We start from the raw sequence: 72,089 nt of genomic DNA on the forward strand, positions 1-72,089 counted from the left end.
ATCAAGAATATATATTCTTGATAGTTCTATTCTCAGTGTTTCAGGTAATTTGACAAAACAAATCGTGCTACTATCTTTCCTTTCTACCTTGTATATTATGATAATTTGAAACTCTATATCTACAAATTCTGGACCATTATTCGCTTGACTTGAAGTCGGGAAGAGAAAACAAAAGCATAGAGCTTTGAAATATAAGGGAGAATAAAAAGCCCGATAACAACACATAAATTACAAACCGTGTATATCAATGTTTATCGCAACATAAAGACACGGGAGAATTAAAAACATTATAATCCCGAGGGCGAAGTAGAAGAAAGCAGATTCCTCTGGTGGAAGTTGGAAAATGAGAATGATTGTTGCGATAATAAGGATGAGGACAAGGATCAGAACTGGATTAAGCGTTCTCAGAATCCTTTGAATACATGAAACAAGAAGGAAAGTATAGGAATGGTGAGAATAATGGAACGGAAGAGTTTAATTTATAATGGAAATATCAGACAGAGTAATCGAAGCAGATCACCGCATTTAATTCGAGAGATCTTAATTTCCTTATTCGCCGAAGAATCAGATCTTAAAGATCTTCAAGATTTTCTCTAAATCCCTTGAATTTCGGAATTCAACCAAGACGACATCAACAGCTAAGACGCACCTTATTTTTCTAAATTCAACCCTATCTGCGTCAAAAGATATGACGAATCTATACCTACTCATTTCACCCTTTGGTAATAGCTTCATTCGTACACGCCACATAATCGAATCGTTTAATCTATGTTAATCAATAATGATAAAATTCTATTTATCAACTCATATTCGTCATGAAAACATTTTTATTGTTACCCATGACAACCACACTCAAATTTCGGGACGAAATTTCTTTAACGGGTAGGTACTGTGACGACCCGGGAAATTCCAACCTAATTTAAATTTAATCTTTATAAATTTTCGACACGATAAACAAAGTCTGTAATGATGAGTCTTAAAATCTCTGAACTGTTTATATATAACCTTTGATTAATTCCGAGGATTCACGAACAACTATTTGTAAATAAATAGGTAAATACATATGTAGATATAACAACAAATATAAATATATATATAATATTTTGAATTAATAAAGTAGACTATAATTTATTTAAACTTAAAAAGTAAAAATAATAATTAGATCAATTAGGTTACTGATAAAATACATACATACATATATATATATATATATATATATATATATATATATATATATATATATATATATATATATATATATATATATATATATATATATATATATATATATATATATTTATATATATTTATATATATATATATATATATATAAATGTATTATGAAAATATATTATATGTATGTATATAATATATAAATAACAAATGTTTGGTACAAAACATAATATGATATAAGACTATTAAATGTTATATAAATAATAAGATATAATGTTAACACATTAAACTTCTTGTAAATTAAAATATAATTACTATATCAAGTACCTAAATACTAATAATAATATTAGTATTAATAATATTAGTATATATAACATATAAATATGAAGTTTGTTAGGAAGAGTTGTTATAATATCATCATTATCAATTTTATTAATAACATTAATATTGTTATAATTAGTATTAGTAGTATCATAAAAATTATAATATGAAATTTACTATATGAAATTGTTTATATTATTATTGATATTATTATTATCATTAATATAACTACTAGTATTATTATTAGTGTTATTAATATTAATAATATTACTAAAAATAAACAATTGTATTATCAATATCCTTATTATTAGTTGTATTATTTTAGTGATATTATTATTATTAATTATTATTAATGGTTTTATTATAAACATTATTATTAGTAATTTTATTATTAATTATCAGTATTTTATTTTCAATTCAGTTATATTCACACCTCTGTAACACTAATCAGATAGAAACAAGTTTTTCAGATTCCAACTCGTACGAAATCAGGAAAATATTGACATCAAATTGTTATTTTATTTTAATTATCGTCCTTTTTTGTCTATCAATTTGGAACTCTCGAATTGATTCATCAATACAAACAAAATGGAATCCACTAATAGTCCACTCCAATCCCATTATAATAGAGGGGCAGCAAATCACAGGAAAAAGGAAATTTATTTATTTATTTTATTTTTTTTTAAAACCGATAACTCTGTTCTTGGTAAATTCTTTCATAATTCAAATTCAATTACCATTTCAAAATCTAAAAGTGCAGAGGTGTTTTAAATCATGTCATGAACGTTTCCTCAAAGTTTCAGATTCCAATTCATCAAATTGAGGGAGAATTTGAGAGTCAAATATTTAAAACTAAAAAGTCAACATTTGTTCTTGGATCAAATTTGAGTTCGTGGTTATGTTTCAAAATCAATTAAGGTTTGAGGTAGTTTTTAGGAATGAAATAGAATCTTTTTCATGTTATAATCCACATCTAAAACTTTCTAATTTTCTTAATCATTTTTTTTTTGTTTTAACACAGCGACGAGCTGTAGTTCTTTTTTTTATTTATTTTATTTTTTTTTATTTTTTTTTAAAAAACAAAGAATCCATTACAGGTAATTTATAGTTTAGTTTCAAGGTTTAACTCAAATCTTATTTCATTTTTACGATTTGAATTCTTTGGTCGATGGATTAATAAAAGAAGGAGATGAAGAAGAACATTTAACAGTTTCGGTATATAATTAAATTAGGATAGCTTACTCTCAGAAAAACAGACATGGAGACATGATTAAGGGATAGTGCTGGGTTTCAGGAGGTCTCGGGTTCGATACTTGCGGGTGGCAATTTTTTTTTAAAATGCTCTTTGGAGGTAGTCTCCAAAACTAAAAATCTTTATTATTATTATTATTATTGTTATTTTTACTTGTAAATAAATTTTATTCATTCATATTATCATGATATTAAGTATTATTATTATTAGTAATATTATTGTTACTAATATTGAATTTATGATTAATATTATCATTTTTATTATTATTATTATTATTATTATTATTATTATTATTATTATTATTATTATTATTATTATGATAATGACTATGACTGTTATTATATTAATGTCATGAAAATAATGCAAGTTATTATTATTTTCATAAATATTATTATTAGTATCATTAAAAAATTTCATTTTTCATTTTTGCTACTAGTATTATTATTATTAGTAAAGTATTATTATTAGTAGTAGTAAATCATTATTATTATAATTACAACACATAAATCTTTGTACACTATATATATATATATATATATATATATATATATATATATATATATATATATATATATATTTATAACATATACTTAAATTTTATTAATAATTCACATAACAAACTAATGATATTTCATAAATACAATACTAATAACATATATAAATACTTAGATATATTAATATCACTAGTTATATTAATATTGATCGTTCTAATTATATATACACAAAATCGATATATATATATATATATATATATATATATATATATATATATATATATATATATATATATATATATATAATATAATTTAAGATATAATATAAGTATAAGTTTTAAAATGTAATTTAGAATAAATTCTACAAAATTATAAATATACAAATAATACATGTTAATAAATGAAACTTTGTGATTTACATTATACGTATTAATGAATACACAATTGTTATAGGTTCGTGAATCCGAGGCAAACCCTGCATTGTTCAATATAGTCATATGTATTTTTACTACAAAATACATTAGGTGAGTTTCATTAAACCCTTTTTAAATGCTTTTGCAGTATATATTTTTGGGACTGAGAATACATGCGCTGTTTTTATAACTGTTTTACGAAATAGACACAAGTAATTGAACTACATTCTATGGTTGAATTATCGAAGTCGAATATGCCCCTTTTTAGTAAGTCTGGTAATCTAAGAATTAGGGAACAGACACCCTAATTGACGCGAATTCTAAAGATAGATCTATCGGGCCCAACAAGCCCCATCCAAAGTACCGGATGCTTCAGTACTTCGAAATTTATATCATGTCCGAAGGAGGATCCCGGAATGATGGGGATATTCTTATATGCATATTGTGAATGTCGGTTACCAGGTGTTCAATCCATATGAATGATATTTTTGTCTCTATGTATGGGACGTATATTTATGAGAACTAAAAATCTTGTGGTCTTTTAATTGATGGAAATGATAAGTGATGTTAAACTAATGAACTCACCAACCTTTTGGTTGACACTTTAAAGCATGTTTATTCTCAGGTGTTAAAGAAATCTTCCACTGTGCATTTGCTCATCTTAAAGATATTACTTGAAGTCATTCAGGACATATTTTAAAAGACGTTGCATTCGAGTCGTTGCGTTCATCAAGTTTATTATTAAGTCAATTATAGTTAGATATATTATGAAATGATATGCCTGCCGTCAACTTTCGATGTAATGAAAGATTGTCTTTTCAAAAACGAATGCAATGTTTATAGAATGTATTATATAGAGGTCAAGTACCTCACAATGTAATCAACTGTTGTGAATCATTTATAATCGATATGGACGTTGTCCGGATGGATTAGGATGGGTCATTTCAGTTGGTATCAGAGCGGTGGTCTTAGCATATTGTTGGTAATGCTGCTGCTGGTGCTGGTAGTGGTTTGATGTAAGTATAGATGATGATAATTTGTTTTGTTTTGTATTGTGAAAGAAGATGTTTAAAGTTTCTTGAATAAAAAGAGAGGTCAAGAGCTTTATAAAGGGAATGAAATGATGTAGGATGCACTTGCTAATGAAGTTTTGCTTTTCATGACAGTAAATTTTTTTTTTACTAAATAATTCACCATGCAAGATACGGAGTAAAGGTCGGATAGCCTCAATAATATTAGTAATATTATACTCATTGCGGCATATCCTGGAAAGGAGAGAGAAAATGGTGTTACGAACGGGTTCACCGGTAAGTGCCTCATGTTCTTCACCAAGAGGGCAATGTGGTGGATGGAAAGGATCATCTTCTTCTTGTCTCCAATGATTAAGTAGACTACGAACTCATTACCAATTCATCCAAAATAGATGATGGCTAATTGGTTGATCCATTCCGGTCACACTGCTTTCGGAGCTCGAGTGAAATTCCATATCGGAATTCGAGGGACTTGAACTAGTGGAGAGTTCCATTTCGTACAATTGAATAAAGGATTTTTCGATATGAAATGATTTCCGGCTATCGGATGGTATTCTAATTACATAGAATATCCATATATATAGAGCAAAATATTTCATAGATTACGGAGGAATTTACGGAATATGTTAGGCAAAGTTTACAGTAACAGGTACGCTAAGATATGAATTAGCATATACGCTAAAATATGAACTTTGTCTATACACTATTTATGCAATCAATGCAGTAAGATGTGTCTATACTAAGAATGATAAGCATGAAATTTTTTAAGGGTGATAAGCAGATGATTTCCGACTAGAAATGATAAGCAAAACTTTTGACATGCAGTTAAGGTCGAAGTCCAGACTCACTAATGCATATTAATAACTATCCATTAGACACACTAATGCAAGACATGGTTCGCTAAGACCACCGCTCTGATACCAACTGAAATGACCCGTCCATATTACTATAAACGCAGTACGTTCTCATTGGTCCCATAGCGAGGTATTTGACCTCTATATGATACATTTTAGAAAATATTGCATTCGTTTCATAAAAAGTACATCATTATTATACATAATGCATGTTTTAAACAAGTGGGCGATTATTTAAGAAATAATCCCCAAAATACATCGGTTTCCGAATACTACACACGTGACGTAACAGTCGAATATAATACATGATAAAGGTTTTATTGAATGCAACACTTTATTTAAATAAAAGTATGAGACTCCATGCACAGCTTGCTCAGATAATGCAACAGCGGAAGACTTTCTTAAGGACCTGAGAATAAACATGCATAAATAGTCAACACAAAGGTTGGTGAGATATATAGGTTTATCATCGATATAAATATATACCACAAGATTTCATAGTTATAAATATATGTACACTCGCAAGTGTATAAAAGTATTCTATAAGTTGTTGAGCGCTTCGGTAACCATACTTAACCATTAATATGGCATATTCCCTTTATTATGAAATCTCCCTACACTGTACCAAGTGTAGTAAAAACGAAGTACTATGCAACCGTTTACGATACTAGAGTGACTAGCCCGGTTGGGGTTGTCAAGCCCGATAGATCTATCAATAGGATTCGCGCTTACATGTTCTTACAACATGTAAATATTAGTTACCAAGCTATTAGGAAAAAATATGCAAAGTGGTACAACTCAACGTAGAACATGTTTTTAGTACTTGTGTCCATTTCGTAAAACAGTTATAAAACATCGCATGTATTCTCAGCCCAAAAATATTTGTAGAGTTTCAAAATGGGACTATATTCTCGCAGTAGTAAAAGTATATTAATAATAAGTTTTCAACTTATTAAAAATATGACCGTCGTCCTTGGATTTACGAACCTATAACAATAATAACGATTCAGATAATAATACGACATATGAATAAAATAAAGCAAGTTCATAGAATACTTATATAATAATTTTTAACATTTTATGTTAGTAGTCCATTGTTAGTAGTCCTTTGTTAGTAGTCCAAAATAGTCCAAAAAGTCCAACAGTCCAATAATCGGTATATATATATATATATATATATATATATATATATATATATATATATATATATATATATAATCTTAGAATTACCCCACGACGTATTGCATACATATTGTCTTTGCATCAACCCATAGATGTATTTTATACGTATTGTCTTAAAATTAACTAAGACGTATTGTGTACGTATTATCTTAGGATTTATCAAAACGTATTATATAGTTATTGTGTTAGGACGTACCAAGAATATTATTATACATATATACAATCACAAAATTAACCAAGATTATAATATTTTGTTATACTACTGATAACATGTCCAAATATATATAGGATATAGTAAAATTTAACAAGGATATGGTCAATACAGTTTTTATAATATAAATTTCGTCCATACAACGTTAATTTTAGCAGATTTTGTTTTGCTCACCAAATATTCATTACAACTCCGTTTATAGTGAATCAAATTGCTATGGATTCATTAAGAAGTAAATTTTACAAAACCAATTCGAAAAGTTCATCCCAAGTAGTAATTTTTAGAGCTTTACCCTCTTTTTGTGTCGGTGGACAGATTTGGAAAAATCCCGGCATCCACCCAATATATGATTTTTGATAAAATACTTCCACTCTGTCTAAAATCATGAAAAAAATAGTGAAAGTCTTATTTACATATATTAACATATTTCCAATGTCTTAGCCTCGAACTCAAAGTCTAAGATAGGTTTTTAATTCCCAACCCAAAACAGCCCGCTTTTTACCGAATGGAGATTAAAGGATATATGTTAAGTTTCAAGGTGTTCTTCATATGTACAAGTTATAAGTTCTTATATTAACTTAATATAATTTCATAATACATATAAATAAGTGTTATTAGATTTAAGTTAGAAAGATTAGATTAGTTTTTCAAACAAGCTTGGTGTTCACCAAAACAAGTTCTAGTTTTTACAAGTTTTATAAGTATAATAAGATAGCAACTATACAAGGAATTGAACAAGGATTTTGAGAAGTATTTTACCTTGATTATGAAGAGGAAAGTTGCTGAGATTAAAGTATGATATGAGAGCATTCAAGTGTGTGTTTTTAGTTTAAGAAAATGTGGAGTAAAAATAAGTTAAAATGGTCCTTATTTATAAGCTTATAATTTTGGCTTTTAGTGAAAATATCTAAGATAAGTTAAATTGTATTAAGTCATGCATGACATATTAAATTGATTAGGTCATGGATGACATATTACACAAATAATTGCATATTTCTATTGGTATATATCAATAGTAAATACTTCTAGAAGCTGTGTATAATACGGGTAAAAATACCGTATGAATGCGAGTAGAATTCTTTGAGAAAATTGAACGAAAATACGAGTATAACTATCCTTTATATGTATTGGTATATTATAAAGTGCATTCAATACTTGTAAGGATGTATTTACACTCGTAATACATTATATGTAAATGCATTTTAACATAAGTTAATTACGTCGTTTAAATAGTAATATATATATTGTTTGAAAACTCTTTAAATTAGTAGTATAAATATATATATATATATATATATATATATATATATATATATATATATATATATATATATATATATATATATATATATATATATATATATATATATATAATACTTTGTTAATATACTTAATGAGATATTTAATTATCATATTTTCAAGTTAAATATATATAAATCCATATATATACATACAATAATTAAACAATTAAATAATTAAATCAAGTTATGACGTTCGTGAATCGTCGGAATAAAAGGGTGACCAAAAGCTTGTGTAAAACTCTTTTCGGAGGTTCAAGATTTATTAAAATTCGTTGCTTATCAAGTCGGAATTATATAAAGATTAAGTTTAAATTTGGTCGGAAATTTCCGGGTCGTCACACTATTGTTATGCTAGCTTGTGTTGTCAGAGGTTAGTTGCGTTATACTTGAGATTCGTATGCTAATTATATAGCTAGCATGCATGTGTTAAATGTGTAAGTGATTGCAAGTAAGTAGATTATATATGTATATGTATAATTATTGCATTCACTAAGCGTTAGCTTACCCCTCTCGTTGTTTACTTTTTAGATGCAGGTGCGGAGAAGGGGAAAGGGGTTGTTGGGCACTAGATTTCCCTTGTTGGATGCTTGTTGAAGCTTTTGGAAGTCGACCTAGTGTTTTGGGTAGTTTAGCCCCAAACCATGCTCGGGTGTTATTTGGTTTAAAACTATCATGTTAATGGGTCGAACTTGTATTACTTTTGATTAAGGGCTTTTGTGCCCTCTTTGTAAACTTTAAACTCGTCGTATGTTTAAACGGGTTGTAATGTAACGATTTACATTATGTAACCATTTAATTGGGCGTTAATGGTTTATTAATTTCTAAAAAAAAAATTGTCGGGTTGCATACGGGTTGGGTTGTTTCAGAATCAGAGCCCAATTGGGTTATCAAATACCTCTGTTCTTGTTCACCAATCGAAACAGAAACTCAAACCCTTGAAGAATCTTGAAACTGAGAAGGAATCTTGAAACTGGGAATGAAATTAAGATTCGGGAAGAGAAGACTGATGAAGAGATCGAAAGTGAGAAGGAAATTAGTAGATTGTATGCGAAATTGGAATCAATTCGATCGAAGAAAGCGGCAAAACGGAAAGAAAATAAGATTCTTGAAAAACAGCGGAAGAAAGTGGCTGCTAAGTTTCTTGAGCCTGTTAAAGATTCAGGTTTCAAGAAGATGGAAGAATCTGTCTAAACCGAAGATTCAAAGAAGAGGTTTTAGTTTGGGATCAAATGAGATCATGGATGCATCGAATTCAAAAGCGAAACAATTAGGTACCACTCCTGTTCAATCCACAAAGAGAAGAAAATCTTGTTTCTGGAAATTAGATGATACGGAGCATTGAAGACGAAAACTATGGGTTTTGATGCTTAATTTACAGTTATAAGGAACTTCTGCCACCAACCACCGTAGCTCAGCCGCCACTCTGCCGGAATCCACAAAAATCATTAGTAACACACTTTATCAAATTAACAAGTTGGTTTACATTAACATATTTGAAAGTACATAGTCCACAGTAGTATTTTTATGGGTATATAACATACATTGGGAATATATATATATATATATATATATATATATATATATATATATATATATATATATATAGCTATTTGGTATCCTTAACTCTTTTATTAAATAAGAGTTAAGATTTTTTTTAATAAAAACGTTAGAACTTTCGAAAGCTGTTCATCAAACGTACTCGAAGAAGTTATATATACTTAACAAAGTTTCCCTTTCTATATTTGTAGCATATGTATTTTAAAATTGATAATTCTATTCTATTCTATTCTATAAACAATGTGATATTTTAATGGGCTAGGGGGTCCTTCACCTTGAAGTTTGAATGAGAAATTGAATTTTGTAGCCATAGCACTCCGAGTTACGAATATTTAGACTTATGAATTGATCAAATTGAAGTTTGTATAAAAAGACATAGCTAGTATGGTTAAGGCTCGCTTAATTTGCATTATCAATAATTTAATTAAGAAGTGTTGTTAAGAAGTGTCAGAAACTGTCATAAAAAATAATCCAGTTAGATTGTAAACATCTAAAATAATCCAGTTAGATTGTAAACATCTAAATAAAAAAACTCGTCTTACTCAAATAGCTCCAACGAAAAAAAAAAAACTTTATTTATTTACTCGTTTACACTTACACTAGGACAATTTTTGGCCCCTAAAAATTCCGTTCAAAGATCCCCATCACTGAATACTACAAACTGAATTTCAAACAAATCTAGAGGAAAGCAAAGGACAAACACACAAGTTCCATAGTACTCACATTTTAGTATTTTACACTTTGGTACTTTGTATAATTAAGGTACAGTAAACAATACTCGTAACAACGATTTACAAACTCAAGAACTTGTCAACTCTGATATTAGTCGATCTCGAAAGAAACTTCATGCAAATCGGAGGATTAACACCAGCCAAAGCAAGAATCGAACTCGGTAAAGTCCAAATTCCATCTCCACAAATCAACCCTGAAGCAACTGCAGGTCCAAACGCAGCCGCTTTCGCTCTGTTAATCCTCGACCAAATGAACAAGATCAAACTTCCAACACACATGTCAATCGCGAAATACCCTCCTATGTAAAAAGGAATCGCCATTGCCATAGGAATCGGAATAAAACTCGCTCGTTTTTTACCCACTGCATCCCTAATCCCATTCACAAAAATAGCAAACCCGAAAAATATGTAACAAAGCGTAAGGCATTTATCGGGTAACGCTGAAAAGCCTTCAACTCCTAAAATGGCAATGTTTCGGTAAATGAGAGCGTTTGGTGCAGGGTAATCGGAACCCGAGATTCCGAGATTGTCAAACGCTTTGTAAAAAAGCCAGAAAACGCAGGGTGATATGATGCAGCCCATTGCGGTCCCAATCACTTGGCTAACAAACATGGACCGAGGTGAAGATAAGGTCATGTAACCGGTTTTGAAGTCTTGCATTAAGTCAGAAGCCGTCGAGACTATGTTCATCATGACCCCACAAGCGGCTAGTCCGGCTAGGACACCCCCGTTTGAGCTACCGGCCCATGCTCCGATAATAAAGATTGCTAGCTTACCATATGTTGATGCTAAGGACCAGTCGGTGAGCCCAGCCCCGTATGCGTTACAGAAGGCTAACGCAGGGGCAAAAATGTAAATAGTAGCAATGTAGTACCATTTGAGTTGATGGAAGATGTGAGGAAGAGTAGCAGCAGATATAATAGCGATAGTTAGGTAACCAACGATTGCGATCCACGTTGGAATTTCATCCTTGAGAAACAATCGAACGCGTTTTTGTTCATCGTAAGATATAGAAGGTAGATCGGGTGATGAATTACCGGTAACGGGAATATCGCTTTGGATTTTTTGCTGATTAAACTGGTGGTATAAGCCGAATAAGGTGCGACCAAGGACTTTTATGAAGTTGTAGAGCCCATCACCTAAGATCATTGCAATGGCGATGAACACCTGCAATTACGATACGTTATATATTTAAAAACCAAGGCAGAAAAATTAAGAGGAAAATGGCCCAAAAAGGTAATGTAAGTTACCTAAATTAACAATAAAAGTAATATGACTTTTTCAGATGCCCCAAAAAGGTAATGTGTTTTTTTTAGTTTTTGCTCAAAAAGGATTACAAGTTCAAGATATGTGAAATTAAGGTAATATTGTCTAGCTAGAAGTCACGTCATCGAAATGTAGATGCCACGTTGACACCATGCCATCATCCTTTATTGGTAATCTAGGTAAATTATGTTACTCATTTTTTCGGGTCATTTGCCCAAAATTGAAATGCAATATAATAAAGAAGTAGGTAGAAATAATGAGATTACCCTGTAACCTTGCAAACCGTGAAGATCACTTGATTTGAGATCTGCAGGATACCAATCGCCTTTCTTATCGTTTATGAGTGGCCACATTATACCCCATGAAAGAATTGTTCCGACGAGTAATGATACATTGATCAAATATGGGCAGATCATTCCAACACCGACATATGTTGCTGAAAAGTCGAAATAAAACCTGGTTTCGACAGAAAAAAATGTTGATTGATGAGAAACAATGGTGTTAAAATTTATAAATTGTTCAAGCTTATTTTTAATTTATATTTGAAATTGTTATTTATTCTTTGGTTCTAGTGTTTGCAGAATAATGGTGGTTATATTGGAAGGATTGGCATTGCTGGATTCTTTAAAGTAAAGGACTAAAGTTGACAAGTTATTGAAGATTAAAGTTGGAATCAAGTTGGAGGACCATATTGCATTTTTTAGAAGATTAAAGGGCTACTTGGGGACCAAGTTGTCTCCAACGATTCAGTCATTCATTCTCATTCTGTGGTTTTCTCTCAAAACACACAGTATCCGAAACCCTAATCATCTTCATCTTCATTAATCAGATCAATAGAGTGCTTCTGTTATTCATTCAATCAATCACTTTTAGTGATTGTAATTTTGATGTTTGCTGTTTGAGAGATTTTAGTCTATTCGATTTTATTTTCTTCAAAGTTAAGATTGTAATCTTGTTGATTGAAGTATTCTGTAATTGAATCTGATATATTTTACAAATGGGAAGTTATTCGCGAAAATAAAAAAGAAAAACAAATGACAAATTAAGAATTAAATGCTGAAAAATTTAGCTTACCTATTTTCAAAGGCCTTAAGGCCGAGCGTAGGGAAGCTTGCAAATCCACAGTTATCTCCACCGGTAAAGAACCATTGAAAGAAGCCCCATAAGAAACTGAAGGAGAAGAATTTTCCTAAAGTTTTTACTTGTTTCCTGTAATATCGATATTGAGAAATTAAACAATGAAGTTGCAGGGGAGATATTTGACTAAAATGGAAATTAAATGAAAATGTTTGTGTGTTTACTTGGCTAGTTTGGCACCCCGGGGAGTGTGAAAACTGTTTATCAGGTGAGCAGTTGCTGTGCCGCTTGGATATATCAGTTTGAAGTCGATAACCATTATCTGCGACAATTATATTGGTAAAATTCGTGCATATGCTTCAACAGGAATCACACAAGGTAGGTTACAAACCTCTAGTAAAATTAACGATCGTAACTCAACAAATAAAGTACATTATGTAGTTGTTACTATGCATGCAATGAGAATATGTAAATGTACCTTGCGAAGAGGGACAACAGAAAAGAGTCCAAGGAAGCTAACAACAAAAAGAAAAACAATCATCCATCCTAAAGAAGGGTTCTTCGTGTTCATTGCAGAGTTTTTTTCCTTTGATTGTTTTGCAATTTCTTCACTCATACCCAACAAATAACTACCAAATCCTCCTGAAAAAGTTACAAGATTAGTTCATACGTCATTGATAGATTTCAAAAAGATGTTTAGAAAAGTTCATGGCATGTTAGAAATACCCTAAAATCAAAACATGTAAGAACATAAAGAGCTATCACAAATCACAAGTAACAAGTAGTACATTAGGCGTACCAGGCTATGTTAGGCATAATTGACCCATGACCCGTTTCAACCTGTTAGTCAACCTGACCCATGGTTAGACGTACCCATTGTAGGATTAATGTGCAAGGTACAACATATAACTATATGGCCAACTTCATTTGAGCCTTCGGGGTCACACACATATACACCGAGACGTCAAATAAAATATATATATTATGTATATATATTACTCAAGTAACAAAATAGTAAATCGAAATTAATTCATTTACTATTTATATGAATAGTAAATGAAACGAAATTAATTAATTTACTATTCACATGAAAGCGATATGATAGAAATTATTAATATATTAAATCATATTCATATCCATATGGAATATTTTTTTTTGAAAAGCAAGAAAGACTTATATTAAACAATCACGAATAGTAAATGGTTGACTGGGCACCCTTAACAGCACGATACATCACGAAAGAAATAAGGAAAAACAAATTACATTGCCCTAAGCTAATTGCAAAGATTGCAACTAATAAAAGGAGTTAAAACTAAGGGTGTGAGAACCATTGTAGCCAATCCATAATATGACCCTTGCAACGTCGTGAAATCCAGACATATGAAAGAACTTGAGCCTCGCTAAATAAGGATGGGACCGTCTCGAGCTTATTCTTGAACACCTTTGCATTTCTATTCTTCCATAGAATGTAACAAACCACCCAACTAACCGCTTGCCATTGATTCTTTTTATGATCCTGTGCTACACAGCCGAAAGTACCATTAAAAATATCCTCAAACCCGAATATAGCCGAATTATACCCCCACCATTTAAGAACTTTAGCCCAAATGTCTTTTGCCACTTGACAGGAAAAAAGTATATGCTCCACCGTCTCAATGTCATCATCACAAATCGGGCATCTCACACTATTCAAGTCGATGCCCCGTTTATCTAACTCGAATCTTACCGGTATACGTCCTAATCTCGCCCGCCAAATAAACACCTCCACTTTTTTTGGAACCAAACCATTTCGCAACGACTCAATAGAATTAACCGCACGTGGTAGAATGACTTTGTCGACAAGAACCGAACAGTCCTTGACCGTATAAATGCCCTCTGAATTAAGATTCCATCTCCAACAATCTTTTTTACATTCGGTCAGCTGTAAGTTCCGAACAGTATCACGCAACTCATTTAGTTCACTATTCGTTCGGCCCATTGGTGGATAGGCCCAATTGCCAAGCCCATCTCCTTTGAATTCTTCGATTTTGTTACTGATGTTGATATCTTTGTCAATCTCTAGCCTGTGTAGTCTTTTGAATCTGTCCTTAAAGCTTGTGTTCCCCACCCAAATGTCATCCCAAAAATAAGTGCTTTTCCCGTCCCCGATTGAGCGTATGAAAGAATTAGAGAAAGAAATCCCTAACCCGTCCACATGTTTTCCTGCATCATAAATAGAATTCCAAAGGCTAGCGTTTGGATTCCGGGCAAGCCCGTTACCAAGCTCAAGACCTCCATTAGAACCATAAATGCTACGAATAACGGTGACCCACAAAGTGTTAGTTTCGGTTTTAAACCTTCACCACCACTTACAAAGAAGAGCCAAATTTTTACTTTTTAAGGACATGATATTTAAACCTCCTTCTTCGTGAGGAAGAAGGATTTTTTCCCACTTAACCCATGACATTTTAGAATTAGAACCCGTCCCGCCCCAAAAAAATTTTCGTCTCACACTCTCGAGAGAATTAAGCACACAAGTAGGGGCACGAAAGAGCGAGAAGTAATAGAGAGGTAGGCTAGAGAGAACCGACTTAACTAAAGTTAACCGTCCACCGAAAGAAATCATTTTTGCTCTCCAATCCGCTAATCTCTTGTTAAATTTATCGATCACCGGGGACCAACCATTCAATTTCTTCATCCTATTACCCACGGGAATACCCAAATACATGAAAGGCAATCGACCGTCGAGACACGAACACCAAGACGCAAGAGCTTCCACGTTATCATTACTGATGCCTATCCCAAATAATTGACTTTTATTATAATTAACCTTCAGCCCCGAAGCCCGTTCAAAACATTCCAACAAGTACATTAAATTTCGCGCATTACGTCTACTCCATTCGCCAAAAAAAATCGTATCATCCGCATATTGCAAATGGGAGATGACGACTTTATCTTTACCCACCTCCACCCCTTTATACATTCCTCTCTCAACCGCCACTTTCGTTAGGATATTAAGTCCCTCCGCTGCAATAATAAAAAGAAAAGGCGATAAAGGGTCACCTTGGCGAACGCCCCTTTTAAGATTAAACTCACTTGTCAGAGACCCGTTTATGAGAATGGAGATTGTAGCCGATTTAAGACACTAAGAAATCCACTTGCACCATTTGGTACCAAACCCCATACATTTCATCACTTCAAGAAGATAATCCCAATTAAGCGAATCAAAGGCTTTCTCGAAGTCTACCTTAAAGATTAGGCCGTGCTTTTTGTTTCGTTTAAGATCTTCGACCACTTCATTAGCAACTAACGCACCATCAAGAATATATCTACCCCCCAAGAAACGCACTTTGTTCCATCCCTACAAGACGAGGTACCACTTTACGAATTCTCAAGGACAACATTTTCGCGATAATCTTATAATAACTGTATATAAGACTAATTGGACGATAATCACTAAAACTCAGCGGATCCCATTTCTTCCGAATAAGGGAAACAAAAGAAGCATTGCAACCCTTTGAAAACTCACCAAAAACCCAAAACCAGTTGATTGCACCTACCAAATCATCTTTGATTATGGACCAAAACTTTTTGAAAAAACCAAAGTTGAACCCATCCGGTCCCGGGGCCTTCGAACTACCACAACATTTGACCGATTCCCAAATTTCCTCTTCCGTAAAGGGAGCTTCTAAGAGCTCATTATCCACTGATGTAATCGATTCAGAAAACAGCCCTTCAAGGCTTGGTCCATCCGAATTATGCACCTCGAAAATGCTCTTAAAGTGGTTGAAAGCAACTTCTTTGATTGTGTTAGGATTTTCACACCAAGACCCGTTAACATTAATCCCCCGGATGTTGTTTTTATTATATTTTCTCTTTAAGGAATTATGGAAATATTTTGAGTTTTCGTCTCCATCAATCATCCATCGAACACGTGCTTTCTGCTTTAGCATTCCTGTTTTAATTTTTTCCTTTTCCATCCATGTTTTTCTCGAGTTTAGCCATTTAGCTCGCTCTTCATCATTTAAACAACCTACTTCAGCTTTCAATTCAAGATCCGTTACTACCTTTTTAACCGTCTCAATCTCACTATCAAGCTTACCAAAGTGAACTTTACTCCATTCTTTAAGGTCACCTTTTAATCTTTTTAACTTGTTACGGAAAATGCAATCCTTCCGGTTACCCCCCATTGGACCAGACCAAGAATCGGCAATAACCTTGTCAATACCCTCAACCACGAACCAATCATCAAAGATTTTGAACGGTTTAGGCCCAAAATCCACCTCACCATCCGACAACGAAATAGGACAATGGTCCGATACACTTTTATCTAAAGCCACCACGTTTAGATCGGTCCAAAGGTTAAGAAAGTCGTCCGAAACCAAGAATCTATCTAGCTTACTCATTTTCATCCCATCATCACTAACCCTAGTAAATTTCCTCCCACCCAAAGGAATGTCCACTAAACTATTTCTGTCAATGAACTCGTTAAACCTCTTAGCCCGATTATCAAAAAATTCACAATTCAATCTTTCCGACTTATCTCTAACCTCGTTAAAGTCCCCACAAATGACCCACGACACACCATCAATACACAAAATCTTGTCAAGCGAATCCCAAAATTTACATTTGTTAGCGTCATCATGCGGACCGTACACATTGACAATAATCGATTCATTACCCGACTTTTTCCATTTTCCCCGTATAGCAATAAAAAAGTCACCAATTAACTCACTAGAAACCTCGAAGATGTTTTTATCCCAAATTAATAATTGTCCGCCCGACTTACCAACCATTTCTTTTTGAACATACCCACAATCAATAGAACCCTATGGATATGAAAAGGAGATTTGAATTGATTTTAAAAATCTTAAAAGTAGATTTATTTATTTAAAATTAGATTTGAAAATCTAATTGTCTCATACGTTTTCAATATATAGAGTATATATAATATAGGGGTTTTATCATATATACCCTTCCTAACCTTCAAAATCACATATATACTCACTTAAAAATATTAATATCGTATATATCCATTTTCAACTTTTGAAATATCATATTTATCCACTTAAACAAGATAATATCATCTATACCCATTCTAAAAACAAAAACATATCATATATACTCATGGATAGATCAAGTGATAGCTTACTGATGCTTTGATTTCAACAAGTTTGTTGTGTTCATATGATTGATTACAAACCTTAATCTTTGTATGAATTTGATTATTTTTCTAACCAATCGATTAACCTGTATATGTATTGTATATTTATATCGATTTCATACTAAATTTATTGATTTCAATATGTTGAACGATACAGATCTATGTTTGTCCTTGAAATGAAATAATTTGAAATATATTTGATACTAAAATGAGTATTTATTTATAAAATTTATGTATGTATTTTGTTGACCTAAAAATGATGTTATGATGATATACGGAGTATATTTGATGATATGTATCTTTGTATATGTCTGAATCTATCCATGTTGCATAAGCAATTATAGATCTGCGTGTCGGAATAGATACTGAATGATTATTTTGTTAAGCAGGAGATATTGGTATGTTGATATATACTCCATATTTGATATTTGATGGTATCTATCTATGGGTATGTTTGGCAAAACTAGCTAGTAGCTGGAAGCTGAAAGTTGTTAGCGGGTAGCTGGAAGCTGAAAGCTGGTAATGGGTAGCTAGTAGCTGAAGTTTTTTAAATATATTTAAGTGTTTGGTAAATATATCCATGTTGTGTTAAGCCATATAATCCGTATTTGATTATTGCAATGTTAGGGTTTCAATAAGCTTTATATATCGTTTGATCTATTTATGGATATATATGATATGTTTAAGTGTTTAGAATGAGTATATTTGATATTATTTTGTTTAAGTGGATAAATATGATATTTTAAAAGTTAAGAATGAACATATATGATATTAATATTTTTAAGTGGGTATATATGTGATTTTGAAAGTTAGGAAGGGTAAATATGATAAACCCCTATAATATAATATGATGGATGGTGGGAAGAAAAATGGTTGTTGCCTTTTGAAATTTCGATGTATTATTTCCTATATATTTGATTGCTTTTTAGTTCACTAAAGAAGTAGTGTTTTTTATTCTTTGTTTCATCGAAAACAAAAACACACCAAAAAATTGCTAGTGCATTATTATCCTTCTTGCACTAAAATCAAAACAACTACTTTGATTCTTTTACAAAGATCTCTACATACATATACGGAAGTATTAATAATATTTGTTATTTTATTATAATAATATGATTATTATAATAAATTAGTCGGGTTTGGACTAGCATCCATTGACGTTGTTTGAAAGTGTAGTGTGGACTATCCAAAGAGACGGTCATACTTTTGATCGTAAGTTCTTCTCCGTCTCATCAATTTCTCCAAGAAAGGTATATCGTTAACTCCTCTTTTGTTTTTATATTCATGACAATTATTAGTAGTGTAACTGGATTGCAATGGGACGGTTTAATCGTGTGAAAGTTTTACTAAATAAGCGATTATTTAATCATGTGAATTTATTATTAAATAAATTATTATTTAATTGTGTATATAATAAAAGATTATTATTTTAACTATCCGCTGCGTTAATCTGAATTTAAAAGTACACACGATTTTCCAACAGTGGTATCCGAGCCGCTTTTACACCATCTTAATTGTCGCGTGATTTTCTTTAGATTTAGCTTTGTGGTGAATTGGTAAGAGTCAAAACCTTTATGGTTTTGAAAGTCAACTTTGTTGATTACCTCATGACGCACGAATAAGATCTGAAAAAAATCACTGTTGTAAATTTTGAATTTATTTTTATGGCTTGAATAATTGTTGTTTATTTTATTCCATGGTTGTACACATGCATTGTAACCATGGACAAGCCATATGTAGGTTTTAATAATGTAGTTATTAAAATTGTGATTGCTCACATAGCCCATAATGCCCCGACCTATGTATGATTGTTGTGATTGTTGATTACGGCAATATTAAGTCATATTGATTTATAAGAAAGACCATTTTGAAGCCAGAGTTGTATTATATTTATTTTTCAATTTCATAGTATTTATTTATGTTTATTCTAAATTGTAAAAGTATTAGATTAGTTGTATTTTTCAATTTTAAATAAATGTAATAAGATGAAGATTGAAGATATAGATGCAACGTGAAGTTTGACTTAGAAGATGGCGAACAGGTCAAGTTAACAACGATGACTTTGTCAAGTTTTTCACTTGGTTATTGAATCAAGTGGGAGCTACGATATTACCCTTAGTTTGACCTCTTGATCCCATGTCGGCTCATGGGATCAAGCATAGGATTTTTGGGCTAGGCTATGTGTGTGTGATGTATGGTTGTGTTTTATTTTTGCATTTATATATAATTGTTGATTATAATATATGCTAAATGTTTTTGAAAGGAAACATTAAATAAAACCGGTAACGAGTTTCAAATATTAAAATTGTTGATTTTAAAAAGTTAAACTCTAAAGAGTTTAAAGTTAAATAATTTTGAGACTTAAATTACATATATTTTTTTTATGGAAACATTAAATAAAACTCTAAACGAGTTTCTAAGATTAAAATTGATGATTTTAAAATAAGTTAAACTCTAACGAGTTTAATGTTAAATGATTTTGAAAGTCAAATAATATATATGGACGACATCTTTTATAACTGTTTTAAAACGATACACGTTTGTGTATTTGTTATTTTTATATCCTATAAATTAAATAACAAATTAGATCACAAACATAATTGACATATACAATTGGTTAAAATGTTTTTTTAACTAATAGTGTAGCGAATCTTGTGTGCATGCATTATTCTTTGACACAAACTTTTTCTAAAATACCCATCAAATTTAAGTCATGCCATCCAATGAGCTTGCAAACACTCCTCGTTATTTTTCTGATCTAGTGAGACTAGGCTGAATTATAGCCACGAGGTGGATTTTTTGATCTAGTGAGACTAGCGTGAATTTTCACTGTTTCCAAATTGGATGACTTAATCGTATTCACGGTGAGACCTGAGTTCGAGGCAATGATGGGACAAACATGTCATTAGATAATAGTGGTTTGTTGGACTACATATATCTCTAGGTCCCATAAAGATCCAAGAGTTGTACTTGTAATGCAATTGGTACCCGCTACCTACCAATAGACTCCATAACTGCTAGCTGGTCAACAGATGTGGCTATGGAACCTCTATGTGGATCTTAGGATTTCATAAATTAATTATTTTTTTATAAATATTATAAAAACTTGGGTAGTTAATTTATTAAAGTTCAATATCGAAAATACTAAATTGAATCTTATATCTGTTGTAGATGTCAAATAATCAAAACGTAAACCAAAACACACTTCCTTCTTTGTTGGAGAAGGATAAACTCAATGTTCAAACTTCCTACACTGGCACTGCAACTTGAGAATTGTTCTCAAGCATAATTGGAAGTTGAATAAAGTTTAGAACCCATATCCTTTCTTCATGTTGTGGCAGTTGCTGTTGCTCAGCAAAATGATTATCAAATGTTGTTCGATGATCAGGAAGAAATAGGATTGAAGGGTGAAAAAGAATAAGCCGAATACTTTGTGGAAGGAAAATGACAAATCATTTGCTAGGAAAAATATTCCACCTTCCAAGAAGGAAAGCCCAACAAAAGACGCCGAATGTTTCCATTGTGGAAAGGTTGGCAATTGGAGAAGGAAGTTGTCCTATCTTCCAATCTGAGCTGAGAAAAGGCAACGCTGGTGAGACTAGCAAATCAGGTATATTCCATATATAGTTATATACTTCTTCCAGTGATTCCTAGATCTTTGTTAACTGATTGTGTCCTTCACACCTATAACAATATGAAGGGAATGAAAAGAAGTAATAGACTGAAGAAAGACACACTGGATTTGCAAGTAGGCAAAGGGGATCAAGCTTTTGTTAAAGCTATTGGTACCTCTGAACTTACTTTTCTAAGTGGTCTTATTATTTTGTTGGAACAATAGCATTATGCTCTCAATACTGCGAGCGACATAGTTTGAAAGATGTTAGTATTGAACTTGCATTTACACACTTAGGTATTTCAGTTTCTAAAGATAATATATTTATCTTAATACCTATCCACGTGATGATATTTTTGAAATTGATATGCATAGTGTAATTTCAAATGAGAATTCGGTGTATACCTACATCGTCAAAGTCTTCTTGCAAGACTTGAATAAGACCTATCTATGACATTGTCATATTGGTCATATTAACAAACAATGCATTTCAAAACTCTAATCTAATGAACTTTTGGAATCAATTGACTCTGAGTCATTTGATGTATGCGAGTCATGTTTATGGGAAAAGATGACAAATGCTTCTTTCTCCGATTTAGGTAAAAGAGCTAAAGATCTTTTAGGACTAATACATATTGTTGTATGTATCCCTTTAAGAACAATGTATAGATTTAGTTAATTTTACTTCATTACATTTACTGATGAGTACAGTAGCTATAATTATGTTCTCTTGATGAAACATAAACATAAAGCTATTTTAACATTCAAAAGTATTCCAAAATGAAGTAGATAATCAGCTTGGAAAGACCATTAAAGCACTTCGCTCCGATAGAGTAAGTAAGTTTATGAATCAAGAGTTTTTTGGACCGCCTAAAGAATGGTGGGATTGTCTCATAGTTCACTCTACCTTACACACCACAACACGATGGTGTGTCAGAGTAAGAGGAATCAAACTTTACTTGATATAGTTTGATTTATGATAAGTCTGATTTCTCTACTACTGTCTTTTAGGGATATACATGAGAGTCTGTTGCAGGCATACTCAATGTGATTTCAACTATGAAGGTAGAAAAGACACCATATGAGTTATGGCATGGGAAGAATCCCAAGTTGTCTTATCTGAAAGTCTGGGGTTGTAAAGCGTACGTGAAGCATGACACTTCAAACAAATTAGAACGCAGAACTATCTAATGTTACTTTGTACGATACATAAAGGAAACAATGGGTTACTACTTTTACTACCAAGCTGAAGACAACGTGTTTTCTGCTCGGTCTGCTGAATTCCTGGAAAGAGATCTTCTCTTACAAGAAGTCAGTGGGAGTAAAGTAGATCTTGAAGAAATTCAAGTACTTTAAAGTAACATACCTTCAGTAAGCACTAGCAATCCACACGTTGAAACTGAGCGCACTGTTTGTGAGCCAGAACGTGTTACACCTGCACTTTATAGATCTAGTAGAACTCATCGGCTTATGAGGTTTAATTATCTGATTAATTCAGATAAACCTCAACTAAGAGATTATGATGAATCCTATAGCTGCGTGAGGCCATATCAGATCTTGAATCTGAAAATGACTAGATTCTATGAATACAGATATGCAGTCCATGAAGGATAATCAAGTATGAGACTTGATTGATCTTCTACCTAATTGTAAGACAATGAGGTAAAAATAGGTCTTCAAAGGAAGACTGATATGGACGGTGATGTAAACACTTTTAAAGCTCGATTTGTGACAAAAGGTTATGATGAAATTTTTTCACCAGTCGCGAGCCTTAAAACATTAGGATACTTATTGCCATGGTTAGTTTTCATGATAATAAAATATAGCTAATGGATGTCAAAACCGCTTTCCAAAATGGCGACCTAAGCTAGGACGTATATATGGTTCAGCCGGAAGGGTTTATGAATCCTAAGCATCCTAATAAAGTATGCAAGCTACTAAAATTCATTTATGGGTTAAAGCAAGCATCCAGGAGCTAGAATGTTAAGTTTAATGAGAAAATCAAAGTATTTAATTTTTCTCAAAATCAAGATAAGCCCTGAGTTTACATTAGAGCTAGTGGGAGCAAAGTAGTCTTCTTGATCTTATATGTTGATGACATATTACTTATTAGAAAAAACATTCCAACTTGCAGGATGTCAAGTCTTGGCTTAGAAAATGTATTTCCATAAAGGATCTTGATGAAGCTACTTATATTATTGGAATGAGGATCTATACAATAGATTCAATTGGCTTATTGGTTTGAATCAAAGTACATACATTATCTTGCAGAGATTTAGCATGCAAAACTCCAAGCATGGAGCTTTGCCAATGCAAAAGGACATAACCTTGAGAAAGTCTCAAAAGTCCTATCACAGCAGATGAGATGAGACAAATTAAATGTATCACATATGCTTTGGCTATATGATCCATTATGTATGCCATGATATGTACTATACTCGATGTTTCGTTAGTTTTGAGTTTGACGAGTCATTGTCAACATAATCCAGGTGAAGTACATTGGATTGTTGTTAAGAATATTCTTTAGTATTTGTTGAGTACTAATGATATGTTCTTGGTTTACGGTGGTTTGGAAGAAGAGTTAAGTATTAAGTTTTATACTGATTCTAGTTTCCAAACTGATCAAGATGATTCTCGATCCAGTCACGTTGTTTCTTTGTCATGATGGGCAAGACAGTTGATTGGAAGAGCTCTAGGCAGAGCACTATTGAGCAATCTATAACAAAAGCAGAATACATTATTGACTGAGAAGCTGCTCAAAAAGCTGTCTGGATAAGGAAGTTTGTTGTTACACTCAGAGTAGTACACAACATTTAATCTTCTATAATATGTACTGTGATAGTTCGGTTGTTAATATACTTTTGAAAGAATCACATGTACATAAAAGTATCTGGCACATTCTTCAAAAGTTTGACTACATTCATTAAGTCATTAAGAGGAATGATATTAGTATTCTTAAAGGTTCATACAAATGATAATGTGGCTGACCCGTTCATGAAGCTCATGATGCACAACAAGCATGATGATCATTCTAGTAATACTGGACTTCGTTATGCTGCTAATCTTTTTCATTTGTAATTTAGTATTTGGATATTTTTGGAACATTAAGCAGTTTTATATTAACAAAAATGGTAGGGATCTCAGGGAGAAACTTATGAAGGTGAATCGTGAAAAAGAAGACTTGAGGGAAACTCTTAACAAGATGAAGAAGGATAAGGTTTCAGGCACAAATATGCACGCTCCGAATCAATGTTCTTACACTGATGCTAGAACAATAAAGGTTCAAAATGAAGACATCAATCGGGATTTGGAAGATAAATACTTAATATGTGTACTAAAATCCCTAGATCTATTCTACCAGTTTGAAGAATTATGTAGAGCTGATGGGCTAAGTTATTTAAGTATCAAATATATTGGTGGAATGAGTGTTCTTGTAATATTTCATTCTTCTAATACTGCTACTGAAATAATAAATAACAAAAACCATGCACTGTACAAGTGGTGTTCTATACGGGTTCTGAAGGGTGGGACTTGGTCCCCTGGACGTTTGGCCTGGATTGACATTAAGGGTGTTCCGGTTACATGTTGGAATGAAGAGGTGTTCAAAAGGATTGCTGGATGGTGGGGGAGAATCTTGGATATGGAAAATTGCAACTTAAGATCGGAAAACCAAAATTTGATTTCTGGTAGGGTTCTTATTCATAATCGGAGTAACGTTACATACATTGATGGTTGGGTAAATCTGCAAGATAATAATGGTACTGTTTATGCCAGTGTCAAGGAGGACACTACCATGGTGTTTGAATTCCCCTTCGCTAGCAAAAGTAATCTGGTAAACAACAATCAATTCGAGGAAGAAACAGTCCAGGAAGATGATGATGATGATGATGAATTCATCGATGATACGTTTGATGTTTCAGATGACGAAGATTTCATTGGCAATCCAGATGGTACAAGTAGTGAAAATGGGGATGAGAATGGTGATGCAAAAGGTGATCTGAAGGGGGGAGTGGAGGATACAGCTACCGACCTAAATTCCGGAAAACTTGACCGGAATCGTAACGGTGAGGACGTAGAAGATGAGGGGTCTAGTTGTTGGAATCTGAACAACCTTTTTGCCTGCAATCATGATGACAGCGGTCCAACTCCCAATGCAACGGTTCCTGAAACACAGTTTGATGACAATGTAGGGTTCCAAGAAAAAGAAAATTCTGAGAAGGGAGGAAACCAAGAAAATTCAAACGGTAATGTTAATGGGCTACTACCCAGTTGAAATGTTGGCCCAAATAATACTGAGGATGCAGAGAATAACATTGGGCCAAATAAGATTGGCATTGAAAATCCAAATCCACAATCAAAAGACAATACCTCTTCAGAAAATGGTGGGCCTGTGGGGACTGGGCTTGGTGGCCCAATGAAGTCGATTAACAAAGATTGTAGAGATGGGCTTAGCCTCAACCATGCCCAGACTTCAAACTGTGTTAGTAATGGGCCCAACATTATTGGATCAAGTATTCGGAAAGACAAAAGCAGTAAAAAGTCAAAGGATTCAGGTAAATGGGTACCAGCTACTAGGGCAAATCGAAAAGGGGGTAAAAAAGTTGATAACACCAAACGCGACTATTGTTGGTACCGTATGAGAAAATGGAAAACTTCTTCAAGGATGATGAATGTCAAAAACGTTGCAAGAAAATTGGGTGGGGAGAACAGAATTCCCTGTTCAAGATGCTCCTCGTGTGCAAGCTCGTTTGAAAATCCTAATTTGAATTCAGGTCCGCAGGCAGAAGTGGGTGCGAATTGTGTTGAGGAAACGAATGAAGCACGCTCATTTAATTCCATTAATTCAGAGGGTGTTTACGACTTTGGTTGCCGCTTGGGGTTGAAGTGGCAAAAGAAAAGCAATTGCTGTCAGTAAGTTGTTCCCTTCCTGTTCGAATTCTAGAGTTTGTCAATGAAGCTGCTCTCTTACAATGTCAGGGGTTTTGGGGTCGGGAAGAACAGTAAGTTTGGTCATATTAAGAAGTTAATTTTGAGGGAAAAACCTTCATTTTGTGCACTCCAGGAAACGAAGTTACCCACAGTAACTGCTTCTTGGGTATATTCGTTATGGGGTTCTGGTGATTACGAGTTCATTCAGCAAGAAATGATAGGGAAATCCGGGGGTCAATTGCTTATTTGGGATAAAACTTTGTTTGATGCTGTTAATGTCATTAGGTTCGATCGTGTTATTGGTATCAGTGGGATATGGAAGAGTAACGGGGAACAAATTAATGTGCTCAACGTCTATGGGCCACATGATGACTCCGGGAAACAGAGATTATGGGACTCGATCTTGCGTATTATAGGCGATTGTAGTGGTGCGTGGGCTATCATCGGTGATTTTAATGAGGTTAGGAATATTGAAGAAAGATTCAATTGTGTATTCGTTGAAAGCAGAGCTAGACGGTTCAACAACTTTATTATAGATAGTAATTTGGTAGACGTTCCAATGGGTGGAGGATTATTCACGCGGGTAAGCGATGACGGCCTTAAATATAGTAAGATAGACCATTTCCTAATTTCACAGAAATTTTTAGATTTATGGAAGAACATCTCGGCTGTAATTCTAGAAAGAAAGGAATCGGACCACTGCCCGATCATTTTAAAGGATGAGGAAATTAATTTCGGGCCGAAACCGGTTAAAATATTTGATGCGTGGTTAGAAATAGACGGTTCAGAGAAGGTTATTAACGATGCATGGGTTTTGATTGATGGAATGGCGGCTCGTAAAGATAGAGTGTTTATGAACAAATTAAAAGCAGTTAAATCTGCTCTTAAACCGTGGAGTAACGAACATTTGGGTAAATTGGATGGTGAAATTGAGTTTCACAAAAATATTGCAGATTCTTTGGAGATAAAAGGTGAAGTTACGGCTCTGTCTCAAGTGGAAATAGGAACGTGGAAAAGTGAAAGAAAAATTTGGTTAGAAATGGAAAAAACTAAAACAAGTATGGCGAAACAAAAGGCGCGCGTTAAATGGGCACTTGAGGGGATGAAAATACTAAATTTTTCCACGGCTATATCCGAAACAAGTATAACAAAAGCAACATTCGAGGTATTATTATCAATGATTCTTGGAACGAAAACCCGGAGGAGATAAAATCCGAAGCATATAATCACTTCTGTAACAGATTTAAAGAGCCTGAACATGACAGGCCTTCTCTGGTTGAGCTGTCATATCCGACAATCACTTCTGCCGAGGCTCTGATGTTAGAAAGTGAATTCGCTGAGTCTGAAGTTATAGAAGCAGTAAATGATTGTGGCGGTACTAAAGCGCCGGGCCCCGACGGGTTTAATCTTCATTTTTACAAAAAATATTGGGACCTAGTAAAGGGTGATCTCATGGAAGCGGTTTCGCGGTTTTGGGATAAGGGCGAATTCTCGAATGGGTGTAATGCATCTTTTGTTACTCTTGTGCCGAAAAAGCAAGATCCAATTAGTCTCAGTGACTTTAGACCGATTAGTCTCATCGGTAGCTATTACAAAATAGTTGCAAAACTTCTTTCTAACCGACTTAGGAAATTATTACCTTCTCTCGTAGGGGCGGAGCAAAGCGCGTTCTTAAAGGGTAGGTATATACTTGATGGTGTTCTTATTGCGAACGAAACGATTGACTTTCTTAAAGCTAAAAAGAAGAATGGGTTATTATTTAAAGTTGACTTTGAGAAAGCATTCGATAGCTTAAATTGGAGTTTTTTAATCGAGGTGATGAAAAGCATGGGGTTCGGGTCGAAATGGAGGAATTGGATTTTTAATTGTCTTAAATCGGCTTCTATTTCAATTTTAGTAAATGGGTCTCCTACTAAATAATTCATACTTGAGCGGGGCGTTCGTCAAGGAGACCCTTTCTCGCCCTTTCTCTTTATTTTGGCAGCCGAGGGGTTGAATATCCTTGCTAAAGCGGCGAGGGATAGAGGTTTATTTAAGGGTATTAAAGTTGGAAATGATGAGGTCGAAATAACACACCTACAATACGCGGATGACACATTATTCTTTGGTGAATGGAGTCGGTTAAATGCTTACAATCTCATGAATTTGCTTAAGTGCTTTGAATTAGCATCCGGATTGAAAGTGAACTTTGATAAGAGTTGTGTGTTTGGTATTCGTGTTGACCCCTCGGAACTTAACATGTTGTCGGCTCTAATGGGTTGTCAAGTTAGGTCGTTTCCTTTCACTTATCTCGGTTTGCCCATCGGGACTAAAATGAAAAAATTAAAGGATTGGCAACCCATTATTGATAAATTCAATAATAGACTTTCAAGTTGGAAATCAAAAGCGTCTTCATTTGGAGGAAGATTGGTCCTAATTAAATCGGTCCTCACGAGCCTTCCGTTGTATTATTTCTCGCTTTACCGTGCACCGCCATGTGTGTTGAAACTACTCGAGAGTGTGAGAAGAAAATTCTTTTGGGGCGGGTCGGGTTTAGACTCAAAAATCTCTTGGGTAAAATGGGATACGATTTTAAATACTTACGGGAATGGGGGGTTAATTATCGAGTCACTAAAAAGTAAATATCTAGCTCTTCTCGGGAAGTGGTGGTGGAGGTTCAAAACCAAAACCAATTCACTTTGGGTTAAAGTTATCCGTAGTATATACGGGTTTTGTGGTGGCTTGATGCTGAATGATGATTCTCATTGTCGTTCAACATCGGGTGTTTGGTATAATATTTTATGTGCAGGTTCGGATATTGAAGCCTGTAATGTTCCGTTCAAACAATCTTTTTTGAAGACTATTGGCGATGGCGGGTCCACAAGATTCTGGCTAGATCAGTGGATAGGAGAAGACAAACTGTGCAATCTATTTCCGCGCTTATTCAGGCTAGAGATGCAAACTGATGTACTGGTCAAAGACAGGCTGTTTGGATCCGAGATTAATAGCAACAGTGCAGGCAACAGGTCCAAGATTAATGGCAACAGTGCAGGCAACAGGTCCGTTTGGTGTTGGCGTCGAGCACCTACTGGTCGAGCTGGTGGTGAATTAACTAGCATACTTCAGCTAATTGATTCCTGTCCCTTCGACAAAAACAAATCCGATGCGTGGTCGTGGAGTTTGGCCCCGGATGGTACGTTTAATGTTAAAACTTTATCCCGTGAAATTGATGAAAAATTGTTACATACTGGTGTCTCGAATCATTGCACTGAGCGCAACAATCTAGCGCCTAAAAAGCTCGAGATTTTTGCGTGGCGTGCGATAAAAAAAAGATTACCGGTAAGAGTGGAATTAGATAGACGTGGGGTTGATTTTGATAGTGTACGTTGCCCGTTGTGTGATAATGATTTGGAATCCGTGGAGCACTCGTTAATTTTTTGTAGTCACGCAATAGATGTGTGGGAAAGGGTATTTAAATGGTGCAACATGAGCCATTTTTATAATCTTTCTCTAGACGAAATTATCAAAGGAAATAGCAATATTACTTTATCTAGTTCGGGTAAAAAGATTTGGCAAGCTATCGGGTGGGTTTGTGTTTACTTACTATGGAGAAATCGTAATAGTAAAGTTTTTCAAGGCAAATGTTGGAATGGTCGGTTAGCGTTAAGTGAGATCCAAGTAAAGGCGTTCGAGTGGATCAACACTAGATCGAGAAAGCGTAGTTTAGATTGGCAAACTTGGCTTATTTCACCAAGTGCCTATTTTGTTTAGTTAAAATGATATCCATGTAGATGCAATCTTAGCATCAAATTGTAATTCGCATGTCGTGTTTGTTTATTTCGTGTATGAGGGGCTTTGCCCGCTCTCTTATGCAATTATCTTTTATAGTAATACAATTTCTTGCCTTTAAAAAAAAAAAAAAATAGCTAAGAATATTTAAAGTGATAGGTGGCCCTACAAAAACTTCCAACTACATGAAACGTCAATATAGAGAAAATTATAATTTTGATATTATCTATTTATTGATTATTGACATTGGAAATTCGGGTTGCAATATTTATTAAGAAAGTGAGGAATTGGTTAGACAGTCACTTCATGGTAGGAAAAGACGTGAAGAAATTTTCACATATATAAAGTGGCATGTGGGTATTATTATTATTATTATTATTATTATTATTATTATTATTATATATATATATATATATATATATATATATATATATATATATATATATATATATATATATATATATATATATATATATATATATATATATATATACAAGGATCAAATGAAAACTTTTTATTGGTAAGAACGGTGAGAACTTCATATTCGAGCAAAAACATTACACGGGCGAGCAAAATTGCACAGGTTCGAACAAAAATATAAAAAGTACGGGCATATCTCATCTTTAATTTCCACCTACCCCAAATTCTTTCAAGTCCTAATAATTCTACCAAACTCCATCTTTATCTTTGATTTCCACTGGGTTTTTATTAAAAAAGGAGAAAAAATAAAGCACTACTTTTATCTTCAATCAATCGATTTGCCGCTACCACATATGTTGCAATTCAATTCAATTTTTAAACAAACACAATTATGTCACATGTGCCTACGTAACTTTGTAAACCCACTTCAATTCTTGATGGTTTTTTGATTTTGTTATTTGGGTTTGTATAAATTTCAAATCGTTTGTTGATTCTTGAAATATATTGGATATTTTGTAATTGTTCTCGTGATTGTAATTGCATTTATCATATAAATTAGCAACACGAAGATTAGAATTTTGTTGATTCTGCTGGGAAAAAAAAATCGTACACTACCGATAAAGACTGGTAGGGAATTCTCAAAATCAAACGTATTTTGTTCAAGATGCAGACACGAAACTTTTTTGATATTTTAGTTATCATAATGTTTGTTTTAATAAAATTTTGAAGTTTTTAACACATGAGTAATTTACAGTACAATGGATACTCTGTTTTTTGGAGATAAATAACAGATGCATCTACTTGCATCTTTTTTTTTTGTAGAAAATGATGCATTTACAGGACAAAAATCGAACAATTTTTGGCTAATTCGAACAAAAAAAAAGAAGGGAGAGCAAATATTTTGATATTAGAACAAAAAATTTGAAATTAAAACAAAAAATTTGAAATTAGAACAATTTAAGTTCTACAATTTAAGTTCTACAAAAAAAGATGCATCATCTTCTACAAGATGCATCTCAATTTTGTTCTAATACCTTAAAATTGTTCGCGCTTGTTTTGTTTTTTTTTTTTTGGTTCTAATACATCAAATTTTGTTCTAATACTCCAATTTTGTTCTAATACATCCAATTTTGTTCGCCCTTGTTTTTTTTGTTCTAATACCTCCAATTTTGTTCTAATATATCCAATTTTGTTCGCCCTTATTTTTTTTATTCTCATTGCTCGAATTTCACCATTTTTGCTCCCCGCCATTTTTTTTTGCTCGAATTTCACCAAAATTGCTCGAATTTCTTGTTTTTTGTTCGCCCGCCAATTTTTTTGCTCGAATTTCACCAAAATTGCTCGAATTCACCAAAATTGCTCGAATTTCACCAAAAATTGCTCGAATTTCACCAAAATTGTTCTAATTGGAGTTCTCAGGTTCTCACACATGCTGAGTTATATATATATATATATATATATATATATATATATATATATATATATATATATATATATATATATATATATATATATATATATATATATATATATATATATATATATATATATAGGCAGTATCAATGGGGAAGTAACCAATCGGGGGGAAGAGGGGGAAGCAATTTTTTTTCCTTTTTTTTGGATTTTTTTTTCCGGCATCAAGATCACACGAAATTATGAATATTTAGAAAAGACACTTCGTGATGAATCTTATTATTTAGGCGGAAAAACGATCGACAAAAATAACATTCAAGATAATATTGTTCGTGAAGAATGTGAACTTTTTTTTTCATGTTTAGTGAAGTAAAATTTAGCCCGATTTAGAGTTTAGGGTTTAGGGTTTGGTGTTTTGGGTTTATTCCATAAACCCAAAACACCAAACCCAAAACCCTAAACTCTAAACCGTTCGTGTTAAAAACTCAATCTAAATCCTAAATCTAAACCCTAAACCCTAAATTTCTAAACCCTAATATCTAAAACCTCAACACACGATCGAAAAACACGATAATTGTTATATATTGCTTCTTCAAGCGTTTTTCCGCCAAAATAAAAACATTTATCACAAAGTGTCTTTATTAAATGTTCATATTTTCATCCAATCTATAATATTCGTGAACAAAGTTTTTTTAAAAAACGAAAAAAAAATAAATTTTGCTTCCCCCCGCTTTCCCCGATTGGTTACTTCCCCCTCTATATATATATATATATATATATATATATATATATATATATATATATATGGGTGCTCAGTATTTGGTTTGAAACCGTTTAACCTGAAAACCAAATCGGAACTGAACCGTAAAAAACCGAAACCGAATTTGAAATACGGTTTTCGGATCGAGTAAAACCGAAACTGAATTTGAATTTGGTTTTCGGTTCGGTTTTTGGTTTTGAATATTCTGAATTCGGTTAAACCGAAAACCGAATTCAAAACCGTATTCAAAGATTTTAATATATAATTTGTATATTTATATTTTAATGTCATTATATTTTGAGATCCAATCGTTTAAATAAGTTCCCATTCATATGACGATTAGGTGGTCGACATTATATTTATTTTACTCAATATATTACGTTCGTCTTCTTAATAACGGAAGCAGTAAACGTCACAATTAAGCTGTAAATATTAATATATAATAGAATTTTTGATAATTTAATAGTACGTCATTGTTTAAGAATGTAAATTACTAAGACATCAGTAACAACACAATTAAACTATCATGGTTTTGAATTTTTTCATGATTTTCGGTTTTAACCGAAATTGAACTGAATTCGAATTCGGTTTTCGGTTTCGGTTCAGTTTTCATTTTGAATATTTGGTTTTCGGTTCGGTTTTCAATTTTGCCCAAAAAAAATTCAAATTCGAATACACCGAACCTAATATACCGAACAAACTGAAAATCGAACCGATGAACACCTCTATGTATATATATATATATATATATGTTATGATTATTATGATTATTATGATTATTATTATTATTATTATTATTATTATTATTATTATTATTATTATTATTATTATTATTATTATTATATTAGTATTATTAATTATAATAAATAATAATAATAATATTAATAATAAGTATTATTCTTATTATTATTATTATTATTATTATTATTATTATTATTATTATTATTATTATTATTATTTTTATTATTATTATTATTATCATTATTGGTATTATTATTATTATTATTATTATTATTATTATTATTATTATTATTATTATTATTATTATTTTATTTTATTTTTTATTTTTTTTGAATGACGATATCGACATCGAATGCTCTAATTTGTCACCCACACACGCGTTAGGAGGAAACCTAATTCGCAACGATGTTGGCAATACCATCGAAAGTTGAAAAATTTCCCAAGAGACCTTCTCAAATTGCATTGATGTTGGCAATACCATCATAGGTTGGAAACTCCCTACTTAGATTGGGAATTCAACCTCGGTTGACAATACCCCAAGTTGAATTTCATCTCATACAACTCAAGTCAAGCTTCAGTGGTATTATTATTATTATTATTATTATTATTATTATTATTATTATTATTATTATTATTATTATTATTATTATTATTATTATTATTATTTGTTAGATTGATATTATAAGCAAGTGTGCATGCTTAATTACTCGCAAACTTATATATACAAAAATAAAATATCATCACGTGAAGAAAACTTACTAAAAAGCAAGAGTCAAATGAAGTGTAAAAAGATTATAATTATATTACCTTTGTCAAAACATGACATATCCAAAATCTTTTCTATTCTAAAATCGATAATATAATATGAGTTGTAATCTCTTGCATCTTAAAATTTACTTGAAATTCAATGGATCAATCAGAGCACGACAATCACATGTGATTGAAAAAAAAAATTTGAAATATATTTTTTTTACGAAATTTGTTTTAAAAAAAAATATATTTATTTTAAAATTTAAAAAAAAAAATCAAATTTTTTTATTATTTTTTTCAAATTTGTTTTTTCAATCACATGTGACTGGATTTGACACGCAGAATCACATGTGATTGTGTTTTACAATCACATGTGATTGGCATGCAGAATCACAGGTGATTCACTGCATGTCTAATCTAATCACATGTGATTGAAAAAAAAAAATAAAAAAAAAATTATTCGAAAAAAAAATTTTGAATTTTGAATTTTTTTTTATTTTTTTTCAATCACAACTTAAAAGTTAAATGATTGATCACTTGAATCTCAACTTAAAAGTTAAATTCATTTGACTAGTCCTCATTATAATATTGTCAAAGGTTGAAAATGTAGGTAATCTATGTCAAAAATATTCGAAATTAATTAAATTAAAGACATATTACGTATAGCAACTTTGAAAAATTATTATAGTATATACTTTTGAAAGATGATAAATTGAATTTGAAAATTGTGTTCCGTGTTCATTCTCTTTCGTGCATAGTTTTTATGTTGTTTCGAGTCTGTATCATTTTGGCCCATTGAGGCATACATGTGTACTATTCTATATGGTTTAGTAATAAAATTTGATCTTTCAAAAAATAAAAAAAGGATTCGTATTTGTAAGTGGGGCGAGTAGAATTCATAACATCCTTATCAAATATATCTTCTAACTTTTCAAACAATCACAAAACACTTGTCCAACTCTAGAAAAAGCTAATGTGACCAACCATTAGCAAGATTATCCAACTTTATAAAATCCACCAAGTTAATTATAATTTTATATCTTCACAATTAACTAACTTTATTTAAAACAGTATATACTACTAGTAATACAATTATTTAGTTAACCGTTATATTTACTCACTTAAATATAATTTGGTAGGCTATAACTTAAAATAAACAAATAATTTACTACTAGTATTAGCTGATATGAAAAGCAGAGTAATCTGTAAACTATTTTTTATTCATATTCATATATTATTAATACTAATACTAATATTAATTTAATTTATGATGGTGTACAAGCATTATCCATTCTCGATTGTGTATCGTAAAAATTGGTGTGTAAGAATACTCATATGAAAATGACAGCCGGCAAAAATATCAATAAACGGATAAATCATTGTGACTTTTTTTATTTGACAAATATTTATACTCAAGGTGTCTCAGCTCGGTGATCTTTTTTTACCGTTTCCCTAGTCACCCTACAATATATTGTTGATGAATTTTGAAACCGAGACTGACAATATCAAAAGGTTAATAATTGTGGTTACAACGACCCAAATAAGAATGTAAAAGCTTAAATTCTAAAAGATTGAGTACTAAAGTAGAGCATGCACAAATAAATAGAAATTGTGAAAAGATATATGTATGATTAGCTAATATTTGTAGACAAAGATCTTTTAATGACTAAGGTACTTCAAATATAAATTCATATTTCATACGATTGTGTTTCCAAAATATAATGATAATTGAAAAATTTATCCATTATTATTTATTTAAACATTAATGTCATATTCTTTTTCAATTCAAATGATGATCCCACCAAACTAAGTAGATTTTTTTACTTATTAATTAATAATAATAATTTAATTATAATAATTGGTTAAAATATTAATATTATCTGTATTAATATGTTTTATTAATCCCTAAAATTCGTGACTTATAATCTACTACTATATTAAAATATATTATGGAGTATATGTAGTTATTAGTTATGATTAATATAATAAAAGAATTGAAACATACGTACCAGAAAAGGCGATGCCGGAAGAAGCAACAACACAAGTCTGAATAACAGTATTCTCTTGTCTAGTAAAAGGTTGTTTCAACATCCCAGATTTATCAAGAAATTTAGTCCATGTTTTCACAAAGAAAAACCCTAAAAGTCCAGCAGATACATTCAACGATGGAATTATTCCAGTTGTAAGATTCAGTTTCATTACGATAAACGTAAACAAAATCCCAAGTATAAAACTAACAACGAATGCACGAACTGTTAGTTGTTGTTGCCACGGTGGAACCTTTTTGCTTTCGAATATTCTTTCGATCGAATCCGTGTCTATTCGCTTTTCGTTCTCATCATCCTTGTTTAATTCTTGAATGTTTGATGATGTTCGTTCCATTGATGTTATGTTTTTAAGCTGATTAAATTAAGGGTTTGATTTTGATTAAAGTGTGTGTGGATATTTCTTTATAATAACGTGGGTGGAATGGAATCTGGGTTAGAGTCGTCAGTCAATGACAGTGTGTGGGGAATGTGTGAAGCCGTTGAATATTGAGGGATTGTTTGGATGAACATTGATGTAATGACGTGTGTGGTGTTAAATGAACTTGAACTAAATTGGCATTTTTTTTATTAATTTACTAAATACTTTATCCGTTTTATATTAATAGTTTAATATACCATTTTTTTATATTAATAGTTCAATATACCATTTTATTTGAAGATGTCCCAAATTAATGGTTCATTTCCATAAATTGAAAAGAATAAGAGTTTATGTTATATTATGCCATTAATTTATGTGCATAAGAAAAAAGGAGAAAGAAAAAATAAGGGTAAAACTTAAAAATAAACAGAAAGTAAATATTTTTATGACATTTTCTTAAACTATGTTTTTTATTTGTGGACTATTAATATGGGATAGATAATCTACGATGATGTTTTTTCATTCTTTTTGTCCCATTTGTCCAATTTTTTGTTATGGTAAAATAGTTGTATGATATAGTTTTTTTTATAAAAGAAATAAAATGAAAAGAAAGAAAATGAATGAGATGGAACTTCAATCCTTCCAATTTAGAAGAAAGAGATGAAGATAAATTTTTCTAAAATCACTCATCCGTTTTTTTCTATTTCTTTCTTGTCAAAACTAGAAAACACCATTTGTTTTGATTTCTTCTCATTTTCACTCACATCTTTCCAAAACAAAATTTTGGATCAGACCCTAAAAGGTTTGTGAATAATGATTGTGATAATATAATGTTTTGTAAAGTTTACGAGTAATATATATGTGAATAATTTTCAGCCATTTATTCTTTTTCCATTGATTACTTTTTTCTTTCATCGAAAAAAACTCTGAAAATGCTAAGTTATTACTTTTTTGTTGATTTTTTTCTTGACTTTTTTGCTCCGTTAGTCCATGTATTATATCCCGTATTGCTAACAGCGTCCCTCGAATTTTTTTTCTTTCTTTTAGAATACTTTGTTTATCAACAATTTACAATCAGCATCATTCCATCTAAATTTCGTTAAAATAGTCCGTTAACCCTTGACATCCGTTAACCCTTGACATGTGTCTTGCATGTGAGGGTATATTCGTCTTTGTATCTTTTTTTCACTAAAAACGAGATACCACCAGTGCAAAAAATTCTTATTATTAATATTTTTAGACTTTTAATTTATAATATAAATATAATTATATTTACTTTTTTAATTTAATTATATTTACTTTATTAATTATGTATTAAAAACAAGATGATAGATGAAATGGTGTTCAACTAGTGCAAGGACCCGTAGATTCACGGAATTTTAAAGAAAAAATTATTGAATGATATGTTATATTTGAAGAATGTTATTTAACTATGATGTTAATGTGGATGTTATATAATCAACATTTAGATAAAATAGCATAATTCATCAAGTTCGACGAAAATAAAAAACAATAATGTTTAACCGAATAATTAAAACAACCACAATTAAAAATTGCAATCCAAAAGCATAGTCTTAAAATACGAACGTTAACAAACGAATGAAAAACCATCTTAAGAATTCATTAATTCCCAAAATCATCACATCTTCTTTGTAGAATCAAAGTCATTACTTCTCAATTTAGGCACTGATGAACTTAATCAACCTCAATATAGAAATAGGTAGCCAGATTATACAAATAAAACTTTAGTGTAAAACACATGCCAATCATCCAATTCTTATTGTCATCATCTCTTATTTAGCTTCGCCCAAGTAACTAAAATATTAAAAGAATATCATAACACACATACACTCATAAGAAACCTCACATTCAAAAATGGGTTTTACCAGTGTTGTAAAAAACGAAAAAAACTGGGGTGTAGACGGATTTTGGAGTGCCCCGTCCCGTTTATACATAAAACGTTTGAAAAAACGGAAATCGGCCAAAAAACGGTGAAAAGACGGTCAAACACGGTCCGATACGGGAAAAAACGGGTTTTTCTGATTTTTTCAAGTTTTTTTTAAAAAAAAAAAAAAATTAAACGTTGTGCTATTACTTAGGGTTTCTTTTTTTTATGTTTGAAATGTTGAAGTATTTAAACATGTGTGAAATGCTTATGTTTGGAATAATGTAATGTACAATATATATATATATATATATATATATATATATATATATATATATATATATATATATATATATATATATATATAATATAACATTTTTATTTAAAAGTCAACGTTAGTCAACATCCATCTAGACCTCCGTCTCGACCCCGTCTCGACCGTCTCGACCCTTTTAGGACCCAACCGTCTCGACTCCGTCTCGCGTCTTTTACAACCTTGGGTTTTACTACTGAAAATATTGACCAAAATAGATGTTTCCATCATCAAAACATATCCAACCCACAACAAAAGGCATATCATATAACACTATAAGTTAGTATACGTAAATAATTGATGGCTATACAAACGTGAACCTTCTCAAACATTTATCAAAACATTGAATGGATAACAAAAATAAGTACAAAGAAAATGGATGTTTAAGGTGTCAATTTCAACCCATTAATGGTTTATATAGAACATCAGGGACATGTGAAAGCTAACAATAAGTTTTTATCAAAAAAAAAAAAAATATCATTACTAACTGGTAACCGCTATGTAATATGCATATTGACACCTACAACAATCAAACGCACAATTATATACAAATAACATAAAAAATCACATGTCACATGTCTTTATAATAGCAAAAGTTTAATAATTTTATATGTTTTACCAAAAGACCTTCAAGATTTCTAGCAGCCTCTTCAATCTCGAAGTATTTCTTTCTTATCATCATCAACACCTGCACCCTTGAACCCATTCACCAAGTTATCCAACATCAATTCTAAATAGGAAGGTAATCATGTTTGACACACTAAAAAATATATAAATAACTTATAATTTTTTTAATGTAGTGTACATACAATAAACCAAAGAGCACTTCATTCAGAACCAATAAAAAAAGTATGAAATATAATAACCTACAAAAATTATGAGCAAATAATATAAAAATATAAGAGATTATACCAAACTTTAAGCTTGCTTCATGACTCATTAAGATTCTAGTATCATAATAACAGACATGCATTTAGTTGCATAGTAAGTTTCCAAAATCATATATCTAACACCTGTTAAATTCTAACCAATATGACTTTCTCTCATCTGACCCAATGGTATCAAATGTGAGCAACAATTGCAACATTTACCGAAAAATAGCTACACACAAGTATATAACAAAAATACCTAAACATGTGAACAAAAAGAAAACTTATTACCATATAAATCAAGTTCCCTGATGATCAAACTTGGCTTGTAATATAGTTAAAGCCTATTTAGTTAAATAACCCTGTAATATAGTTAGCTGCAAAGACTTTGGAAATATTAGTGCAATCTGAATATAGTATTCAATTTCTTCACAACTTAAGCTTATAAGCTCTAACCAAGGAATCTATATAGATTTTTTACGATAATATATATCATGAAGTATGGTAGTCAAATCCAATCTACAATAATAGGAAGTATGGTAGTCAAAATATTCAGTTCTTTGATCCAATTTAAGTATTAAGTTAAACCTAGATAATAGTTGCAAAAAACATCAATTAAATCATTTCATCAAATACAGATATATGATATGAAACACGTAACTTATTTCACTGAATAAAAAAGAAACAAAGCAGGTATACCTTTGAGAGTTCGTTGGATATGTCTTTTTATTTAGTTTTGCACTCCTTTCACCACCCTGATTAATATCAAGCTTTTTCAAACACTAATAAGTTGATTAATAAATCAAACCACCTAATCAAAAATTGTTTGAATCAAAAGATAAATAACAAACACACACCTTACACTTTCATAATATAAATACCTGTTTTCAATCGTACAAATAGAAAAAAAAAAAAATGATATGTTATAAAATGATTAATAAACCAAATCATATAATCAAAAATATGAAGAAAAAAAACTCTTTAAGCAAACTTATAAGCTATATAACTTCATCTCTCTCAGACAGTTCATCAAACACCTTTTGTAACGACCCAACTTTTTTGACTTATATTTATGCTTTATACTTTCACGAATCTGTGTATATGTGCGTATTGAATATTCTGGGATCATTAGCCATGTTAATTACTTTTGTTAATACCTTACAACGTGTTATTAAGTGCTTATCACTTAACTTGATCATCGAATGCTTTTATGACCGTTAGTGTCACTTGTCATTTAGAACGAGATACGTACTTGGTACATGTTAAACTTTGATCATAATTGGAGTATTATGACTACTTAATCTTAATTGTTATTTCTTAATGACAATTACTGAGCTTGACGGTTGCTTAATTACGCTTAGTGTTTTACTAATGCACACTAGTTAGTCTTAATAGACTTATCACCTTAATGGACTTAGTTATTAAAGGCCCACCCTACTCTAGTTAATGGACTAGTATATTAGCCCATCTTAATAGACTTATGATCCATTAAGACATAAGACAAGACCCACTAAGATATAAGACAAGTTAATACTATCATGCTTATGTACCATTACTTACAATTTAAACCTCATGCTCCATGCTACCAAACATGCAAACATCACCTTGTACCACCACCCATGCCAAGCCAAATCGTCCCCCCACCCCATCCATAACCATCGGCCTACATACCCTCACCACCACTATTTCATTTTTTTAAAACTTCATTCTCATTTTCACAAAACACACACACTTTCTCTCTAGTTTTCTCTCTAGTTTCTCACTCTAAAATACTTAAGAAAACTTGTAAGTTTTCTTAAATTTCTATCTTCTTTTTCCTTCTTATTTTTGTAAATCAGCATTATCATGTTCAAAGATTCAAGTTTTGTAACTTGAATCTTTATATATCTTGTAACTTCAAACTTTAGTTGAAGAAGATGCAAGAACATGGAGGATTCAAGCTTTCTAGCTTTGAATATTCATTACTTTTGTTAGAACTAAGCTCATAGTTTAAGATCTCTTTATTTTTGTTAAAGGATCAAAACTTATGTTTATGATCTTCATGTAACTTGCAGATCTAGCTTTTTGCTTTACGGATCTTCAAGAACATTAGAGATCCAAGCTTTCTAGCTTGAGGTTTCTACAAAAAGTTTGTTAAAAGATCAAGTTTATTAACTTATGATCTTCTTTAATTTGTTTTACTTCAATTTTGTAGATTGTGTATTCATTAAACAAAGATACAAGCTTTCTAGCTTGAAATCTCATAAGTATTGTTAAGAGATCCAAGCTTTCTAGCTTAGGGTTTCATTTTTTTGTTTGATCTAAGTTATGTAACTTATGGTTATCCAACTTGTTTAAACAAAAGCTCAAAAGCTTATATTCATTCTACTTTGTAATAATCTAAGTTTTATAACTTAAGGTTTTGTAAAAGTTGAAAGTCTAAGTTCTATAACTTAGGGTTTCACCTAGAATATAAGATCTAGACTTTCTAGTCTAAGGTCTTCAATATTTAGCTAAGATATAAGTTTTATAACTTAAGGTCTTGCTTGTTTGGTTTGAATCCAAGTTTGTAGCTTTAAATTCCAAATAGAACTTGTACTTGTGTCGAAACTAAGAACTTGATGTAACTTTGGTTCATCATCATTCTAAAACTCTTAAGTGAGTTGTATTTCTTTTCTTAGTCTAAACATTTTGTGTTGATAGTTAAAACTTGGTCAAAATGATGCTAAAACGTCAAGGAGTTGTACACTTGAAGCTTATACGCATCAAAGGATGAGAACCGTGATAAGCATCAAACACCAAGAAACCCACCAGAGCACTTGTATCTGTTTTCAGGGTCTGATCTAACTCCTGGAGCTTCTGGAAAATTGATTTCCAGAAATTTCAGTTTGTGTAGATGAATTTTCGTTTAAGACTCGCCTAAATCCAATATACGGTTTAGGATTTATAGTTTTCCGAAATTCACTACGCCTTCGTAACGACGTACTGAAATTTCTGACCTACTCGCACTTTGACCGTCGCCACGGTCAAACGACATAGAGTTAGGATCTGAATTTTGTACAGCGGTAAGAGGACTCATAAACGGAGCCTTGGCCACTGGCCGCGCGCCATTTCAGTTTGTGTAGAGGTCGTAGCGGCTGTCGAATTCAGCTTTTCATTTCAACCTCTATTCTTGTTGAAAACTTATTTTATCTTTTACGTATGATGATAATGATGATACTTAAGACTTAACTTACTTACTTTTAAACTTTTTGGGACGATTTACTAACTTAGTAACCATTGACTTAGGTTGATGACCTTTTGGACCGACTTACTACTTGCTTACGTTTTCGTATCGAGTTTACCGTATGTAATGTTTATGAACTGGTGAACGCGAATCTTAGATATGGATCCATAGGGTTTGACATCCCCACTCGGGCTAGTCGCGCTAGCATTCAACGGGTGTTTAATACTTCGTCTATTTTAACGCACTCGCCAATTGTACTTTTAGGGGGTGATATTTATATTTCTTTGTTAAGTTAGTTACAAAGCGCCCACGGTTAAGCATATACTTTTCATACTGTTTTGAATACAAAATCTCGTGGTCTACATTACATTATTGTTTACAATATAACTATAGCTCACCAATATTCGTGTTGACTTTTTAAAGCATGTTATTTCTCAGGTGCTTAGATGAAATTGCTTCCGCTGTAATAGACTTGCTGTGTTAGACTTCCACTGCATTGTTAGAGATGTTTATTAAGCATGGACTTTTTATTTTGCATTCACTACTTATGTTTAATTTGAACCATGGTTTGTAATGACCTAAGTGTCACGTACTATGTTAATGCTTTCTATTCGTAGAAGCACGTTATCTTTGTAAAACATTTATCATTGGGAAAAACATTATCTCTTTATGAATGCAAAACCTTGTTTTAAAATAGCATATAGTGTTATACCGTGTAATGGACCTGTGGTTGATGATCCGTACCATGATGGTTTTGGATGGGGCATCACATTTGGTATCAGAGTATTGGATGTAGGAAATGAGTCTGCATTAGTGTGTCTTGATCGAGTTGACTAGAATTCACTAATAGGACTAATCTACAACTTGATCGTTTACCTGATCCTGCGAAAACTGCTTATTGCAACTGTTTACTGCTATATACTACTGCTTACTATAACTACTAAATACCACTGTCCTCTGTGACTACTATAGGCAACAACGGTATACTACTGTCATTTGTTACCACTATATGTAACTACTGTATGCCACTATCATCTGTTACTGCTACCTGTAACCATTGCATGCTACTGTTATCTGCTATCGATTATATGATACTATTGTATAACACTACTGTATGACACTACTAGTATTACCCTGTTATGTACTGCCTTAGACTACTATTGTAGGTTACTATTGTGTGCCGCTATGATATACTTTGTGCTAACATTTCTAATTAATCGAGCCGAGTGTTAACTCACATGTATCCGAACAAACTTTGAAATTTCTTGCACCATAAGATATTTTCTCAATCCATCCCCACTCATCTGACTTTGGGGCCTTGTATCCTGATCCATCAGTTACCACCATCCACCCGATCCCGAGAATGAAGCGATTCCTTGCGCAATCGAAGAAGAATTCCCCTCGGTGCATGCACAAACCAAAGTAGATCCCTTGAAAGAGGAACCCTCTGTGGAATGGATGGAGCAATCACACCTTGTCACACTTACCACGCTCACCGTGATGGGCCACACATGATGTACAAACTTTCAGAATAAAGCTCAAATCTCACAACCTGGTATACTATTTACCTTCATCCTACACCATCCGTCCGAGATCTAACAACATAGTTAGACTTAGGTCCCTAACACTCTTATACATTAAGATTTCATAAGGGCATTAAAATCCCCCCCAGGTTGGAGTATCTTCCGTTGATGCTCATCTATACCCAACGACTTTAGAGTAGCCTCACATCACCCTATATCATTCCTGGTCCGACATGAGGACACGATTGAAGCTCTTTAAAGGAACCTGGAAGCATTGCACGAACCCGAGCGTTTTGAAGACATGTACCGACACATTTAAACATCGATGCGTACCCTACGGAACCTACGCACCTACACCGACAAGCCGTGGGATAAAGTATGCATATTTCCCGTTGGGATAGCAAGGATGGAGCATCACTTAGATGGAGTTGAGTAGAAACTCAAAGTTGATCACGTTATCTTGAACTTGTGAAGTGATGACGGAATGGAAGTATGAATTACTTTAATATAATGACGACTGGCTGACGTGATTATATTGCGGTAATTCATACAGAAGTTTCGATGTTGTTACATGAGGAATATGAAGTGATCAAAGAGAATTTTGGAAGACACAGTGGTGTATTTATTAGGCGGACTACTAGAAGTGGAGGAAGAATGGCCACATGGCCAATGAAAGGACCCGTTCATATACATTATAAACGATTCACAATAGTTGATTACATTGCGAGGTATTTGACCTCTATATGATACATTTTACAAACATTTCATTCGTTTTTAAAAGACAAACTTTCTTTACATCAAAAATTGACAGGCATGCATACCATTTCATAATATCCACTATCCAACTATAAATTGATTTAATAATAATCTTTGATGAACTCAATGACTCGAATGCAACGTTCTTCGAAATATGCTATGAAAGACTCCAAGTAATATCTTTAAAATGAGCAGATGCACAGCGGAAGATTTCTTTAACACCTGAGAATAAACATGCTTTAAAGTGTCAACCAAAAGGTTGGTGAGTTCATTAGTTTATCATAATCATTTATTTCCATCATTTTTATAGACCACAAGAATTTCATTTCCAGTTCTCTTAAATATACGTCCCATGCATAGAGACAAAAATAATCATTCATATGGTGAACACCTGGTAACCGACATTAACTAGATACATATAAGAATATCCCCTATCATTCCGGGATCCTCCTTCGGACATGATATAAATTTCGAAGTACTAAAGCATCCGGTACTTTGGATGGGGTTTGTTAGGCCCAATAGATCTATCTTTAGGATTCGCGTCAATTAGGGTGTCTGTTCCCTAATTCTTAGATTACCAGACTTTAATAAAAAGGGGCATATTCGTTTTCGATAATTCAACCATAGAATGTAGTTTCAATTACTTGTGTCTATTTCGTCAAACATTTATAAAAGCGCATGTATTCTCAGTCCCAAAAATATAAAGGGAAAAAAAGGCAAATGAAACTCACCATACTGTATTTCGTCGTAAAAATACATATAACGTCATTGAACAAGTGCAAGGTTGGCCTCGGATTCACGAACCTAAATTAATTATATATAATTATGTGTTGGTCAATATTTGTCTAACAAATTAGGTCAAGTCATAGTGTACCACAATCCTAATGCTCGAGACTAATATGCAAAAGTCAACAAAAGTAAATTTGACTCAAAATAATTTCCAAAAATCTATACATGATTAATATATAATTTAAATATCGTCGTTTTATATTTTTAAATATTTTTAAAAGATTTATTAGAGTAAATAATATAATTTATTTATTAATAAATAAAATTTTATATTAAATTTATATAATATAATATACTTTTATATATATTAAGTAATAAAATTTATAGGGTTCATTTAATATCATAAAGATAATATGATAGGTATTATTAAAGTAAGTTATTACACGTAGTAAAATATGTTTGTATCACATATTTATTTGATAAAATAATATCTATAATGATAGTAAGTAAAAGTTGTATTATTTTGTAATAATAATTATTATTATAAAAATATCAATATTTATAATTACTAAGATGACATTATGATAAAACGATAATTCTAATTATGATAACTTTAATATTTACGATAAATTTTTAATATTATCTTTAAAATAATAATTCTATTTAAAATAATAATAATAATGATATTTTATAGTAACAATGACATTTCTATTAAAATGATAATTTTCGTTAAAATGATAGTTTTAATACTAACGATACTTTTAATAATAATAGTAATGATAAAAATAATAAGAATGATAATTTTATCTAAATCAATATCGTATAATATTTTAATTTCATCATGATACTCTTACTCATTATTTCCTAATCGTTTCGTTAATCGTCTTTTATATCATGTTCATAATAATGATAATAATAGTAATCAAAATAATTAGGTGTTACAAATATTTGTTTTAATTACACTAACATTAATAATGATAGTTACTATAACATTATTAACGATAATACTAATAATTATCTTAATGATAATATAGTAATAATAACAATAACAATAACAATAACAATAACCATTTTTAAATAATGATATATACATTAATAATGATAATAATAATAATAATACTAATACTAATAATAATAATAATAATAATTGGATAATAATATCTATGAAATAATACGGAGTAAATATATATATATGTAAATCGATTGAGAGAGTTTAGAGAAAAATATTTTCAAGTTTCTATGAAATAATGAAACCTATTGAATTCTATTTATAATAGATTTTTGAATTATTAAAGTGAATTATTAAAGTATGAATTATTAAAGTGAATTATTAAAGTATAAATTATTAAAGTGAATTATTAAAGTTAAAGTAAAGTAAAAATAAAGTAAAGGTAAAGTTTAAGTATAGTAAAAGTATAAAACTATGTACGTATAATACGCGTATAAATATATATAATATTAATTTAAATCGTTATATATATTTAATAAAATAAAATATAAATATCGTTATCTTTATCATACTAGTTAAGTAATGAGTTGTCAAAAGTGGTTCTAGATATTTATAAAAGTTATATACTTTTTAATAATAAAGTTCTTTTTAAACTGAAAACGTTTTTGTACGTTTGAAACTAAATAGATCAATCAAGTCTTTATGAGATTCAATCTTCCACTATCCTTTGTCTAGTTCTCAATGATTGACAATTTGTTCTTATTTATAAATCACTTTACCATTTTCCGAATATTGTTAAAATGGAAAGATTTCTCAAATCAACGTGGGCCTTTCAACAGAGACTTGTAATCATAATTCAATATATCTGATAATTCAATCATTTGATCTTATCTTCTAATTCCACTGATAAACATTTTGAAACAGATACAATCATATAAAGTATTTAATCTAATATTTTGTTTACGTTTCAAGTTATAATATATATACACATATACATATATAATCATATTCGTTTAATGGTTCGTGAATCGTTGGAACTTGGTCGAGGTTGAATGAATGTATGAACATAGTTTAAAATTCTTGCAATTTAACTTAACAAATATTGCTTATCGTGTCAGAAACATATAAAGATTAAAGTTTAAATTTGGTTGGAAATTTCCGGGTTGTCACAGTACTTACCCGTTAAAGAAATTTCGTCCCAAAATTTGAGTGGAAAGGTCGTGAATGATAATAAGTATGTTTTCATGATGCATACGGGCTGAAAATTAGAGTTTTATCATCAGCGAATAATTTGGATAAACAATCCATTTATATGAAGAGTACGAATGAAGCTAACATAGAAGAGTGAAATGAGTAAGTGTAGATTCATCTTATCATTTGACGTAGATATGATTGATTCCCAGATTTCAAGGGATTTGAAGAAAATCTTCTTAATAAGATTTGACTCTCCGGTAATCAAGGGAATTAGGATCCGCTTTAAATGCGATCGTCCATTTTAATTGCTATGTCAGAGATTTTCTTATAAATTCACCTCTTTCGTTTCCTTACAACTCACACCTTCTGTTGATGCATTTTATGCAAGTCCCTAGACATCTACCCAAGTCCATTGCAGGTACAACAGTTTACAGGCCACCATGATTGTTCGTTATTATCCTATCCGTGTTTGTATGTGGTTACAGGAACTGCAGGAACGAGATTTAGATGTTTTACTATGTTAGACTTAGTCAGACGTACGAGTGAAGCCTCACTAGTACAGCTGACAGGCTCATACGCACGGTTCATGCTGAGCTAAGTCACAATTACAACCTAAATGAGAAGACACGAGTGAGTGATCACCCGTACGACTGATGAAGCCAACTCGTACATGTGATGAATGAATCGTATAGGTGAGTCAACAACAGGGGTATATAAAGTCTTATGTTCTTCATTTTAGGCTAAGCCTCTCATTTGTTATACACACTCAGATCTAGTGAGCTCCTCCGATTCTCTCTCAGTTCAAATCACCCAGGTGGTGAATAATAGCTCTAGGTGTTGATCTAATCACACTTGATTTAGTTGTGGTTTGACTAAATTAATCAAAAAAAACTTAACCTATTCACTAGAGGGTTTGATTCACTTATTCTGCCATTGTGTGAGTTAAATCTGTTGATTTCTAAGTTCCTAGTCATGTTTCATCACCTTCTATTCTTTCCCCCTCAACTCATATTTTAAAGTATTCATCAATATGCTCCATTCAGTTCTGATTCTCGATATACTTCTAACTTTCATATCGGTCATTCTTCTTTTTCATCTACCGCCGGAAGAATCTATTTACTTCTACTATACTCTTGAGTTTATAGTGTTTCTAGTTCTCCTGTGTCTTTATATTGCTATATGCATCGATATATATGGTTTATAATTTCTGGTTTGTCGTTGGGATTTATATGTTCCCTTATATTTCAAAGTCTCTGCTTCTGTCTTCTATAATCATTATCATTCACAGTTAATGCTCTCTTTTATTTGCTGCAATTTATACCCCAATTTCTATTTCGGAGTTTTGTCCTTTCGTTTCTTCTTCTTGCGATTAAGCACCGCTTGTAATGGTCCAGAATTCACAGATATGAATTTCGGAATGAACATTGTTAATGTTCTATGAAGGAAATTGTGATGACACGATCTTGACTTGTCAAATTACTAGAATACCTTGGAAAAGGCTGAATCATCAAGAAATATATTCTTGATATTTTAGAGGTTAAATAGAATACAAGAGTTGTATAACATGGCACATGATGATGTTATGATCTGTGGATCATCACATTCCATTTAGAAACTCAGCATGACTTACTGTAATATAATCACATTGATCAAGTGTCATTATATTATACTAATTCATGCTTCAGTTCCCAACATTACTTCAAAATAATCCTATTTTAAACTTGAATGTTTCAGAATTTAGAAACTAAAATAGTTTCTTTTATGATGTAACACAGATAGCGCGAAGAGGTAAATGATTTCAAATAAGAAAAAATTAAGAAAATATCTTCAGAAATATGGAGGATATTTATAATGAAAGATATGATGATATTTTAGAATTTCTAATATCAGAGGATGATGAAGAATATTGTCCGCAGGGGTTTAGAGTTAGGATCAAGGTATTCGTTAATGACTTCAGCAGGTACTGAATCATTTGGATCCTTTGAAGTCAGGTTCAGTCTTTGTAATTTGTCCACAGCCTCCTTCCTATTTTGCTCAATCCGTTTTCCAGTTCCAAAACTTCTCTTTTTCTACGCTTTGCCAGCACACTTCATCATTATCATCCAGCTTTTACCGTTTAAAGTCGTTTATAGTTTTTGCTGCTTCATCAGCATTTTTTTTCCATTTTCGAAGAACCAATTCGTAGTTCGGAGTATTTTTCAGAAACTTCACATTCAAATTAAGTCCAGAAGATAGACGTTATATATACACATATAACTGTTGGCGTAGACATCCTGCGAGATTTCAAAATACTGATTGCTAATTCCCAATGATTCGTATGGCAATTCTCATTACAAGATGCGAATGAGTAAATGATGGGGTTTCAATGAATAATTATAATGACTTTTTGGAGAGGCTAAAGTCAAAGGGTAATGAAGTTGTTGGTACATCTGCTAATAATGTGGTGAAATGTAAAAGGTTCCCTGGTAACGATGGTGTATATCTCAAGGTTATAATAAGGTTAGTCTGACTGAAAAGTTAAAGTTGACTTGCTGGAGCTGTGACAAACTGTGATGACCGGGAAATTTCTGACCAAATTTAAACTTAATCTTTAACATTTCCGAAACGATAAGTAAAGTCTATGAAGTTGAATCTCAAAATTTTTGAACTACTTTTATATATTTAAATACCCTTCGGTTGTTTTCGACGTTTCGCGAACAATTATATGTAAATAGATACATATATACTGTAACTTGAAAAGTTAACAATGTATTAATTGTTTGATATCGTACATTAAACTTATTGGTTTATATATCTAATTGAAAATATATGATTTCAAGTTATTTATTAAACGATAGTAACATTCGATTATTGATTCGATTAATATTTAGATAAGTTAACTAAAACATTTAAGACAAACCAGTAAAACACTAATTTGCTACAGTATTTTCAAATTGCTACAGTACCCAAAATGCTACAGTGTTTTCGAAAATCACTATTTGCTACAGTGAATTGTTACAGTAAAAATTGGCCTGGCTACAGTAACTTTGCTATAGTAAAACACTATTTTAAAATGTATTTTAACAAATATCGAGACGATGATTTATAGAAGTAAATGACCAAAACACTCAAATGTATAAGTTATATTTCGAGTGATATAGTTTATGGATAATTTAAGGCTATATTTTGACAAAGGTACGTGACACGAAACGTAAAATGCAAGTTTTCTAAATGTACGAAAGGACATTCAAAAAATCGGAACCGGGACATAAGTCAAGTGATGACGTACGACTTATCGGAACAAAAATTACAAGTCAACTATGCATGTGAATTTAATATAATATATAATTAATTATATAAATTAAATATATTATATATATTATATTAATATAAAATCATGTCGACAAGCTAATTGACAAAAAGTTCTGAGCTGGAAATCTTAGCCATGCGATCACATGGCTATCCAGTACAAACCCCATGCGATCGCATGGGGTGTAAAAATGGGTCAGGTGCTATAAATTCTCGAGTTTTGGCCAGTTAATCACACACACACATACACAAATATACATATTACTCCGTATTTTATTTATTTATTTATTTATTATTATTATTATTATTATTAATAATAAGATTATTATTAATCTTATTATTTTTATTATTAGTATTATTATTTTTGCGATACAAAAATAATAATGTACATAAAATATTACGACGGAGTGCTGTCCAAGTAATTTTCAAAACAAGTTTCCGAGCGAGCTAGAGCTAAGGAAAATATGGGTTATTGCTAAGGAAATTATGGGTAATGTTCGAGGGTATTTTTGTGAATCAAACCTCGTGTTTATCATCTCCGATGCGTCTACGTGCTTTCCTACAATATTGTATATCAATATTAAACAGTGAGTTTCATTGCTCCCTTTTTAATTGCTTTTGCAATCTATATTTTTGGGCTGAGAATACATGAACTTTATTTTAAACGCAATGGATACAAGTACATACTAAATTCTACACCGAGTTTGAACCGAAAATCCCTTAGCTTTGGTAACTAGTGACTGCCGGTTATAAGAACTGGTGGGCGCGAGTAGTAGTATATGGATCCATAGGGCTTGATATCCCCGTCCGAGCTAGAGCGCTAGCCTTTTAACGGACGTATGCTATTTGAGAAGCGTACACGTTGGTTTGCGTGTATTATTAAGATGATTATACAAAGGGTGCAAATTATATAAACGTTAAAGTTTAGTTACCAGGGTGCTCAATTTTGTAGAACCGATTGATAAACGTTTCGGATGAAACAACTGAAATCTTGTGATCCACCTTTTATGTAAAACCTATTGATAAACGTTTTGAATAAAACAACTGAACTTTTGTAATCCACATTGATATACGGATTATGTGTAATATTAAAACTATGAACTCACCAACCTTTGTGTTGACACTTGAAGCATGTTTATTCTCAGGTTTCTAGAAGTCTTCCGCTGTTTGCTTATACGTGATACAAGATATGTGCTTGGAGTCATACATGCTATATACAAGAAACTTGCATTCACCAAACCATTGCCATGTATCTTATTTTGACTGTATTGTCAACAGATGTATTATTGTAAACCATTTAAATGGTGATTGTCTATACGTAGGAATCATCAGATGTTAAAAACCTGGAATTTATATATTCATTTATGAAATACCTTTTCAAACGAATGCAATGTTACAAAATGTATCACATAGAGGTCAAATACCTCGCAATGAAATCAATGAATGACGTGTTCGTCCATATGGATTTGGAGCGATCATCACACAAACTGGCTACTTTGAATAGGAGTCGCAAAGTTATTTTTGCTAATAAATGCCAAAGAATTTGACGCGGATACGTTGTTTAAACTTTTACTTTGGTTTCAAGAGTTTTTCGGGTACATAACTGTGGGTAACATGTGGTTGGATCATCATCTCGATTGCTCATCATTCGAAGTGTCTTCAAAAATTTTCGAAGGGTTTGAACACAGATTGTAATCGTTAACATACATTTGATGTTCTAACACAATTTTAAAGTTAAAATATAGCTTGTGAAAGATGTAAGGATCTAAGAGTGATGATTTTGGTCATATCTCAAGTTGAATTTTGAGATTTCAAAATCAGAATATGTAATTAAATTTTGAATGAGTATGGTTGTTTTGATTTCTATAAAAGAATGTATATTGTTGTGAAAGTAGGGAGTATAATGGTTGATTTGCTGAATCAGATTCGAAGAATGTAACATATTAATTGTGAATTTATATATCTCTCGGGTATTACCTACCCGTTAAAAAAAAATTTCACAATTAATATTTTGTACAAAAGAATTTTATTACAGTCTTTATGAAAAAATATATATGTATATTTTCTTCAAATGTAACATAGATTTAATGAGTTAATGTTAAATTAAACTCATTTGATTTACGGTTGAAACTAGAATTGAATAATCCCTAAAGGCTTTAAAAAGTACATAACTTTTACGCAGTATTTCTTTAATGACATTGAAATTATGAATCAATACTTCGTTATTTGTTGATGTATGATGTTCGGTTCGTGGAATTCTTGTGAATTTCGCAAAGTACGAATGATGTTATCTGAAAAGTTTCGGGTACATCGATGATGAAGTGTAAAATCAAATATATACTTGATTTATTATGAATTGGAATTTGTTGAATTGCGACAGAGATTATAGTTAACGCTGGTTAAGTTGCGGTCGAAGGACGTACATTATTGCATATTTGTAATATGAATTAACCGAGTAGTTAAGATTCACACACAATAGCTTAGCACGGAAAGATTTATTTCAAAAAATATATATATATATATATATATATATATATATATATATATATATATATATATATATATATATATATATATATATATATATATATATATATATATATATATATATATATAATATACATATAATTTCTTCAGAGGGAATGAGTTAATTCTTCATAACTCGTTGATACAATATATACGTTATTGATTCGTAATGATGTCCACAGTAATTCTTGAACTGACGGAGTTTGTGATGTTATCGGTGTTGTTGATTCGGATGTTGACTGTACTGACGATGCTGGTAACGCTGATGGTACTGTTGATGCTGTTGGTAAAGCAAGTTTAGCTTGTTAATCACACACCATTTTTGTCCGGGTTTCTACTCTTCCTTCTATCATTCTGGTTCGCTTAACTGATTTATGGTTAGGACTAGATTAGATAATCTCTAAGACTTTAGAGATTACATAATCGCCGCGGAATGTTTCTCCAATGAAGTTATGAATTAATACTTCATCAGTTATTGTTGTTGGTACTCCTTGGTATCTATGGTGCGTATGACGTTGATGCTCGTGGGACAGATTGTGAAGTTGAGGTTTACGACGCGGTTGTGGTTGGAGGCGGTAATGGTACTGTTGGCGTTGATGATGGTGGTACTGGTTATGCTGCTGATGCTGCTGCTGGTGTTTATAATCTCTGCACCATATTCTCCAAAGCCACTACCCGAGCGTGAAGCTCGTTGACTTCTTCTATTACACCGGGGTGATTGTCGGTTCGGACGAGTGGATAAATAAAATCTAAAATTTGATGTAATATATAATCGTGACGAGATACTCTGGAAATGAGCGAGAAAATGGTGTTTCGGACAGGTTCACGGTAAGTGCTTCAGGTTCTTCGTCAAGAGGGCAATGTGGTGGATGGAAGGGATCACCTTCTTCTTGTCTCCAATGATTGAGGAGGCTACGAACCCATCCCCAATTCATCTAGAATAGGTAATGACTGATTGGTTGATCTATTCCAGTCACACAGCTTTCGGAGCTTGAATGGGATTCCATTTCGGAATCTGAGTGACTTGAACTGATGACGAATTCCATTTCGTACGATTGGATAAAGGATTTTTTTTCCTATATGAAATGATTTTGGCTAACGGATGGTATTCTAATTACATAGAATATATATATATATATATATATATATATATATATATATATATATATATATATATATATATATATATATATATATATATATATATATATATATATATATAGATCAAAAGATTTCGTAGATTACGGAGGACTTTGCGGGATATGTCAGGCAAAGTTTAAAGTAACAGATACGATAAGATATGATTTAACAGATATGCTAAGATATGAATTTTTGTCTATACACTATTCATGCAATCAATGCAGCAAGACGTGTCTTAGACTAAAAATGATAAGCAGGTAATTTCCTGAGGATGATAAGTAGTTAAGTTTTGACACAAAATGATAAGCAAAACTTTTGACATGCAGACACGGTCGAAGTCAAGACACACTAATGCATCCTATCGACTTATCAGTTAGACACGCTAATGCAGATCTGGTTCGCTAAGACCACTGCTCTGATACCAACTGAAAGGACCCGTTCATATACATTATAAACGATTCACAATAGTTGATTACATTGCGAGGTATTTGACCTCTAAATGATACATTTTACAAACATTGCATTCATTTTTTAAAGACAAACTTTCTTTACATCGAAAATTGACAGACATGCATACCATTTCATAATATCCACTATCCAACTATAAATTGATTTAATAATAATCTTTGATGAACTCAATGACTCGAATACAACGTTCTTCGAAATATGCTATGAAAGACTCCAAGTAATATCTTTAAAATGAGCAGATGCACAGCGGAAGATTTCTTTAACACCTGAGAATAAACATGCTTTAAAGTGTCAACCAAAAGGTTGGTGAGTTCATTAGTTTATCATAATCATTTATTTCCATCATTTTTATAGACCACAAGAATTTCACTTCCAGTTCTCTTAAATATACGTCTCATGCATAGAGACAAAAATAATCATTCATATGGTGAACACCTGGTAACCGACATTAACTAGATACATATAAGAATATCCCCTATCATTCCGGGATCCTCCTTCGGACATGATATAAATTTCGAAGTACTAAAGCATCCGGTACTTTGGATGGGGTTTGTTAGGCCCAATAGATCTATCTTTAGGATTCGCGTCAATTAGGGTGTCTGTTCCCTAATTCTTAGATTACCAGACTTTAATAAAAAGGGGCATATTCGATTTTGATAATTCAACCATAGAATGTAGTTTCAATTACTTGTGTCTATTTCGTCAAACATTTATAAAAGCGCATGTACTCTCAGTCCCAAAAATATAAAGGGAAAAAAATGCAAATGAAACTCACCATACTGTATTTCGTAGTAAAAATACATATAACGTCATTGAACAAGTGCAAGGTTGGCCTCGGATTCACGAACCTAAATTAATTATATATAATTATGTGTTGGTCAATATTTGTCTAACAAATTAGGTCAAGTCATAGTGTACCACAATCCTAATGCTCGAGACTAATATGCAAAAGTCAACAAAAGTAAATTTGACTCAAAATAATTTCCAAAAATCTATACATGATTAATATATAGTTTAAATATCGTCTTTTTATATTTTTAAATATTTTTAAAAGATTTATTAGAGTAAATAATATAATTTATTTATTAATAAATAAAATTTTATATTAAATTTATATAATATAATATACTTTTATATATATTATGTAATAAAATTTATAGGGTTCATTTAATATCATAAAGATAATATGATATGTGTTATTAAAGTAAGTTATTACACGTAGTAAAATATGTTTGTATCACATATTTATTTGATAAAATAATATCTATAATGATAGTAAGTAAAAGTTGTATTATTTTGTAATAATAATTATTATTATAAAAATATCAATATTTATAATTACTAAGATGACATTATGATAAAACGATAATTCTAATTATGATAACTTTAATATTTACGATAAATTTTTAATATTATCTTTAAAATAATAATTCTATTTAAAATAATAATAATAATGATATTTTATAGTAACAATGACATTTCTATTAAAATGATAATTTTCGTTAAAATGATAGTTTTAATACTAACGATACTTTTAATAATAATAGTAATGATAAAAATAATAAGAATGATAATTTTATCTAAATCAATATCTTATAATATTTTAATTTCATCATGATACTCTTACTCATTATTTCCTAATCGTTTCGTTTAATAGCTTTTAATCGTCTTTTATATCGTGTTCATAATAATGATAATAATAGTAATCAAAATAATTAGGTGTTACAAATATTTGTTTTAATTACACTAATATTAATAATGATAGTTACTATAACATTATTAACGATAATACTAATAATTATCTTAATGATAATATAGTAATAATAATAATAACAATAACAATAACCATTTTTAAATAATGATATATACATTAATAATGATAATAATAATAATAATAATAATAATAATAATAATAATAATTGGATAATAATAATACTAATTATAACTTTAACGATAATAATGATAATAATAATAAAAAAAATAACAATTTTTAATGATAAATCCCTTTTATTGATAAAGATAATAATAATGATAATAATAAGATAAAACTAGAACGACGATAAAAACGACGATAATAATAATCATTTTTAATAAAAATATCGAAAATTCAATTGATTATAACTTCTAATCCGTTCATCGAAACAATTCGATATCTAAAGGAAAAGTCCTTAATTTTTCGCTAGCTTTCCAAGGACATGCATATCTTATACCTTATCTCAACCGCAAGTGTAACTAATTCAATATTCAACCTAACCTGTCTAAGGGCAATATCAAAAGTACAAGCATGCATAATCCTAAATACTCGAGCACTAGTCAGGGATACACTATTAGTATGTAAAAGTTAAATTATGAGTACTCACGTATCAATATTGAGATTCAATATTGCAGGAAAGGTACGTAGACGCAACGGAAATGATAAACACTATATTGACCTCACGAGCATACCAATGAACCATACTCAATCACCTCCATAGCTATAACCCATAATTTCCTTAATCCTATCCTACTCGAAAAACAATTTTGAAATCACTCGGACAGCACTCCGTCGTAATATTTTATGTATACTAATAATATCTTGAAATAATACGGAGTAAATATATATATATATGTAAATCGATTGAGAGAGTTTAGAGAAAAATATTTTCAAGTTTCTATGAAATAATGAAACCTATTGAATTCTATTTATAATAGATTTTTGAATTATTAAAGTGAATTATTAAAGTATGAATTATTAAAGTATGAATTATTAAAGTGAATTATTAAAGTGAATTATTAAAGTATGAATTATTAAAGTGAATTATTAAAGTTAAAGTAAAGTAAAAATAAAGTAAAGGTAAAGTTTAAGTATAGTAAAAGTATAAAACTATATACGTATAATACGCGTATAAATATATATAATATTAATTTAAATCGTTATATACATTTAATAAAATAAAATATAAATATCGTTATCTTTATCATACTAGTTAAGTAATGAGTTGTCAAAAGTGATTCTAGATATTTATAAAAGTTATATACTTTTTAATAATAAAGTTCTTTTTAAACTGAAAACGTTTTTGTACGTTTGAAACTAAATAGATCAATCAAGTCTTTATGAGATTCAATCTTCCACTATCCTTTGTTTAGTTCTCAATGATTGACAATTTGTTCTTATTTATAAATCACTTTACCATTTTCCGAATATCGTTAAAATGGAAAGATTTGTCAAATCAACGTGGGCCTTTCAACAGAGACTTGTAATCATAATTCAATATATCTGATAATTCAATCATTTGATCTTATCTTCTAATTCCACTGATAAACATTTTGAAACAGATACAATCATATAAAGTATTTAATCTAATATTTTGTTTACGTTTCAAGTTATAATATATATACACATATACATATATAATCATATTCGTTTAATGGTTCGTGAATCGTTGGAACTTGGTCGAGGTTGAATGAATGTATGAACATAGTTTAAAATTCTTGCAATTTAACTTAACAAATATTGCTTATCATGTCGGAAACATATAATGATTAAAGTTTAAATTTGGTTGGAAATTTCCGGGTTGTCACAGCCAAGGAGGTCAAAGGGGACTCACATGGATCTGGAGTAAAGTGGAGACTACGCTTCTTCTCAACAATATTATTGTTTCAGAGTTGTTTACTACTGGAGCGGTTGATACCCTAGATCTAAGAACTTTAGTGTTTTGATTACTAAGCCCTTAACACCCATGAACGTTAAGTATATTTTATGGAGCAAAGCAATGAAAAAATAACAAAGGTAGATGAATAATTTAAGGTAGTACCTAAAAATTTAACAGGTGGATCATTTGGAGATGACCTCATGTCAACAAAACTTGGAAGTTTCAAAGTAGTAATTGGAAAGGATTAGTTACCTACGCACAAGCAGATGTTATTTGAGAAGATTGATAGAATTTTTCATGGTAGTATATTATTTGAGAAGATTGATAGAATTTTTCATGGTAGTATAATAAGATTTGGTTGGAATGGACCTTAAGATTAACCTAATACCCATCAAGTTAGGAAGCTTTGATGTAATAGTTGGAATGGACTGGCTTTCAAAGATGAAAGCGAAAGTTATTTGTAGTGAGAAGATTCTTCACATACCTCGTGAGAACGGTGTGCCAATGATAGTACACGGAGAGAGGTGTAACTCAAAGCTAAATCTCATAAGCTGTTTGAAGGCTCAAAAGTTTATAAGAAAAGGACATTTTGCAATATTGGCACATGTGAAGAAAGTAGAAACTGAAGAGAATCGGATGTCCTTCACTGCGATCAGAAATTCAATGAAGTCCCAATCGTTAGTAAATTTCCAGAAGTTTTTTCAGAAAAGTTGCCTGGACTACTGCCACCACGACCAGTAGAGTTCCAGATCGATTTAGTGCTAGGAGTTGGTCCAGTTGCTCGCGCACCTTATCGACTCGCACCTTCCGAACTACAAGAGTTGCAGAGTCAACTACAAGAATTATTAGACCAAGGATTTATTCGACCGAGTTCATCGCCTTGGGGCGCACCACATCTGTTTGTTAAGAAGAAGGACGGATCGTTTCGTATGTGTATCGACTACCGCGAGCTGAACAAGTTGACGATCAAGAATCGATATCCTCTCCCAAGGATTGATGATTTATTAAATCAACTTCAAGGATCGAGCATTTATTCAAAGATTTATTTACGATCAGGCTATCACCAATTGAGGGTGAAGGAAGAAGATGTGCCTAAGACCGCATTCTGAACTCGGTTTGGTCATTATGAGTTCCTTGTAAGATCCATGAATACAGCATCTTATAAATCGCGTATGCGAGCCTTATCTGGACAAATTCGTTATCGTATTCATAGACGATATCTTAATCTATTCCAAAAGTGGGAAGGAACACGAGCAACATCTCCGTCTCATGCCCGAACTCTTGAGAAAAGAGAAACTCTATGCCAAATTCTCTAAGTGTGAATTTTGGTTAAAGGAAGTTCAAGTTCTTGGTTATGTTGTACGCGATCTAGGTGTTAAAGTCGATCCCGCGAAAATCGAAGCCATTAGTAATTGGGAAACCCCCACTACTCCTACTCATATTCGTCAATTTTTAGGCCTCGCCGATTATTATCATAGATTCATCGAAGGTTTCTCTTTAGTTGCACGTCCTTTAACCGCGTTAACTCACAAAGGAAAGAAATTCATTTGGGTGGCCGAACAAGAGACGGCGTTTCAAACCTTAAAGAAAAAGTTAGCCACCGCTCCTATCTTATCTCTTCCCGAAGGCAACGATGACTTTATTGTATATTGCGATGCCTTGAAACATGGTTTTGGGTGTGTATTGATGCAACGAAAGAAAGTTATTGCTTATGCCTTTCGACAATTGAAAATTCACGATCGAAACTACACGCACACAATCTTGAACTTGGAGCCGTTGTCTTTGCACTCAAATTGTGGAGACACTATCTTTAAGGAACCAAAAGTACCATCTTCACCGACCACAAAAGCCTCCAACACATTTTCGATCAAAAACAACTAAATATGAGACAACGACGGTGGATCGAAACATTAAATGATTATGATTGTGAACTTCGTTACCATCCCGGGAAGGCAAATGTAGTAGCCGATGCCTTGAGTCGAAAGGAAAGAATGGAACCTCTTCGTGTTCGAGCCTTAAACATCACCATCCACACAAATCTCAATAGCCAAATCCGTGTAGCCCAAGATGAGGCTCTCAAAGATGAAAATATTTCTCACGAATGCTTAAACATCCTTGTCTCTCGATTCGAGGTTAAGGAAACCGGACTTCGATATTTCACCGGAAGAATTTGGGTTCCTAGTTATGGGGATTTACGAAGCCTTATTCTAGACGAAGCCCACAAGTCAAGGTATTCGATTCATCCCGGAGCCGGTAAGATGTACCACGATCTCAAAGAACAATATTGGTGGCCGAACATTAAAAAGGGCATTGCTACTTATGTTGGAAAGTGTTTAACTTGTTCCAAGGTCAAAGCCGAACATCAAAGGCCATCCGGGTTACTTAACAACCCAAAATTCCGCAATGGAAGTGGGAAAGAATAACGATGGACTTTATCACGAAACTACTAAAAACGGTAGGCGGTTATGATACCATTTGGGTTATTATTGACCGTCTCACCAAATCCGCTCACTTCCTAGCCATGAAAGAAACCGATAAAATGGACAAACTTGCACAACTGTACATAAAGGAAATTGTATCCCATCACGGTGTACCCTTATCAATTATTTTTGACCGAGATGCCCGTTTCGCTTCTAGATTTTGGGGTTCCTTATAAGAAGCCTTGGGAACACGTTTAGACATGAGTACCGCATATCACCCACAAATCGAAGGACAAAGCAAACGCACGATTCAAATCTTGGAAGACATGTTACGAGCTTGTGCTATTGACATCGAAAAAGCTTGGGAAAAGCATTTGCCTCTCGCCGAATTCTCTTACAACAATAGTTACCACTCGATTATTAACGCCGCACCTTTCAAAGTTTTATATGGCCACAAATGTCGTTCTCCCATTTGTTGGGCCGAAGTGGGTGATAAGCAAGTCACCGGACCCGAACTCAGCCATGAAACAACTGAGAAGATCGTTCAAATCCAAGAAGGCTCAAGACGGCCCGTAATCGCCAAAAGATCTATGCCGACATTAGACGTAAAGATCTCGAATTCCAAGTGGGTGACTGTGTGATGTTAAAAGTTGCACCTTGGAAAGGTATAATCCATTTCAGAAAGCGTGGAAAGCTAAATCCGCGATATATTGGTCCTTCTGAAATCTTAGAGCGTGTTGGACCCGTTGCTTACCGTTTAGATCTTCTGAATCAATTAAGTTCCGTTCATCCCACGTTCCACGTATCGAACCTGAAGAAGTGTCTTGCCGAACCAGAACTTGTCATACCCCTCAATGAGCTTACGATTGACGACATTTCATAGAAGAACCTGTTGAGGTCATGGCCGCGAGGTCAAGACCTTAAAGCAAAGCAAGATTCCAATCGTCCGAGTCCGTTGGAATGCTAAACGAGGACCTTAGTTTACTTGGGAACGAGAGGATCAGATGAAGCAAAAATATCATCACCTCTTCACAACTCTACCGTCTACCTCAGCTTAAAATTTCAGACGAAATTTTCTTTAACAGGTGGGTAATGTAACGACCCGACTTTTTTGACTTATATATATGCTTTATACTTTCACGAATCTGCGTATATGTGCGTACTGAATATTCTGGGATCATTAGCCATATTAATTATTTTCGTTAATACCTTACAACGTGTTATTAAGGGCTTAATCACTTAACTTGATCCTCGAATGCTTTTATGACCGTTAGTGTTACTTGTCGTTTATAACGAGATACGTACTTGGTACACATTAAACTTTGATCATAATTGGAGTATTATGGCTACTTAATCTTAATTGTTATTTCTTAATGACAATTACTTAGCTTGACGATTGCTTAATTACGCTTAGTGTTTTACTAATACACACTAGTTAGTCTTAATGGACTTACCACCTTAATGGACTTAGTTATCAAAGGCCCACCCTACTCTAGTTAATGGACTAGTATATTAGCCTATCTTAATGGACTTATGATCCATTAAGACATAAGACAAGACCCATTAAGATATAAGACAAGTTTACTAGCATGCTTATGTACCACTACTTACACTTTTAACCTCATGCTCCATGCTAGCAAACATGCAAACATCTGCTTATACCACCATCCATGCCAAGCCAAATGGTCCCCCTACCCCATCCATAACCGTTGGCCTACATACCCTCACTACCACCATTTCATTTTTTTTAAAACTTCATTCTCATTTTCACAAAACACACACACTTTCTCTATAGTTTTCTCTCTAGTTTCTCACTCTAAAATACTTAAGAAAACTTGTAAGTTTTCTTGAATTTCTATCTCTTTTTCCTTCTTATTTTCGTAAATCATCATCATCATGTTCAAAGATTCAAGTTTTGTTACTTAAATCTTCATATATTTTGTAACTTCAAACTTTAGTTGAAGAAGATGCAAGAACATGGAGGATTCAAGCTTTCTAGCTTTGAATCTTCATTACTTTTGTTAGATCTAAGCTCATAGCTTAAGATCTCTTTATTTTTGTTAAAGGATCAAAACTTATGTTTATGATCTTCATGTAACTTGTAGATCTAGCTTTTTGCTTTAAGGATCTTCAAGAACATTAGAGATCCAAGCTTTCTAGCTTGAGGTTTCTACAAAAAGTTTGTTAAAAGATCAAGTTTATTAACTTATGATCATCTTTAATTTGTTTTACTTCAATTTTGTAGCTTATGTTTTCATTAAACAAAGATACAAGCTTTCTAGCTTGAAATCTCATAAGTATGGTTAAGAGATCCAAACTTTCTAGCTTATGGTTTCATTATTTTGTTTGATCTAAGTTATGTAACTTATGGTCATCCAACTTGTTAAAACAAAAGCTCAAAAGCTTATATTCATTCTACTTTGTAAGAATGTAAGTTTTATAACTTAAGGTTTTGTAATAGTTGAAAGTCCAAGTTCTATAACTTAGGGTTTCACCTAGAACATAGGATCTAGACTTTCTAGTCTAAGGTCTTCAATATTTAGCTAAGATCTAGGTTCTATAACTTAAGGTCTTGCTTGTTTGGTTTGAATCCAAGTTTGTAGCTTTAAATTCTAAATAGAACTTTGATAATGCTAAAAACGAACATATATTTCATAGCATTATTCCTCAAGAAAGACAAGCTTTTAGTTGAAATTGTTCTATTTACAAGTGATATTCGTTTAAATAATAAAAGGTGAAGACAAAAGACAGATTCGACGAATTGAAGACGCAAACGACCAAAAAGCTCAAAAGTACAAAATACAATCAAAGAGGTTCCAATTATTGATAAGAAACGTCTCGAAATTACAAGAGTACAAGATTCAAAATGCAAAGTACAAGATATTAAATTGTACGCAAGGACGTTCGAAAATCCGGAACTGGGACCAGAGTCAACTCTCAACGCTCGACGCAACGGACTAAAAATTATAAGTCAACTATGCACATAAATATAATATAATATTTAAATAATTCTTATAATTATTTAATATATTATATTATTTATAAAAACCGTCGGCAGAAGAAAACAACCAAAAATGAGCCTCCCCAGCTGGCCATGCGATCGCATGGCCTGGAAGGCATAAATCCATGCGATCGCATGAGCCCCAGTTCCAGCCCACATGCCTATAAAAATCGAGCTTTGGTGCACCAAAAACATAATCTATATATATATATCTCTCTCAATATACGTAATATATATATATATATATATATATATATATATATATATATATATATATTTATAATTTATATTTTAATTTTAATTATAATTCTAATAATAAGGGTATGTTAGCGAATGTTGTAAGGGTGTAAGTCGAAATTCTGTCCGTGTAACGCTACGCTATTTTTAATCATTGTAAGTTATGTTCAACCTTTTTACATTAATGTCTCGTAGCTAAGTTATTATTATGCTTATTTAATCCGAAGTAATCATGATGTTGGGCTAATTACTAAAATTGGGTAATTGGGCTTTGTATCATAATTGGGGTTTGGACAAAAGAACGACACTTGTGGAAATTAGACTATGGGCTATTAATGGGCTTTATATTTGTTTAACTAAATGATAGTTTGTTAATGTTAATATAAAGATTTACAATTGGGCGTCCCTATAAATTACCATATACACTCGATCGGACACGATGGGCGGGGTATTTATATGTACGAATAATCGTTCATTTAACCGGACACGGGAATGGATTAATAGCCACTAGAATAATTAAAACAGGGGTGAAATTATGTAAAAGGACACTTGGTATAATTGATAACAAAATATTAAAACCTTGGGTTACACTCAGTCGACATCCTTGTGTAATTATTAAACAAAGTATTAAAATCTTGTTACAGTTTAAGTCCCCAATTAGTTGGAATATTTAACTTCGGGTATAAGGATAATTTGACGAGGACACTCGCACTGTATATTTATGACTGATGGACTGTTATGGACAAAAACCAGACGGACATATTAAATAATCCAGGACAAAGGACAATTAACCCATGGGCATAAAACTAAAATCAACAAGTCAAACATCATGATTACGGAAGTTTAAATAAGCATAATTCTTTTATTTCATATTTAATGTCCTTTATTTTATATTTAATTGCACTTCTAATTATCGCATTTTTATTGTTATTGTATTGCACTTTTAATTATCGTACTTTTTAATTATCGTAAGTTTATTTTATCGCACTTTTATTATTCAATTTCATTATCGTTATTTACTTTATGCTTTAATTTAAGTCTTGTATTTATTTTTAATATTTTACATTTGGTTTTAATTGCGACTAAAGTTTTAAAATCCACAAACCGGTCATTAAACGGTAAAAACCCCCCTTATAATAATAATATTACTTATATATATATATATTTGTATTTTTATAAAAGTAAACTAATATAGCGTTAAGCTTTGTTTAAAAAGATTCCCCGTGGAACGAACCGGACTTACTAAAAACTACACTACTGTACGATTAGGTACACTGCCTATAAGTGTTGTAGCAAAGTTTAAGTATATTCATTCTATAAATAAATAAATATCTTGTGTAAAATTGTATCGTATTTAATAGTATTTTCTGCTAAAATTTAATAGTATTTTATACCCCTTAGATTTAACATCAAGTATTTTTGGCGCCGCTGCCGGGGAACTCTTAAACGCCGGAAGCGCAACGCTAATATAAAAAAAAAAGATTTTTAGTTTACTTTTATTAAAATTCATTTTTATAAAAATACGTTTTAAATATTTGAAAATATAAAAAAAAAAAAATATATAAATATATTTTTTTTAAGAGTTTGGTAAATATTTAAGTTTTATAAAGTTTCTTTATTTCTATTTTTTTTTAGTTTGTAAAAATTTAAGTTTTATTTAATTTATAAATATATTTTATATTTTACAGCAAAAATAGAAAAAAAAAAAAAATTAATTCGGCCTGTACTGTAGCAGCCCACTCTGTGGCCCGAAACCCTAGCCCATGCGATCGCATGGCTGGGCAACTGAGGACTCATGCGATCGCATGAGCCCTGCTGACACGCCAACTGTAGCCCTGAATCAGCATTAATTACGGGTATTATTTATTATTATAATTATAAAACCCTATTTAGTTTTATATTTAATATTAATTAAGTTTAGTTTTATTATTTAATTTATATATTTAGTTTATTTAGTTTAATTAAATTTTAAAATTAATATTTTTATAAAATAAATAATATAAAAATAATATTTTTATAAAAAATTATACTTTTTACAATTTTTAGTATATTTTTATATTTTGTACTCTTTTAGCGTAATTTTTGTATTTTTCGCTCGTATTTAGTTTTAAGTCATAGTTTTTGCCATAATTATTTTTACTTCTAGAATTTTAGGGTTTGCCGTAAAATCCCTTAAGTACTTTTTCTTTAGACTAAGATTTAGTTGCTTTAGAATTTTGCGACGCCTTTTTAAGTTTTAGTTTCTTTTTAAGTTATTTCTATTTGGGATTTAGTTTTTCCTGTAAGCTTTAATATTTTTAGACGACTTTTACTATGTATCAATTATCATTCCAATTAGTAATTTCAATTTGCGATTATAATTTTAAGTTAGTTGTAGTAATAAGGTTAGGTTAGTCAAGTATTTTTAAGTTTTATAAGTTTCTTTTATTTTTCCGTCACCTTTTATTTTTCAACCATTTTTCTTTTTCGACCTTTTTCGACGAACTCTTTTTCTTTCTTATTTCTCGCTATTCTAGTTTTAGGACATAGATTTTTATTCTACTTCTTATCCAAATTTCTTAAAATTACGAAAATTTATTTTGAGTGGTTAAATTAATAGACATCAAAATTTTCTGGTTCGTAGTAATAGTTGGATTTGTACGTGGACCGGGTTATTGGAGCCAAACAGTCCTCAATTATATTGAGACCAAACGAATCCTGCCCCTCTGCTGCATCTTTTGGCTATTCGAAACGTGGGCAAAATCAGAAAAGTCTATTGATTGGATAACTTATTATAATTTTTCTTTCCTTTTTAAAACTAATAGGATATTCAGTGAATGCACCGAGCAAGACGTTCACCACCTTTTGTACGTTCACCACCTGTAACTAGATCAAGACATTTAGCAAATATAACCGCCGTTGATTTCTCTTTAGAATCGTCATCCAGTTGACCAAGTACTTCAGTTCAAATTTCCGATAATCCATTTTTTGAACCCGACCTCACAATTGAGAATCCGGAGAATATTCAGGAACGGTTCGTAGATCCTGAACCACTAAACTTTCCCCCGGAACCACCAATCATTCAAACAGAGATTGTTGAGGAACGAACCATTAAATCAGAATCCTCTAGTGATTCCGATTCAACAAATTCAATTATGGAGAATCTGGAACCTTTAAGTATGGAAGACCGAATGAGAGCTAAACGCACTGGCCAAGGTCATGCAATTACTCATCCAGACATTAATGCGCCAGATTATGAAATCAAAGGACAAATTCTACACATGGTGACTAATCAATGCCAATTTAGTGGTGCGCCGAAGGAAGATCCAAATGAACATCTACGTACCTTTAATAGGATCTGCACACTATTTAAAATCCGAGAAGTAGAGGATGAACAGATATATCTCATGTTATTTCCTTGGACTTTAAAGGGAGAAGCCAAAGATTGGTTGGAATCGTTACCTGATGGGGCGATTGATACATGGGATGTTTTAGTTGACAAATTTCTTAAACAATTCTTTCCTGCATCTAAAGCCGTAAGACTTCAAGCAGAAATTGTTACGTTTACACAGAAACCAAATGAAACTCTATATGAGGCATGGACAAGATATGGAAAGTTGTTAAGAGGATGTCCGCAACATGGTTTAGACACCTGTCAAATAGTACAAATATTCTACCAAGGATGCGACATCACTACAAGGAAAGACATAGATATAGCAGCTGGTGGTTCTATTATGAAGAAAACCGAAACTGATGCTTACAAAATTATTGATAACACTGCTTCCCACTCACATGAGTGGCACCAAGAAAAAGATATCATTAGATCATCTAAAGCAGCTAGAGCTGATTCTAGCCATGACTTAGATTCCATTTCCGCAAAGATAGATGCTGTGGAGAGACGAATGGAAAAGATGACTAAAGATATTCACTCAATACGAATTAGTTGTGAGCAGTGTGGAGGACCACATTTGACAAAAGATTGTCTCAGTATTGAATTAACAATGGAACAAAGAGAGAATATTTCATACATAAACCAAAGGCCTGGAAATAATTATCAGAATAATTATCAACCGCCAAGACCGATTTACAATCAAAACCAGAATTATAACCGAAATATTCCATACAACAACCAACAAGGTCCTAGCAATCAACAAGTATCCAATAATAATTACAATCAGCAAAGACCTAATTTTCAAAACAAACCACCACAACAAACCGATGATAAAAAGCCGAATTTAGAAGATATGATGACGAAGCTAGTTGAAACTCAAACGCAGTTTTTCACCACTCAGAAACAAACCAATGAACAAAATGATCAAGCATTTAGAAATCAATAAGCTTCTATTCAAAATCTGGAACAAGAAGTAAGTAACCTAGCAAGGTTAATAGGTGAAAGAAAACCGGGAAGTCTACCTAGTGATACAAATGCTAACCCCCGGAATGAAACAGCTAAAGCCATTACCACAAGAAGTGGTACAACACTTAAACCACCGGAAATACCTGTAACTTCTGATGAAACTATTCCTACTCCACAAGAACCACAACCTGATCAAGATAAGGAAAAAGAACCGGTAGTTGAAAAGGTTAATGAAGATAACACAGTTAAGGCTAAACCTTATGTTAAACCATACCAACCACCACTTCCTTATCCGAGTAAAATGAAGAAAGAGAAACTTGAAGCCGAGCAATCCAAATTCTTGGATATGTTTAAACAGATAAATGTAAATCTTCCTTTCATTGATGTGATTTCAGGAATGCCTAGATATGCTAAATTCTTGAAAGATCTAATCTCAAATAGAAAGAAAATGGAAGAGCTCTTGGCTGTTACTATGAATGTTAATTGTGCAGCAGTGCTGTTGAATAAGATACCAGAAAAATTATCTGATCCAGGAAGTTTCAAAATTCCATGTTTTCTGGGTAGTCTTAGTTCAATAGAAGCATTGGCAGACTTAGGTGCTAGTATAAATTTAATGCCGTATTCACTATACGCTAAACTAGACCTTGGAGAATTGAAACCAACCAGAATAAGCATACAACTAGCCGATAGATCAATAAAATATCCTAGAGGGATAATGGAGAACATGCTAGTTAAAGTTGGTACTTTAGTATTTCCAGTAGATTTTGTTGTTTTGGACATGGAAGAAGATTCTCAAGTTCCTCTCATATTAGGAAGACCATTCTTAAACACGGCTAAAGCAATGATAGACGTGTTCGGTAAGAAATTGACCCTAAGTATAGAGGATGAGAGTGTTACCTTTTCAGTTGATAGAGCAATGCAACAACCACAATCTGCAGATGATACATGTTATTATATTCAAACTATAGATGCACATGCAGAATTATTAGAAGAATTTCCAGAATTACAAGGAACAGGAGAATGTTCTTTAGGAGAAGGTAATGAACCAATAGATGAAGCTGAAATGTTAGCCACACTTATAGCTAATGGATATGAACCAACAACAGAAGAAATTCAAATGCTAAAAGAAGAAGACAGATATCGATACAAATCATCGATAGAAGAACCTCCGAAATTAGAGTTAAAGCCACTTCCAAACCATTTGGAATACGCTTATTTACATGGTGAATCTGAATTACCTGTAATAATATCGTCTTCTCTTACTGAAAATGAGAAATCACAACTCATTTCTGTGTTGAAAGCTCATAAACCAGCCATTGCATGGAAGATTCATGATATTAAAGGAATAAGTCCTTCGTATTGCACACATAAAATCCTTATGGAAGAAGGTCATAAAACGTATGTGCAACGCCAACGAAGACTAAATCCTAATATGCAAGATGTAGTTAAGAAAGAGATTATTAAACTGCTAGACGCAGGTCTAATTTATCCAATCTCTGATAGTCCATGGGTAAGCCCAGTTCAATGCGTGCCTAAGAAGGGTGGCATGACTGTCATTACAAATGAGAAAAATGAGCTTATTCCTACTAGAACCGTAACAGGATGGCGTGTGTGTATTGATTATAGAAAATTAAATGACGCCACCAGAAAAGATCACTTTCCCTTACCTTTTATAGATCAAATGTTGGAAAGATTAGCCGGAAATAGTTACTATTGTTTTCTAGATGGATTTTCCGGATATTTTCAAATTCCAATAGCACCCGAAGATCAAGAGAAAACCACATTCACGTGCCCTTATGGTACTTTTGCTTACAAACGCATGCCATTTGGACTTTGCAACGCCCCTGCAACCTTTCAAAGGTGTATGATGGCAATTTTTCATGACATGATAGAAGAATGCATGGAAGTTTTCATGGATGACTTTTCAGTCTTCGGTGATACATTTGAATCATGTCTAGTTAATCTGGAACGAATGCTTCTTAGATGCGAACAATCAAATCTAGTTCTTAATTGGGAGAAATGCCATTTCATGGTTAAAGAAGGCATCGTTCTTGGTCATAAAATTTCAAAAGAAGGAATTGAAGTGGATAGAGCTAACGTAGATGTAATTGCTAAACTTCCACATCCCACCAATGTTAGAGGAGTTAGGAGTTTTCTAGGGCATGCCGGTTTTTACCGACGTTTCATAAAAAAATTTTCAAAAATTGCCACTCCTATGAATAAACTCCTAGAAAAGGATGCTCCATTCATCTTTTCAGATGAGTGTATCAAATCTTTTAATATTCTTAAAGAAAAACTCACTAATGCACCGATCATGATAACACCAAATTGGAATCTACCATTTGAACTAATGTGCGATGCAAGTGATTTTGCAATGGGAGCCGTTTTAGGACAAAGGATTGAAAAACAATTTTAACCTATATATTATGCTAGTAAGACGTTACAAGGAGCACAAACGAACTATACAACTACTGAAAAAGAATTCCTTGCTATTGTCTTTGCTTTTGACAAATTTCGATCATATCTCGTTCTAGCAAAAACGGCGGTCTATACCGATCATTCTGCTCTTAGATACCTATTTTTAAAACAAGATGCTAAACCAAGATTAATCCGTTGGATCTTACTCTTACAAGAGTTTGATATTGAAATCCGAGATAAAAGAGGAGCAGAAAATCTCGCCGCTGATCATCTTTCTCGTCTTGAAAATCCTGAGTTAGAAGTTCTAAATGAATCAGCCATACAAGACAACTTTTCTGATGAATATCTATTGAAGATAGATTATAATGAAATCCCATGGTTTGCAGACTATGCA

At 31.9% G+C, this 72,089-nt stretch overlaps 1 protein-coding gene across 1 annotated transcript; it reads right to left on the reverse strand.

The window, feature by feature from the left end:
* Window positions 1-10,334: 10,334 nt before the first annotated feature.
* LOC139894446 (probable metal-nicotianamine transporter YSL7) lies at window positions 10,335-36,917 on the reverse strand. The gene is made up of 6 exons (XM_071877742.1): window positions 36,410-36,917; window positions 13,342-13,505; window positions 13,088-13,185; window positions 12,861-12,995; window positions 12,053-12,242; window positions 10,335-11,687 (listed from the first exon to the last, which is right to left on the reverse strand). Exons 1-6 carry the CDS (start codon window positions 36,780-36,782, stop codon window positions 10,581-10,583), a joined length of 2,067 nt encoding a protein of 688 aa, XP_071733843.1. The 5' UTR covers window positions 36,783-36,917; the 3' UTR covers window positions 10,335-10,580.
* Between the last annotated feature and the right edge of the window lie 35,172 nt (window positions 36,918-72,089).

The sequence above is a fragment of the Rutidosis leptorrhynchoides genome, chromosome 2, assembly GCF_046630445.1.
Source record: "Rutidosis leptorrhynchoides isolate AG116_Rl617_1_P2 chromosome 2, CSIRO_AGI_Rlap_v1, whole genome shotgun sequence".
In the NCBI taxonomy this organism is placed as follows: domain Eukaryota; kingdom Viridiplantae; phylum Streptophyta; class Magnoliopsida; order Asterales; family Asteraceae; genus Rutidosis; species Rutidosis leptorrhynchoides.

Bases quoted from the DNA above. Each gene is read 5' to 3' on its own strand.
- LOC139894446 (XM_071877742.1), bottom strand. From the start codon at position 36,782: ATGGAACGAACATCATCAAACATTCAAGAATTAAACAAGGATGATGAG. The intron at 13,506-36,409 runs GTACGTATGTTT...TAACTTTTTCAG, and splicing joins TTCCGGCATCGCCTTTTCTG to GAGGATTTGGTAGTTATTTG. The intron at 11,688-12,052 runs GTAATCTCATTA...TCGTAATTGCAG, and splicing joins ACGGTTTGCAAGGTTACAGG to GTGTTCATCGCCATTGCAAT.